This window comes from Passer domesticus, chromosome Z (assembly GCF_036417665.1).
Source record: "Passer domesticus isolate bPasDom1 chromosome Z, bPasDom1.hap1, whole genome shotgun sequence".
Lineage (NCBI taxonomy): Eukaryota > Metazoa > Chordata > Aves > Passeriformes > Passeridae > Passer > Passer domesticus.
The window spans coordinates 80,155,811-80,227,899 of record NC_087512.1 but is presented as its reverse complement, the minus strand read 5'-3'; the positions used below and the strand labels follow the sequence as shown (position 1 = coordinate 80,227,899).

The 72,089-nt window shown below is 37.9% G+C and overlaps 2 long non-coding RNA genes across 3 annotated transcripts in view; one reads left to right on the top strand and one right to left on the bottom strand.

The window, feature by feature from the left end:
* Window positions 1-5,494, bottom strand: part of LOC135290669 (uncharacterized) — a 20,048-nt gene extending 14,554 nt beyond the window's left edge. For both annotated transcript variants that reach the window (XR_010353438.1, XR_010353436.1), the window contains exons 1-3: window positions 5,331-5,494; window positions 4,509-4,671; window positions 3,598-3,764 (exon numbers count right to left, since the gene is read on the bottom strand). This is a non-coding gene — a long non-coding RNA (uncharacterized LOC135290669). The remainder of the gene's footprint in view (window positions 1-3,597; window positions 3,765-4,508; window positions 4,672-5,330) is intronic.
* A 21,896-nt stretch (window positions 5,495-27,390) lies between these two features.
* On the top strand, window positions 27,391-30,174 carry LOC135290890 (uncharacterized). The gene is made up of 4 exons (XR_010353718.1): window positions 27,391-27,667; window positions 28,449-28,516; window positions 28,799-28,931; window positions 29,301-30,174. It is a non-coding gene; the product is annotated as an uncharacterized LOC135290890 (long non-coding RNA).
* The last annotated feature ends 41,915 nt before the right edge of the window (window positions 30,175-72,089 follow it).

The window sequence follows — 72,089 nt, the reverse complement described above, 5'->3', positions numbered from 1 at the left end:
CCCTCTGACTTCCTCTCTGTATAATCTGTATCGATATCTATAACGGCATTTCTGATTCTGATTTTATTATATGTCCGTATGACATGACATGGCAGCTGTATAAATTATATAATAATGTAATAATAAAAATATAAAATTATGTAACATATATACTTTTTCTCCAGACTTGTCTCCAAATCTCTGGAAGAGTTCATTATTTATCTGTGTGCCACACAACTGGCCCTTCACCAGCTGCAAAGCCCAGCCATGGCTCATGTCTCTGGATTCTGCCTCATTTACTAGATTTAGGTGTATATTTTTATCAGTTACACAAACCTAACTGTATATCATAACCTGGATGTTACGACTTGCAATAACTGCAATTTTCCTATATATTTCTTTACAATCTTTGGTCCTGCTGCCACAATTTGGTATTAATAAACAAGGAATACTTAATATTATTTATTGAAAACACATTTGTCTGTTTTGCTACTAAAAGTGGGTTGGCACCATGCTCAGTGGGAATTTTCTGTGCCCTATCCAAGATGAAATAGGCACAGCCTTGAAAATGACATTTTTTTGGGGGGAATTCCTTTAATATGTAAGAACTTTCTCAAAAATTTGTGGTAAAATGTCTCTTTCATCAGTACTGCTTAGAGACAAGATGTTTTGCACTATGGTAGGACTGTCAGCAGAAATTTTAGAAATAAAACGTGAATCAAATTACTTTTGTTGTGATTTTGTAGGGGGATGAATGAGTGACAGCAATCAGACTGTGGGAAATATTCTGGAAAACATTCTGCATCCTCAAACTCATGGAAAACTTTCTCTTGAAGAAAAAACAAAACAAAACAAAAAGACAAAAACAAAGAAACAAAAACCCAACAAAAAACCCCCACAAAAAACAAAAAGCAAAAACGACAAAAAATCGACAGCAAAAAAAAACGCAAAAAACAAATAATAAACTCCCCAAACACAAAAAAAAAAACAAAATCCCCCAAAAATAAACCCAAAACCAAACAAAAAGTTCTCCACAAACCAAAACAAAAAAAAACACAATGAAAACAAACAAAAACCACCCAAAGCAAGATGAACAAAAACCAGAAAAAACCAAAACAAACAAAAAACTAGCCCCACACATAAACCTCAAAACAAAAAAAAACCGCACAAAAATATAAAACCAAACCAGAAAACCAAGCCAAAACTAAAAAAAGCCCACAAAAAAGCCCCCCAAACCCCAGAAAAGTCTCACAAAAAACCAAAAAAAAAAACAAAACCAAAACCAAAACAAAAACAAAAGAAAATTGATCTCCAGAAAGCTGCTTTTGAACTGAGAAGGTTTCTGAATAATAAGGAAAATGTATATAGTACTCCTGGTTTTGTTTTTTAGAACTTTTAACAGTACCTTAAGCAAAGTAAACCTGTAAAAATATCTGTTTTATTTACTTCTTATGATTAACGTGTAGCCCTTATCTGTACCCAAGGAATCAAACAGTGAAATAAAACAGAAGATGGTCTTGTGAAAGCACTGTACTTCACTGAGTAATGCTAAGGCAGATTGTAATGAGAAAACATCACATTTATAGCAGAATTTACTTGGCTAGTCTGGTAAATTAATTTCTACATGAAAGAGTCCCTTAAAACACTCCCTCCAGAAGACTTTGAATCCCTTCACTCCAACTGCAGGGCCCCCTTCTATCAACACCCACACAATTTTCTGGAGCACCTTAACAATGCCAGTCAGTGAGGCAGATGGCTCAAGCTGGAGAGTTTGCATTTCTGGAAAAAACATAATTTGTCAGAAAATATACTGAAATAGTACATATGTATATGTACTGTATATATATATACCTGACCTTTGAAATAAATTCTGGTTTCCTAGAAGGATGAATGTGCCAGCTTGCAATCACTCCTGACTGTTCCTGGCTCTACATTGACCTCCAGGGTTTTTAAAGTATTTTTCCTTTCCCAATCCAACTGCTGCAGCTCCAGAGTTCCACACATTGTGTTGTGTCCCAATGAGGTGAAATGATTCAGCCACAAGTTTCACCCCAAATCTTAAGAATTTTGTGTTTTCCACTGCTGAAATTCTTCTTACTTAATTATTTGGGATGATTATCTGCCTGCTACATCTTATTCCTCAATAGAAATAATGTTGCTGTACTCCCACATAAATTTGCTCTTTGTCAGTAAAATATTACAAGAATAAAAAAAAAGGGGGGGGAAAAAAATCCAAAACTTGAAAAAACACATGATTTCTGTTATTGAAAGAAATCTTCTTCCCCCTGTGCTGACACTTTGATTTCCTGAACTCCCTCCAGCTTTATTCAGACAATGTTTCAGAGAAAAAGCCAGAACCTCAGATCTTTTATTTCACCTTTGGGTGCCAGACCTTAATAGATGTGCACCTCTGATAATCACATCAGGCACTCTGTTAAACTGTAAACCAACATTTCACCGACCAGAGTTTGACCAGAAGCTGAGCAGCCTTTGTTCCCAACACCCTGACTAATGGGTCTGGGCCTTGCAAAATATAACTTGGTATTTCTTTGATTACTCTTTTCAAATGCTGGTGCTTCACCAGAAACTTTCTGGATAAAAAATGTGAGATGATAAGGTCAAATTTAATCCTGATTTGCACATTAATTAACCCAAGCAGAAGCTCTTAGACCAATTCATCAGGGTCAATTACTTGAAGAAGTTGAACTAGCTTTTTTTTTTCCTCCCCACAAATTTGAATGTTGCTCTTAGGAATTAGTGATAGCTTAAAACTCTAGAGATATTCCAGAACTGAAAATAAGAGTCGGAAAATAGTATTGGGTTTATTGTTTACATTATCATATTTATTAGTAATAACAATGGAGTGTGGGCTCTCACCAGAATTCCTTATATGAAAAATATCTGAACCTTTGTCAGCAGCAAGTATTTGGTGTACCACCTTATTTTTGAACTTTTTAATTTTAATTTAAAAAAAAAATTAATGGCTTTTAGATGTTATTTTTTTTTTTGGTTGCAATTTTTTTAGTTTAAAAGCATCCATCTCACAAGATGAAGGTTTGGTGGTTTTTTTTTGTTTTGTTTTTTTTTTTTAATCATCACTGCATAAATATCCACATCCCAAATTTTAAATCTAGAAGTGAAAGACTCTCTTTCAGGAAGGCAAAAAAAGCAAAATAATGTAAACCTCTCATCAGTACTGTGGGGACTGAACACTCTCTAATTGTTTTTATATACTCAGTAACAAATATTCACAACACTTATTCTCTGCTACTTCTCATTACCAAGTAAGATGAATGTAAAACCAAAAACCTGTTCCCACCACAGGCTGAACTATCTCTCCATGACTAAATTTACAACTCATGTTAAATCCTTCAGCTGCAGAAAAAAAGAAAATCCTCTTTTTTTTATTTTATACCAGTGCTTTCTTCCATTTTACCTCAAGGTATTCAGTAGGAAAACAACATAATGTACTTTAAAAATTAATTATGATGTATCAAGACCCTTGAGAGCTACTGCTGTTCATGGCTTATTTCACCTAATCTGTTCAGTTTATAGCATTTAATTTGTTCATCTTTAGGCTTATTTATTCAATTTAATATTTAGAATTGAAGCCTGTACCTGATGAAAAGTAGTTGACTCAAATTCTCAGTATGAAGAAATTGCTGAAACATATTATTGTGGCTGTTTCATAGATATTGAAGTCAACTCAGTCAAGGGCTCGATTCCTTGTAATATTTATGACTCTGGGGAACTCTTGTATCTACATTTCCTATAACTGTGCTTTGCTGAAAGTAAAAAGTTATAAAGTTACATGTAAGGAGATGCTTTTAGCTATGATATTGCAGTATAAATTATCACATAATGCTACACTGAATTAGACTTTTTTAAAACAGGACAGTTCCATCGGTAGAAGAGGAAATGTGTGATTTGCCAGAAAATGGTAAAAACAGTTCTTTCACTGCCTGAAAAGGGATAAAAAAGACACTGAGAATATTCTAGATAGCAGTAAGGTATTGATTCAGGGGAAGGTAATACCCTAAAAGTATTTTTTGGTAAAGATTATTAATGTAATATCATTACTAGTGCATTACACAGTAGTGCATTACACTAGTTACATTTCACAGATTTCTGAATCATTTTATCTTGTAGAAACCAGTCTTTATCACCTTTTTGCAGGTTAAGGCAGCATAAATTTCCCAGTACTTCAGTATCATTTTTTCTACCAGGCATTTTCCAAACAAAAAACCCCAAACCGACAAACAAACAAAAAAAAAAAACCAAGAAACCAAAACAAACAAACAAAAAGCCAAACAAACAAAAACCAAAAAACCCCTAAAAAATCAAAACTAACCAACCAAAAAAACCCAAAGCAAAACAACAACAAATAAATATAATTATATAAAAAAAAGGGCAAGAACAACAAAAAGCCCCACTCTTCAGCCCATTAGGTATAGTTAAAATTATTTGCAATTATCTCCACGGTAGGATGTTAATGTAGTTGCATTTTCTGTTCACGTCAGAGCTTTTACCAGGTGAGGAGACCAGGGGAATTCTGTTGCTTTACACATTCTCTGGTGATCAGGGGTGCTCTACACATCTCTGCCATTTCCAGCACTCACAAATACAGGATGGTGCCTGAAACCCCTTTTCAAGCTCAGCTACTTGCAGATTCACAGCTAACCTATGGGGAAACTATAGAATGTATTAACCAATTAAACTCAGAATTATGAAGAGGTCAAAGTGATACAAAGCTGACGTGGCCAGTCAAGGGTGGCCCTATCTGCAGATAAGAAAAGGGAGAATTAAAAAAAGATTCAATCGCATTTGGGTTCAGCTGAAAAGGAATCATCTTGTTAAACTTTGTCAATTTTGTAGAGGGGCTTCCTGTGGCTACTGGATCTCGAAGAAAGCATTTTAGATGGGATCAAAATGTGCATTTCTAGTGAAATCTTGTGAAATTCACATTGATTCAAATGTCTCCAGTTTTTCTGGTCTGCACAGAGGCATTTTTCTCTCAGCTGGATAATTTTAACTTTATGGGCAATAATTACAGAGGAGGAAATGCCTCATTTAGCAGATACCACGTTACAGGTACCAGAATTTTTGGGGCCATGCAAGAATGGCCATGTGGCAGAGAAAGTTAATTCCTGCTTCACCAACACCAGATCATCACTTTGTAAAGATATTTAACTGGTGTTTAGTAGAATTTCAGAAATATTTCATTAAAGCACGATTTTGCCTCTTTTAAATTTTGCAGCCAGGCTGGTTTACAGCTCTCAGCTGGGACATTTTTTTCCTATGGGTTCAGCAAAAGAAAAGTTTGTTCTTTGTTGTACTACCGCGAATCTTACAGAGTCAACTTTAGTGCTGTGAATCTCTCCTTCAGTTTGAGTAAGAAATCTATCTTGCATAGGGAGAAATATATTTGTATCCTGCTCTGATTGGTTCAGCATCTTGGCTGGCTGACAATTCTCTCTATTGTGACATGTTAGGATGTTGTTCCAAAAATTCACTGAGGAGATGCATGAGATGAGAAAATAAATCCATCAGAGCTTGTTGTCATTCCTAAAAATCCTAACATTCTTGAATAATCCTGTGTTCCAGATTAAAACTATTATTTTTATCTTAGTTTATCATTCTTTTACAGGAATTATGTTTAGTACAGCCTCAGGATGGCCCATGGGTTTCCAATTTGCTGGAAAATCAAGGGTGTAGAATTCTAGATATTCAGACACTGTCCATGCTCACTCTTCCTTAAATTCTAGTTATTAATCTGTTTTGTAACTATAGCCTAGATCACTGTGTGTATTGCCAAATTCACTCACCTTTGCCACACCTGCAGCCTTTGAGAGTCACTCAGTGCATGCTCTAGGCCCTTCACATGTAGCAGCTGCTACCACAGTTAAATTAAATATATCTCCCGTATTTTCATCCCAGATTTGGTGTTTCATTTTCATATCCTGCCTCTCAATCAAAAAAAGAAAATGTAGACCTCTGAAACTACTGATGATAATTGTAGACAATATTGTAAAACTGTTTAAATCTTTGTAAATTTACAAAATAATTGAAAACTGGTGCTTTATCTTGATATTACTTTCAAGAGCATTATTCCCCTGCACTGAACAGTAGATTTTAAGTATTTTAGCATCATTTGGAGTATACCAAAAAACAGGCAAGTTTAAAACCCCTATCAAAAACTGAAAGCAGCTCCTGTCAATCAGAGATTTCACTGGATAGTCCATAATTCTACATCTAATTCCAATTAGTATTCTGGATGTGTCTCTAGCAACAGGAATATGCCTAAAAAAAAGATTCAGCCTATTTGATACATAAATTATTCTGACCTCTACACAGCTGTGCATACAGCATTTTCACAAATGCAATAATTGTTACAGAATTTTTGCATATTTTCTTGTTCAGAGAAGCCTTTTACTCTTCAAGCCCCTGGTCAAGATGCTTTACCTGTTCTAGGCTTTTGTGATACTTTAATAAGATGACTAAAAAAATCTTATTCACCTCTGGTCTGAAATTTGCATGTTTAGCACTTCAGAAACTGAATTTTTAATGTTTTCTGTACCAAATTGTGACAGATTATCAGCTCAAGCATACACATCTCAGCCATTTCAAACAAAAAAGAAATCCTAACAAGCACATTGTCATAAAACATTAGTAAAGTTTTATTTCTTTTTATTTCCTCTCTCAAAACAAATCTATTTTTTTATTTGTTTGCTTGTTTGTATGTTTGTTTATTTGTCTGTCTGCCTATCTATCTATCTATCTATCTATCTATCTATCTATCTATCTATCTATCTAATTGTTGGTCTGAGGGGAGTGCTAAGAAATTTATGTCACAGAAATAAAGGGGTAGTAGTGTCCTTTGTTTGTTTAGATTTTTTTTGTTTGTTTGGGGTTTTTTAAAGTATATACATAGCTAGACTATATGATTCTTTTTTCAGAAAATAAATATTGAAATAATTGTATCTTTTTCTCAGACAAGGTTAGGCATACCTTGTGTTTTTTCGTTACCTCATCCTGCTGAAATTGCTTTCTATTGCAGAAGGCTGGATTGATATCTGCTCAGATTTAAATCTCTCCCACCTATTTTTCCTCACTCTGTCTCCTGCACCTTGTTGGACTGAATAATTGTGTTTTTGATAAATCTGTTGAGGGTGTTTACTCCAGTGCTTGACTGAGCACTAAACTCAGCAGTCACTCACATAATCTGTACAAAGCTGTTTCTGCTACAGTCCATGGATCAAACACGTAATGTGAAGCATTAAAACATCAAGAGAGAGAACCACTGGTTCCCACTTGTTTAAAACAAACTGAATTAACCCATGGGCTGCACTGGAGTATTGCTGGAATCCCTCAGTGATAATAAGTTCCTTGATAAAATGGTAAATTCTGATGGCTGAGGAATGTAAACCAGATTGCAACAAACATGAGATGTGGGAGTCTGCTGGTGTGGCTTAAATGAGTCTGTCCTTTGGTCTTTAAATACTAGTGCTCATCTGATTTATTTTTCTTTAAATTTCGTGCAACAGCGTTGAAGTTTGTGCTTCAGGAATTCCACCACATTAAATTCTGCAGACTCACAGAATTTCAGAAACTTTTATAGCCTAAAAGGATGCCATCTGTTGTTTTAAACTCTTACCAGCATGGCCTATCCAAATGGTACAGAGGTTAATTCCAATCATAAATTCAACTTTCTGAACCTGGACTTAGCATTCCTAACAGATTCTGTTCCGCTGAACAGAACTTGTTGCACACTGCCTACATATCTGCATCTTTTCTAAGCTTATAACATAAAAAAATCTACTTTCTTGCTGCAAAAATCTTCCTAACAGAAGTTCCCATATATTTGTGAAAAACGTTTAACATTTCAAGAAAGAATGTGGGGTATGATGTGTTTATTCTTTCCCCATTTATCTGCTAGGTTCTTAAGCCAATATTCACAGCTGACTTTGAATTCTCCTCTTGTCAAGAAAAGACAAAGTCAGTAGTTACCCACCTTTCCCAAAACTTCAACCACACCTTGAATTTTATCTGTATTTGGAAAGAATGTGTTAGAGGGACTCTTGATTCCTTTAAGTTATTTTGTTTTTTTAAGAATTATATTGTTTGTGAAGAAAGGAGATATTAACATATCAGACTGAATCAGATTTTTGGTGTTTCAGATATTTTCTGTTTGACTTTATATATGAATATATTGTAAGTATATGAATATTACTACTTTAGACAGGTGATATTTGCTAAGAGCAATTACAAATTTGGGTGTATTACCCAAAGAAAATGCTAATGGACACATATCTCAGGTCTCAGTACTGGGGGCCATAAACCCTCTATGTGTCTTCCCACATGCAGAGTGATTCCACAAGAGACCTGAAGATTTTTAATAAATCTGAACAGATTTTATTTTTTTTCCCAAATACTATGCCTTGTGGATGCAGACAGACAGTCTGTCTCTTGTCCTGTTATTACAGAATTATTGATTCCATTGTGCCTTCATATAACATAAAGGTCTCAAAGCACTAAAATAGAAGCATGAAAGAGAGTAAATTTGAGGTGAAATGCACAAAAGGAGAAAGGAAGTGTTAAGAATAATTTTTTTCCTCACATTAGACAGATTCAATGGTCACATTACCCTTCACTGTGCAAGGTTTCATTTCCCCCTGCTAGTTTGCTTCTGCAGTTCATAAGATATTCCAGATGTTGCTTTTGGGGCATTATTTTTGGACATGAAAGCAAAAACTAAATAGGTATTTGGAGAACCTTTAGATGCAGTTCATTACCATTAGTCACCACAAGTAGTTTAAATACAGATTTCAGTGTCCTTTATTAAGTTTGTCTGTTCTAACCTTCTGTGTGTCTTCTTTACATCCCAAATTAGTGTTCTATAATCTAAATTGGACGTGATTCTATGGTCTGTCTGAAATAGGGGATTAGAGGATGCAGAATATTTTTTCTTATATAAAGAAACTTCAGGCATGATATTTTAAAAAGCAGTAACCCAATTAATTTTCATCAAAGTTTTGAGTTAACCCTAGAGTCAATCCTCTGTTAAGAGGATATGCATCTTGATGGAATTTGAGGTATTTCTATAGGAAAATAGGGAGCTTAATCCTAGAAGGTAATTACATACCTCTTTATGGTCTCTCAAGTGGAAGGGAAAAATAAAAAGGGGGGGAGTTTGTTATTTTGGAAGCACATCCTCAGTATTTTTCTCTGAATCCATTTCAATTTCTTAGGGATTCCACAGACACATTTAGATGCACACATATACACACAGACAATATTGTCACTTACTCTTCTCAACCTAAATAACCCTTCTGACCAAATCCAAAATCCCTGAGCCTCAGTAAATCTATTATTTTAATTTCAATAAAGTACACGTAAGACCTCAGGATGAAATATTATTGTAAGGATTATGGATAAGAAGTTGTCTTGATCATTCCTCTCTGCCTCCTGCGTGTGTACTGATTCCCAGTGACTAATTATATAATCTCTAATTGCCCCAGTGTGTAGAACAGCCAATATTTCTTATATTGCTGACTCACTTATATCCTGATTAAGTACATCAGGAAGAAGTCTTTGGATGACACTCCTCACTTCCTCCATTCTCTGTGCTATGGTTATTAAATGTGACAAATGGAGCTGGAAAACTTTCCCTTACAACAGAACAGACAGAAGCCTAATGTGTTTAAAATTTCATATTTGGGCTGGGGATGTGACAAGTGCTGTGAGTTGAAGATAGGATGCCTGTAAGTGGTTTTGACAATGTTGGAGAGAACTTCAAGCTCTAAACATTTGGAAAAAGCCAAACATTTGGCTAAGATAAGTAATGCTGCTGTTCTCCTCAGAGATTTTATTTTTGCTCATTGTTCTTGTTGCTGTAACTAATACTTAAGCTTTTTTCCTCCCCCCTCCCCAGTCCCCTTCAGAGTGTTTGATTATGTTTCAGCTAGAACATAGAGAACATATTTGTGGAGCACTTTCAAACAGGAAAAACAGCTTTTCCTGAAAGATTTGACTCGGGTTATATATGAGTTTAGTATTGGAAGTTGGATCTTCTGTCTGCTCATACTGGGCATTTCCTCTGTGGCAAGGCCAGCACCTATTGGAAAAAGGACTGTGGAGCAGAGCAGATGGTGCAGGGAAGCAAATCTCCTGGTTGTGCACTTCTAGGAGGTTAATTTTTGGTCTGAGGACTGCTTGTCCTTTTTGTCTTTAGCAATTATTGCATGGAAGAATTTACCATTTATGACCTTCCTCACACAAGAGAAAAATCCCCGTTCAGAGTTTTGGACTCTCAGGTGTGCTACCTGAGAAGAACAGCTACATCTGGTTTATATTTGTCCTTCAGAAAATCAATAACCATTACTGGAGGTCAGCAAGTGCACAGGTGAGGAAATGCCATAAGTTATCCTGCTGCAGAGCATAAACTGATTGCCAGGGAGAGATTAAATTGAAGTTTGCTTCCCAATTAGGTGGGATGCTTTACTTGAATACTATGCACCACTGGATTAGAACCTATGACAGGTGAGGAAACCTTTCCAGTTTGATCAGAACAGTAATAAAGATTTCAAAATAGACACATTTAAGATTCTTAGGCATCTGTTTGATGTAGCAATATAAAGTTGTCAAAAGATCCAAGTTAGCACAAAGACTTAGATGTCCCATTAAAAACAAACAAACAAACAAACAAACAAACAAACAAACAAACAAACAAAAATATATATATATATCTAAAAGTCTATGCAGCCTCCACTAAAATAAAATCAGCTATGGAAATAATATTAACTAACAATTTCAGCCAGCAGCAAAATACATTCTGTCTTCTATCAGAAATTTCTGGAAGGATGTACTGAATGCTGGAGGCTGATTTACCAATTTGACCTTAATTTTGTGGGCCATTCTAGGTGATATATTTCTGAGAGTTAAGTGCTTTTCCATCTTGCCTTATAAAAACAACACCCGTAACAACAGCACTTTCCAGCTCATTATTCCTGATTCTTTCATTTCTGCACTTAGGAAAAATCATTTGTTTTGGTGACTTTAAAAATAATTTTGCTGTTTGTTCACATTCAAAAGGAGCTTTACAAACATTGTTCAGCTGTTAATGTGCCAGAAAATTAATCACTAGGCTTTCTGTAAGGAAAACAAGAATTTGCAAAACAGTGCGTTATCTGATTTTACGGTATGGGTTTTTTCCTTCATTTTTATATAAACAAAGTCTTTTTAATAAAGATAAAACAGGTATATTAAACAATGTGTTTCCTTGGGCCTCTTCTAAACTGAAGCAACAGTTTACGGCAGCCATGGATCAGGGCTCAGGAGTGTCAAAATCTTTCCTTTTTTCAAAGAAGGTGAAAATGTCCATTTCTATAAATGTTGATCTTGGATTATCACTAATTCTGTGTAAATTAAATTTCAGAATGATACACAATATTTTCCTCTGATATTATGGCTTTGTTTATAAATTTCTGTTCACATTTGACAAGATTTAATAGACATAGCTTCAACAGGTAATAATTTTTCTGTCTGTTTTAAAAGGCTTTCACAAAAACAGCCACAACAACAATAAAGTAATCCTTAACCTGGAATGCCATAATAAACAATTTTCTATTCTAAAGCTTAACGTAGAGGTGCTCTTCAAGAAGGTGAAACTTGCTAAAAATCATGCCAGAATTGCTAAAGATTTTATTCATATCTTTTAAATACAGACTGTTGCTAATGCTTTAACCTGGAAAAACTCTGACATTGAAGACATCTTCAACCAGATAAGTGGTGATTTCCCAAGAGGATAGAATAATTTAAAAAATAAAACTCTGTTGTACAGTTTTTGAAGGATCTTGTGAGAAGTAGACATTTCCTATTAAAGTCTTGTCTTCCTGCCTTGTATTTCAGATATTTAATTCACTTTAACAATTATCAATTCTACTTATAATTTTGGGTTTTCTTCAACTCAAATTGAATATGGTGTGGCTGCAAGATAAGTTATCAATTAATTAGCAGCTTTTAATGCCAAAATAGTGTCTCTTTTCTGAGGTGTCCTTATGTTCCATGTCTTGCATAAATGCATTTCAACTGCAACTTGCAACGTGATAATATTCTGAAGGTCCTGTGATTTTAAGATTGCTGAAGACACATCATGGAATTCCTACACTCAATGAAGATAAAGCTGGCTGTTACAATAAATTCTACAGCACCAGAAAGTATTTCATGAAGCACCTATGATTTTAAAGAACAGGAGAAGCAATATGTGTTTTGGTGATTCCCATAAGCACTCACTTTTTATGTTATTTGTCTTTGGCTGTGCTTAATGGAAATAGAGCTAGCAAAATCCATGCTTTTTACAGAAATCTCAGGCTTGTTCTTCTTTCTGTCTGAGCTGAACATCCATAATTCAGCTCTGATACAAAGGCCACATTTCTGAAAAAATGTGGCAAGAAGCTTTAACCAATAAACCAAATTTCTTAGATTATGCCTTTAGGCTCAGACAGCGATTAATATGAATTTGCTCTTTCAGAAAAAAATACTCATTTTTTCTTTTTTTTAATTTTGAGCACACAGTTTATTGCCCCATTTGGTATAGATTGTCACACCTGCTTATTTAAAAAAAAAATTTAAATTATCAGTATTTCTGACACATACATTTCCCCATCCTCATGTTACAAATACCTTCCAAAATTTGGGCTGTACTCCCAGCCTAAATAAATTCATTGTTATTTTACATTCATATCAGCAAATTTTGTCTTCAAAAGTTCTTCTTCTGGTCTACAGTTGACCATCAATGCATTTACAAGCTGCAGTCATAGCATCTCTTAGGGTGATCCTGCTCAAGGGTGTATTTTTCCCCTAATAACTCTAAAACTACCTTAGGAAAAATCTTCTTGTTTCAACTTCTTCCTTGCACACTGGTGTCCAGACTTATTTTCAGAAAAACCTTTATGGATTTAGTTCAGTGTTAGCAACGTGGCCCTAGAAACACCTTTTTTTCTGTTTGGCAACATCACATTTTGATGTGATATAAGTCACTGGTTTAACCAAAACTTGCTACTAGGTGAGGCTGCAATTAACAACAGCTTTTCTAATTTTCCCCTCTTTTTCTTTTTTTTGTTCATGTTCCTCCTCTATCTCTGCAACAAGTTCTTTGCTGTGTAATGATTCCTGCATTAATCTGCTGCTAATGTTGTTAATTCATTACTGGTGTTAACTCATTACTGGTGTTTCCTGTGGTCCCACATCCATTGCTCCAAACCCAGAGTGATAAAGATGACCCAGCTCCTAGAAAATCAGGTCAGTCACCTTGCTGCAGGAGAGAGGGAGGAAATTTGTTATTCTTAAATTAATTGATCTCCTTTACTATTTCTTACATCAGTGTTATCAATGTTTTTAACTCTGTGGTAATTCAATATATTCATTTTTATAAAAATGTACTTTGTTTAATTATTCTTACTTTCTTCCAGAATTAATGCCATCTTCTTTTCTTTTCCTAAACTGAAGCCAACTGCTTACCCATTTCTTATCTCTACTCAAATTATCAATTTCTTCTTATTACCTTTTAGTTGCAATTTTTTTTCTAGTCTAAGTGAAGAACTTAATATAAATCTTAAAATACACCTTCTTGAAGCTCCTATTTTACTACATTTTTTGACCTCAAATTATGGCTTTAATTTCCAAAGAGTTTCTTATATTACAGCCAAGCCTTTGGTTAATTATGAAAATCTACTTGAAAGACTTGTGAAATTATTCCAGAGTGCCTTCTGACATGTTCTTTTACCCTTTATTATAACAAGACTTTATTATAACAAGAACGTTAGCATCTTTCACATGACAAGCTCCCAAATTTTTCATAACTCTCTCTCATTTTTCAAAGTATTCAATATATATGTTCTAATTATAAACTATATTCTGAGACTTTACAAAAGTTGACATCATAGGCTGGCAATGTAGGAACCTGATAAAAAATATAGAGCACATTTTTTATGGTTATAACTTTATAGTTTAAGTCTCATAATGGTTGATTTTGGGTTTTTTGCTCAATTTGTTTAACAAAAAAATGCTATGAAGATTTTCTAGACCAGCTCCAAAAACGACCCTTTCAAAATGATGATTTAAGAGATGTAGAGGTTTTATGAGTAAGCCTTTATTATGACTTTATAGCTTTTTCAGTTTCTTCTTAACTTCACAGTAATTAACTCCCAAAACATAAGGAAACCACTAAGTATTAATAACTCTACACATTTCTGAAATTCTCACAAAAATACAGATGAGAGGAGAAATTTTGGAATGTACCAAGGATAGAAGATATGGTTTTAGGAACAAAATAAATTTTCACAGGGCTCTGCCATATAGAGGAAGGAACTTCTTTGTATGGTTCCAGGTTGATTTGAAAAACCTTTGTATCTTTGATCATCCTGTATAATTGGTGAAAAATATTTTGTGTGTACAACTCCAACTTTGAATGAATGGTTAAATCTGCTGTTCAATGTTTCAGTATTATACAAGCCTTTTAAAGAATTGGGGGTTTCGTTTGAGGTTTGAATAACTGGCAAGTGCACTACAGCTCCTCTTAATTTCAGTTTTTCAGAGGAGAAAAAAATATATTTCCCCCATTTTCTCTGTGTAAAATACATTATTTCTTTAAAGTCTGTTTATTTTGCTCTGATACTGCTACACTGTTTACTATTTTTCATGTAGTTCTTCAAAATAAAAAAATATTACTCTAAATTTATATTCCTACTGCTTAGCATGGCAGGGAAAATAAATATTTCCTGTATCTCAAAGTTATTCTATTCAAATGTATTTGTAGGTTCTGCTTCCCCTTTTAAATCTAATTTTAAATTCATGTCATTTCTACAAGGGTAAGTATCTAAAATGCATTTTCATTTATTTATCTTTTGTGGTGTTCCTGGGGTAAACTCTTTTACAACAAAACTGAGGAAGATGAATATTTGGCAAATTTTTCCTTATTTCATTTAAGTTAATAATTTATAAAAGACAGCATGTCTTTAGAGCTGCTGAGCAAATAAACCCTCTTGCTGACAAGGATAATTGCTATCAAAATCACTATTCTGGTTATTCACATGTGTTTAGCAGTGTTTTCTCTAAACTGTTAAGTGAAATAGGAGATAGGAATAGCAATCTGTGCTCACAGTAAGGTTTCTGGATTCCAGGCCATTCCAGGCTGGATCTATTCCTGGTGCAAGGTGTGCCTGGGCTGTGCAATCAAATTGTGATTAAAGCCCTTCCCCTTTAATATGCTGAGTAATGTTTCTATTTTTTATTGTAAATATTTACATTTTCAAAATAGATTAATATATATAATAAATTATTTATATTTATATTTAGATTTAGATTTAGATTTAGATTTTATGGTTAGATTTATATATACATATATGTGTATATATATACACAATATACATATTTCTTTACTTGAAAATGTAGATTCAAGTAACACTTGTAGGGTCTGCCCTTTTCATGGGTGCCTCATTAATGTGCACTTTTGCATGCAACTCATCCTACTACTTAATAAAATAATAAATCACTTTTAATTTTATATTGTGATAAAGAACAGAAGCTCAGAGAGGATGATCAGAAGATATCTGTACCCAGATAAAACTAGCATCTGTATGAGCTACTCCTTCTGAACAGGGATAAATGCTGAACATAAAATGTGTTCAGAAATCTGTGTTACAGGGAAGTACCTAACAAGACTTTAGAAAATGCTTAATTCCATCAGGAATCAGAAAATTAGCTTAACTTAAAGGTTTCGACATGTTCCTAACTGATTTAAATATTTTGTGCCTTACAACCTGTTTAAAACTTGTGTTTCAAAGGAGAGCTCTGGCCACCCCAAAGCTAGGTTAATGGCCTTGTCATGATGTATTTTTCTGTAATCTGTCATTGTAAAATTATTATGTAATGTATTGAACAACAAACACACATATATGGTGCTTTCATTAGGCAATTGTCTTCAAAAACATTTTATGATGCCAGAAGTCTATAACCTGATGGGAATATTTTCCTGATTATGTTTTATGTTCCAGAGCTTATTTTTCAACCACAGTTTTAGCCAATAATTTAATTTTTCACTTTAAAAATAACATCCTGAAGCTCCTGGGGACGGATCCACAGGTTTGGACTCTTAGAGATCATGAGGGATAATTGCTTTGGGTGAAGATTAAGGATTTATGATGATGCAGAAGTGCCAAATCTCAGCTCCCAGGCACAGGATTGGGCTGAGTCCATCCGGATGATGGAGCAGCACGTTTACCCACAGAGGTGTGGGTGGATGTGAGGTGGTGTGAGGAAGGAGAAGACTCACTGAGATGCCTGCAGGATGGTGCTAGCCTTGGAGAAAGAACAGAGCCATATGGCTCCCAGGCAAGGCTTGGCTGGTGCCTTGTTGGATCTGAGCGTGGGCAGGAGATCTTCAGTCACAGACTTGCCCTCTGCATCCCTGCAACTCTGTTGTGAGCGTGACAAATTCGTACCCTGTGCTAACTATAACCAGCCAAACAGTAGGCAGCTTGTTTTGAGAACATGTGATTTCTTTTTAATCTACAAGTCTGAAAAAAAAAAAAAATTTTTTTTTTTTGGCTGTGTGTCTTAGTAGAGCTGCCAACTTCTAAAAGATCTGGCCTCAAATAAAAGTGTGTCTCAGCTTTCCAAAATCCAGCCTTTTCTCTCCTGTTTTCTCAGGTGATAGGGCAGAGTGCTGCTACTCTTTCTGTTTGGATTTGAAGGCTTCAGGGGCAGTAGACATTAGTTAATTAACTGTGGCTCTCTTGCAGGCAGTGCTGATATTGAGGTAACATCCCAGCACAGCTTTAACATACACAAATAAGTCTTGGCAGCCTCCTCTAACAAGCTGGCAGAGGGTCAAAGGAACTAGCAGGGAAGAATACAAAAAAAAAACCCCAGGCTACTATCCAAATAATGAAGGCAATGATCATTATTACAACCTTATAAACATTAGTTTCTTACATACTACATAATTTCTTTATTAATTACAAGAATTCCGTGCATGTGTACATTGCCTGGTTTGCTCAGTTGTGTGCTGCACTTTTCTCAGTCCTTAAAGGAAGAAAAAGAAGGTGGAAAGAGAGTTTATTGGTGGCTGATGAAAATTTCCAGTTCCTCTCAAAAAGACTTATATCCTGCCAGTAATGGACCAAAAGTAGTTATGGCTCTTCTTGCTGTACAATACCTCTTTTTCAGTACAATAGCATCCATGAACATCATCCAGAATTGGGGTGATGGGGAAATTGTCACCAGAATAGTTATGGAAAGCAGGTACAGCTGTAGGGTAATATGTCTCAGAAAAAGATTCAGGAATTCCACTTAGAGAGTAGAAGATAGACCAGGACTGAGAAGATATATTTATTATATTTAGTTCTTAAAGGAGGAAAAAGAAAAAAAAGAAACAGAAAGGAGCTGAAAATGAATAGCAATTTTTCAATAGCAAGAGATTGCACTTGAATGAAGTAAACTAATTCAAACTATACCATTCAAACCTTTTACATTACCCATAAAAACCTGCAAAAATCCTGAATTACCTTGCCCTTCGTGTAGGGACAAAAAACACCTTATCAAGGAAGTCTTATCAGTGTAGAAAATGCCTAATGCTTAATGACTCATTTAAAAATATAAAGTTATAGTATAATCATATTTTTAAAAAATTCTAAAGGAAAGGACATAAATGCATAAAAAATGATCAATATAATGAGTGACATGCCTGGTGTAAAAGTGAAATCAAAAGCAGACTAAATTTTTACAAAGACTTTATCAGGTGCTTAAATCAGACTTGTTAATAGGCAAGCACAATCAATAATAGGTATGAAAGTCAATACTAATTTAATACTCCATGACTGTGAATAGAGACAATGTTACATTAGAGATTTCAGGTATGAAGTCCTGGTAATTTTATTTTTTCTCCCTCTGTATGCACATGTGCCCACACAGAGTACAATTATCCCACTTAACCAAAGTTTTCGCAAACACCTAATGAAAAAAAAGTCACGTAAAGTTGAACCCCCTTCTTTCTCACAGGAGTAATTGGAATTGCACTTGTGTCACATACAATTCTCCATTTTGAAAGGGGACACCAGTCAGGTTGTGATAAGTAATCCAGTTTTGTTACCAACCTACATGGATGCCCCATATCTGCTGTCTCAGGAATACAGGTTGGAAGAAAAACACCCAAGGTTACATTGCACAAAAAAGCAGAAACTGCCCCAAAAGAAGCAGTGACTCTATTTAGTGCTTCCTGAGCAATTCAGGATTGCAAGAATGCATCTGATCATGAGTTCACCTTTATCAATGTCTGTGACTGCAGATAAGCTAGATTCAGGTTCTTAGAGCACTGAATAAATGGAACATTTATATGAACCCATAGGGAGCATTGGATTAAGATTACCCCAGCTGTAAAAAGCTATTACACCCATCTAAGAATCACTAGTTTCATTTAAAACCAATTCACTTATGAAAGAGAGCTGACAGAGTGATGAATTTGCTCCAGTATATGGAGATCAATAAATGTCCTGTGACTACATCACCAATAACCACAAGAAATTATCTTTGTTGTAATATTTAGATGATTTTTTTTTTGTTGTGTCCTGCACAAAGTACAAGGCACAAAACTGATCAGAAAATGTGGTGAATTTTGCAACACCTCTTTTATATCTCACAGTCCAAAAGGAAGGCAGAAAAAGCAAGTCGCTGCTATGTAGTATTAAGCATGTTTCAGGATGTGCTCAGCACGACATGAAATTATGAATCAGACATAGTTTTGTGTTGCTGAGTTTTAAAGGAAACCTTCTCTGAGCGTCCCTTGTCAGGATGATGCCAAGTTTGCTGTGCCAGGATAAATGTGCATGTTCCTGCCTTCTGCATTAGCTTTGTCCTTCTGTATTTTAGTGTTTCAGAAAAAAAAAAAAAAAAGAAAGAGAGAGAAAAAAAAAGTCCTTGCTTGCCCTTTCATCTCTTTGGTGTTTTGAATGGTTTCTTCCACAACCTCATTTGTTTGAGCCTATTTGAAATTTTCTCCGGGGATGAATGGAAGTGTAGAACATAAAGTGTCTTTCAGCTGAAGACACAGCTTAAATGCTGGGGACTATAGAGAAAAATAACTGGTGACATTGAAAAGAAGCCAGCATTTCAAAAGAGTAAAGATGTTATGGGATTATTTTATTACCTTTGAACCCTGAAAGCTTTACAGCTCCACTACATTCCCCCTAGAGCAATTCCTGGCTACTTCTCTGCCCTATATTTTAGCAAATAGCAGAAAGCTACTTAGACAGTATTTTTGTCAAGCTCCAGTTCTGCAAAGGTCTTTTGAAACTTTAACTTTAAAAATGAAGGAAAACTCCTATGCAGAACTTATAAATTATGTCTGGTGACATTTTTAAAATAACTTGGGTGCAAAATGTATCTCAACTTCTTTTCATTCATTTTAATGAGTGAAATGAAAAGATAATATGTACTGAAATGCAACACTCAATCTGAGCAAGGAGTAGTATAGAGTAGAACAGCTCCTGTTGCCCCTTAGGACTGCAATACATTAAGCTTTTGTTACCATTATGTGCTTTATTGTTAAGTGTTATGTGCTGCATTTTATAATTTAATTTCTAACTGAGCAGATTCAATGGTTTTAAATCTATCAGATTCTTAAGGAAAAGTTTTCTAAAAGAAGGAATAAAAAACAATCAGATGACTCAATTACCTGAAAAGAGCTCTACTACAGGAAACGTAGTTTTCAGCTGTTATAAATCAATGTAACATCAAAGTCAATGGAGCACAGAATTTCATATGAGCAGAGTGTTTGGCCCAATACTTGTATGTTAATTCTCCTAAATGTTTAGTGTGTGGGAGTTCTAGTTCATAATGAGGGATTCCAGTTGTAATGGTATCACAGGTTACAGTGACTTGCTGTCAACTTACTCTCTTCCCTGCTCACACTGTCTGTGAGTTCTACAGGACTCATTGTCCCAGTTTTCAGTTTTCACCTGTATTTTAACTTTTTGTCACTCTTTTAAACTTTAACCCTTCACAATAAATCATGGTATTCCACAGTGAGTCAAAAAAAAGTCAGAATTTTCTTTGATTTTCTGTTTTGACCTACATAACGAAGAACGAAAAGTGTAATTTGGTGAAAGCAGGGGACGAAAACTCAATCTTTTGTACCTATAATCCTATTATTATTATTATTATTATTATTATTATTATTATTATTATTATTATTATTGTTATTATTATCATCATCATCATCATCAACTGTTAATGAGAAGCAGAAGGTTTCAGCCTTCTTAAGCAGGAAAAGAGCAGGAAACACAGACTTAGGAGTCCAAATACTCTCTTTACTGAAAAGCGAAATATATTTCTGGTACAGTTACTTCCTGATGAACTCTCTGCCAGCTTGTTCATAAAAACAACATGAATCTTTTGAATGCTGATGGTAACTTCAGCCATTTCATGTTTTGAGCTCAGCTGCCCACATTTTGCCTCAGGCTGTTGTTATTAGATCTGAAAGCTGCACCTTGTCTTCTCTTTTGGGTAGTACTCAAATAAAAAAAAACCAACTTTGTAATGTTTCCAAGAAACATCTACTCCACAAATATCGACTGGAGCCTAGAGGAAATTTGTGCCAGGCAGGTTAACATGCTCTTAAACTACCCTGGTGCAGAGTGACCCAAAATGTTTTACTGTGCCTGAAAAGTGCTGTCCCTCAGAGCCACGTGGGAGCCGAGGGGATAAAGGGCTCTGCAGCAGAATCACAAAGACTGCCTTAATCTCACATTTCATGGGGCTGTCAATAAAGGTTAGTGACACCTTTCTGCTTTATTTGAAGGCATGACCACTGATACCATTATATCCCACAGTAACACTTTAAATTAGGATCCTCAAATAAAGGTTTAATCCTTTGAAGCTGGCACTTTCCAGACTGCCAGCCAAGCGGATACTTAGGAGGATGTGTATGTAGCTCCTGGGCCCCTCTTTTTCCCTTTGAAGTATGTTTTAAGGCTACTGTTGATTTCTGCGGAAGTTCAATGAATTAAATGCCCATGCTATTGAAAGGTTAATTAAAATGTAGCAAGCTGTTCTTCATAGCATGGCTGTTGCTCAGTCTGTTATGTTTACTTCATACATATTAAGCTTTTTTTTTTTTTTTTTTTTTTTGGGACTTCCAATATGTTCTTTTGGAAGACTTTTGAATTTTGTACTCCTTGGAGTTGTTGCTACAACACACTTTTTGCAAAAAAAAAATTCTAATTTTTCAGTTTAATAAAAATTTGTGCTTTTCATTTTCATTTTGTTCTGGTTTGTGGTTTCAGACTTTAAAACTTTTGGGTTCTATTAATATATTATTATAGTCTCCTTTTTTTTCGTGCCATATAATTAGAGATGAGACGTAGTCAGTATTTTTTTTCTTACATGACATGGTCGATCACTTTATCAAAGCATTATCAAAACTCATAATTATTCATAAGTGACTAATGTTGGAATGACATCCTATGATCAAAGAGAACAAAATATTTTCCATAAAGTTAAAGAATACTGAATTAATTGCACAAACGAGCACTGGTGAAACAAAATGGGTGGCTGCTATGAAAATAGGATGCAATGAAAAAAAATACAAAAATAATGGAATTGTTATATTGTTTGGAAGAAACCCATGGAGCTCCGAGTCCAAGTTCAACACACAACTCCACTTGTTGAGATTGCTGTCTAAAGTGACACCAATCCATGCCACAAATGACATCACTAGTCCTGCAACAGACTTGCACAAATGATTTCAGGGAGTCCAGAGAATGAATATAATGAGTTCCTTTTATTTTCAGAAGATGACGAATAGGTAAAAGATGCTGGTAAGAAAAGCAATATTAAATGTAGAATTGCCATTTTTTAAACTCTCTCTTTAAATAACTCTAAAATCATCCTGAGACAACATAATTTACACTACTCAGGTATTACAATTTTTTTTTTAATTTGGTTTTGATGCTATAACCAGAGTCTGTGTCTGAAGGGAAACCTCCAATCTGCGTTCATTGAGGGATTAAAAGATTAAACTTGGGAAGAATCAGGATTTCTCCATCACAGCAAACCCACAGGAAAATGCCAAATCACATGAAATGTGAAAAACAAAGTGTGGGATACGATTTCATCTGGAAATTTGTGTTTTGTAGGTATTAGTTTCCCACCTGCAGGGCTTTAGAGTCCAATATAGATGGAAACAAGCCAAAACATCACCCACACTCGGCCTGATATGAAGACACCACCACCCACTCTGTCTCAAAAAGGCATTGCTGAAAGCATTCTTTCTTTGGAATTAAAATGCTTAATTTTAGCCTGAAAATGGCACTAACTTTCCTTCAGATTCACTTTTTCCTTTACACGATAAGAAACAGTTGCTTCTTAATTTAGAAAGACGTTTTTACAAGCCACCTCTGAGACAGGGCAACTCATGTTCCTGTTAATTCACCCCTTGGTGAGTGAAAAGGACATCAGAGTGAAAAGGACACAAGAACGGCCATTGTCTACATGTGGCAGATTTATTTTAGAACAATTTAATTGCAGCAGAAAGAAGGGGGGATAAGGCCACTTCAGTTCTCTACTACACAAGAACAAATATTTCACACAGAAAATGGAAACAAAAATGAAAAATGGAAAATGGAAAATTGAAAATGAAAAATGATGGAATGGAAGTTCCGGGAAGGGAAGGGAAATATTCCGGGGAGGGAGGAATGGAGGGAGGGAAAACAAATAACAGGTGGGGGGAGAAAAAACAGAGCGAGAGACAGATTAGGATGAAATCTTCTCCCCTCCGTGCATGCCAGCGTCCAGTTGACGCTCTCCATCAGCTCTCCTGGTGCTCAGGGTCCCCCAGAACATGGAGCTCAGCACAGGGACAGACACTGGGGCCAGGGGAACACCTGGGGCCCTGCTCTGGCTGGGGGAAGTTTGAGGCAGTCTCTTGCAGCACACTCTGCATCTGCTGCATGGCTATGCATCCCAGCACTGAACCTGGGAGAGCTTTGGGGCTCTTGGGGTGATTATGACTCGTCCTCATTGCTTCTGCTTCTTGTTCATCTTGTTCTTCTAGTTTTCATACTCCTTCATGTCCTCCTTCTCCTTCTCTTCCTACTTCTCCTTCTCCTTCTCCTTCTCCTTCTCCTTCTCCTTCTCCTTCTCCTTCTTCTTCTTCTTCTTCTTCTTCTTCTTCTTCTTCTTCTTCTTCTTCTTCTTCTTCTTCTTCTTCTGCTTTATTACATATTCTTAAGTTTTTTCTTATGCTTTCTCTAATTTCATTCATTATGTCCATTCTTATTCTCATTAGTTTCCTAATTCTTACTCTTTTTTAGTACTACTACTTCTTCATCTACTTCAACTTCTACGTGTTCTTTCTAATATTTCCATTCTTATTGGTTATCTCTGTTTTTTTAGGGGGGTATTCATTTTGGGTGTCGGTAATGGGGCTTTATACTACTACTACTGTTTCTTGAACCAAACTTTCTTTTGATTTGTGGGAATTGTGTGTGTCACAGTGTGGCAGTGTTCAGTCATGTCCTGGGAGCAGCACCTGCTGTGTCTGTGCCCGATCACCATGGAGAAAAGCCAAAAGACCAGCATGGAATCCTTTCTGGATGAGAGGAAATGGCCTTGGATCCCAGCAGGGAAGGAGCACATTCAGATTGGGATACAATTGTTCCCTGACAAGGTAGTCAGGCCTTGGAAGAAGTTGCCGCAGGGAGGTGCTGGAGTCAGTGTCCCTGGAAGGGGCAAGAGCTGTGTGGATGTGGCCCCTGGGGACACGGCTCAGGGGTGCCGATGGTGGTGCCAGGCTGGCAGCAGGAGCGGGTGACTCTGACGGTGCCTCGGCAGTGGAGCATGGGCTGGGAGGCAGCGCTGAGCCCCTGGCAGCAAGTGTCCCCATGGCCGCGGCTCTGGGGCTGGCACAGGGCGCCCTTTGGCCTCGGGGAGCCGCCCGGGGGTGCTGGGGAGCAGCCGGGGCCGGCCGGGCCCGCAGGGACACGCGCAGGCCGAGGCGGCCCGTGGGGCTCCCTCAGGGCGCCGGGCAGGCCGCGGGCCGGCCGCCATCGGCAGGCCCGGTGCTGCTGGCAGCGGGCGCTGATCCTCGGGCCGTGCCGCCAGGCAGGGGCAGCGGAACAGCCCCCGCAGCGCCCGCAGCGCCCGCCCCGAGAGCCAGCGGCGTTTCCTGCGGGGCAGCCCCTGCCCAGGGCTCGGCTCCAGGGCCTGGCGCTCCACACAAGCCTCCCGTGGGATGGGCACGGGGAACCCATGTCGGGCTAACACTGCCAGTCTCTGCTGCTTGGCCTGCTCATCTTCCTCATTCAGGTCCGGGACGCTGATTTTGTCCCAGTCGTCATCCTCCCGCAGCCAGGCCTTGGGTCAGGGCCATGGACGCCGCTGTATTCCCAGCCGTACTCTGACAGCTCTTGGTTGCTGTTGTCTTCCCAGCTGGACTGCTCCAAGGGTCTTCTCTGACATTTGCCTTTGGACGCCTCCTGGCAAATGCACTCTTCCCAGTCTGAGTGCTCTTCGTAGCTGCCGCCCTCTCTGGGGGACAGCCCTTGTGGGCTCTGTCCTTCCCAGCCCGACACTCTGGGGGAGCTCGGCAATTCTCCTCCAAAGAGCCCCTGCTCCGAGCCTTGTTCCCCGTCAGGAACCTCTTGTTGGCTCCTGGCTTCTTCCTGGGACAGCTCATGCCTCCTGCAAACTTCCAACTCCAGGAGTGCCCACTGGCTTGTGCCTTCTCCTGGGGACAGCGGCTGCTCAGGAGATTCTTCCCAGTCCGAGAATTCTTGGCAGGGATCCTTCTTTCCATGGGACAGCTCTTGCTCCCTGCACTCGTCCCAGTCTGAGACTGCTGGGAGGGCTCTTGCTCCCTGCCTTCTTCCCAGTCTGAGAAGTCCCAGTAGCTCCCGGATTCCCCTTGGCACAGCTCTGGCTCAAGGCCTTCATCCCAGTCCAAGAGCTCCAAGAGGCTATGGGCATCTCCTGGGGACAGCTGTGGCTCAGCACAGCCTTCCCCTGGAGTCCCCCGCTGGTTCTGGCTCATTTCTCCTCCGTAGAGCTCTGGCTCCTTCCCACAGTCCCCAAAAAACTGAAAGCTTCCCAAACGCCTGCCTCCTCGCTCTCCATGACACCCTGTGTCCTACTCGGCCTTATCATGATGCTCACTCAAAGCCTGGACTCTCTGCAGCCTGGGCGAGGGCTTAAAAGGACAGCTGGGGCTGTGTGGGGCAGAGATCGGGCTCTTTTCCCTGTTTCCTTGTGCAGCGGCGCTGAGCTCCGGCTGCCTCCGCTCCTGCGGCTGCCAGCCCCAGCCCTGCCCGCCATCACGGCCCCGCTCACGGCCCGCCGAGCCCAGCAGGGCCGGGCCTGGGGTTCTGTGGCGCAGGGACGGAGCTCTGTGGCCACAAGGCACCTCCTGGCCGAGGGGAGGACATGGTGCTGTCTTCTACCCCCCTCGGCAGCCAGAGGCTTGCGGGGCTCCTCCTCAGCAGCTGCCGGCCCTGCCTCCGTGCCGCTGGAGCAGGGCCGGCCTTGGGGCTCGCAACCCCTGGGTGTGAGGCGCTGGTAGAAAGTGGTCAGGAAGGGCTGGGCCTGAGGGAAGGGGCAAAGGAGCCCTTGTGTGAAACCAGTGGTGTGGGGTTTATTGAAATGGGCATTGAAATAAATGGGCAGGAGATCTTCTTTTTTAATGCCTTTATTAAGAAGAATCAGCTCAGGTGGGGAGAAATCGATGGGTTGCACCCACGCCACCGCTGCTCCCAGGTGTGGCACAGAGGAGGAGGGTGATGCAGCTTTGTCCGCTGGTCTGCAGACAGAGCTGGGGATTCTGTCCTCACGGGAGAGTAGCAGATTCCTCTCTTGTTTGTCTAACACCCCGGGGTGTCTCTTTAATCAGTATCTTTTCAGGTTTGGGTGAGAAGCAAAAAGGGTCCAAGCAGGTATGGGACTATGCTCCCATCCTTAGACGTCACTTAAGTCACTTGTTGGCTCATGATTTTAGGGGTTTTTCTTGTAAAAACTGTAAAAATTCGGGGCGCAATGCATTTCTCATCTGCATACTGGCTCTGATGTCATTCCTATTCTGTGTCTGCCCCCATATCCGTCCCTGGCAAGCAGCTAGCATCAGGGGAACAGTGGTTAATCACCGGCCATTAACGGGTAATTGAGGAGCTCTTCTCCGGCAGTGAAACCAAAGAGGTCTGACTGGTCTGACTTGTTTCCAACTCTGAAACTCAAAAAAAAATACAACTTTCTATTCATAACAGGCATGGCAGAGACAAGGCGAGAGAGAGGGAAAGGGGAAGAGGAAGGGAGGAGGAGAGGAAAGGGGAAAGGGGAAAGGGGGAAGGGAAGTTCAGGGAAGTTCAGGGAAGTTCAGGGAAGTTCAGGGAAGTTCAGGGAAGGGAAGTTCAGGGAAGTTCAGGGAAGTTCAGGGAAGTTCAGGGAAGGGAAGTTCCGGGAAGGGAAGGGAAAGGAAGGGAAGTTCCGGGAAGGGAAGGGAAGTTCCGGGAAGGGAAGTTCCGGGAAGGGAAGGGAAGTTCCGGGAAGGGAAGTTCCGGGAAGGGAAGGGAAGGGAAGTTCTGGGAAGGGAAGGGAAGTTCCGGGAAGGGAAGGGAAGTTCCGGGAAGGGAAGTTCCGGGAAGGGAAGGGAAGTTCTGGGAAGGGAAGGGAAGTTCTGGGAAGGGAAGGGAAGTTCCGGGAAGGGAAGTTCCGGGAAGGGAAGTTCCGGGAAGGGAAGGGAAGTTCCGGGAAGGGAAGGGAACGGAAGTTCCGGGAAGGGAAGGGAAGGGAAGGGAAGTTCCGGGAAGGGAAGGGAAGTTCCGGGAAGGGAAGGGAAGGGAAGTTCCGGGAAGGGAAGTTCCGGGAAGGGAAGGGAAGGGAAGTTCCGGGAAGGGAAGTTCCGGGAAGGGAAGTTCCGGGAAGGGAAGGGAAGTTCCGGGAAGGGAAGGGAAGGGAAGGGAAGGGAAGTTCCGGGAAGGGAAGGGAAGTTCCGGGAAGGGAAGTTCCGGGAAGGGAAGGGAAGTTCCGGGAAGTTCCGGGAAGTTCCGGGAAGGGAAGGGAAGTTCCGGGAAGTTCCGGGAAGGGAAGGGAAGTTCCGGGAAGTTCCGGGAAGGGAAGTTCCGGGAAGTTCCGGGAAGGGAAGTTCCGGGAAGGGAAGTTCCGGGAAGGGAAGGGAAGGGAAGGGAAGGGAAGGGAAGGGAAGGGAAGGGAAGGGAAGGGAAGGGAAGGGAAGGGAAGGGAAGGGAAGGGAAGGGAAGGGAAGGGAAGGGAAGGGAAGGGAAGGGAAGGGAAGGGAAGGGAAGGGAAGGGAAGGGAAGGGAAGGGAAGGGAAGGGAAGGGAAGGGAAGGGAAGGGAAGGGAAGGGAAGGGAAGGGAAGGGAAGGGAAGGGAAGGGGCAAGCAAACAGGCAAGCAATGAATCAAGACAGAAAGAGAAATAAAAGAAGGAAATAAGAGACAGAATGAAAGAGAAAGAGGGAAAGGGAGAAAGAAAAAAGAGAAAGAGGAGAGATCAAAAAAGAGTGAGACAAAGAGAAAAAAGACAATAAAAGCAGGAGTAGGAAATATTTTAACAAATAATGGTTTTGCATATTTACACAGAAACTAGAGCATGTCAGGAAAATGGCACTGTGTGAAAATCTTTTCTTGTGAGTAGCTTTACACATTAGACAATGCAGTTGCTGGGAAATATCAATTGTTTGTCCTTGGGTCCTTGTGTTTCTGCCATAGTAAAAAATCTAGACTTGACCTACACTTATAGCTGTTTAAAACTAAAAATATCTCCTTGGAGATCTCATGGTTACTTTAATGAAAACAAATGCATAGACTCTCTCATATGTTTCCTTCAAATAACAACCAACCAAGCTAATTCATTTCTTCAGGCAATTTGATAAAAACACCAAAACCCTAAAAAAAAAAAAGTGTTCGGAATAAAAACATGACTCTGATTCCTATGGAGTTTAATGCTATGTAGCAGAGGGAAATTTTATGAAAACAATTGGGAAAAAATGTAAAAAAATATGTTGAAAAATTTTGACATAATAATTTCAGTGTTACAAGTTTAGTCTAGGAATACATTGAGAATATAAAATGATAAAATTAAAATAAATATGAAAAACACTGTTTTGAATTTCACAGTCTAATGCAGCAGGGAATATAGCCTTTTTTTTTTTTAATAAATGTTGGTGTCAGCTACTTCAATGATTTTTTTATGGGTTTTTTTCTTCATGATGTGCATATGAATATATAGGCCTTGGGAGTTGGGGTCTAATGGTGCGTTGAGATAGGCCTAAATTTCCATAAGCCATCTAGACAAAGAGGTTACTATTTTGGATACTTCTGTTTGCTTCTAGTTGTATTTTGGGGACCCCTTAAGGTTTACAAATACTTAGCAATTGAATAATAACTTTTTTCTTCTTTCTCAACAAGTTTCACAGATGAGAAAACCTTTCCAGTCCGGTGCTGAAGATGGGTGTTGGGGTCACACAAGAGGGCAGGTATGTGGAGAGAGGGCTCAGGGCTGAATTTAGGGGCTGGGAGAGGGCAGAAGGTGATCTCTTGAAACAAAATTGGATCAAGACTCATGTAAAAATGGCAAGGATAGTAAATACTGCCTTGTCTTCCACCTGAAGTGGTTTTACTCACCATTTCTGTCCAGGAAGTGTTGCACTTGGTAAAGCAGGGGACAGGAAGAGGAGATTACATGGTTTTGTCTCTGGATTGCTTGGATGTGTCTGAGGGACAAGTCAATTTGATGAACTGCTGGATGTCATTCCTAGGAAAACTACCATTCTTCTGTGTGGGCTTGGCAATCAGGGGGAGCAAAGAACAAGATGGAAGGTGATTTTTGGTGACCCCATGTCCAATCCACAATGAGAAGAAAAATGGCAGATCATGCTAGGAAAATAAGGGGTAATTATCCACACAGACAGAGGGGGGATGTGAACTGCTTTTTAAAATAAAAGAAAACAAAGGGAAAATTAAAAAGGAAAAGAGGAGCTTTGCCACGGATTTCACTTACAATTCTGTCACATAGCAGGACTTGGAAAATAAAATCTAGGAGCAATTAAACAGTGTGAAATGAACAAAATACAGGGCCTGGTGATGTAGGGAACTACCCAGACCTCAGAGTGCTGGTGGCTCCCTGGGGCGGTGAGGGCTGCAGCACATCAGCAGCTGCAGCAGGGCAGCCAAATGCAAAAGGAGTCATTGGTCATGGGAATCTGGAACTTCTCCATGTCCCTCATCCTCAGCCTTCTGTGTTGTTTGGTCTGGCTTCAGGATATCAGGAGACAAAATGAGATGGACCAGCTCGACTGCGAAGAAAAACTGAGAGAATTGAGCTTGTTCAGCCTGGAGAAGAGAATCTTTGGGGTGACCTCACTGTGGCTTTCCAGTACCTGAAGGGAGCTGTTGGAACCCGGGGCACTGGGAATGTTTCGCTGCCTGTCCTGAGAAGTCCTGACTCCCAGGGGAACACTGCTTTCAACCTTCGTCCATGGAGAAAGCTTTCAAGACTTAGGGGTGAACTGGAATTTATGAGTGTGTGAAATAGATAGTAGTATAGTTTATCACAAGGTGAAAAAGTTAGAGTTTTGGGTTTTTAGTATGGAAGTGGGTAGGAGAAAAGATGGAGGATTTTGGGTGTTGGCTGATCTTGTTCTTCATCTGCTCCATTTTCTGCAGTGTTGGGAGCAGAGGGTGATTGGTGAGAAAAAGCTGCAATGCAGGTTGACAGACTAATTAGTTATTGGTAAAAAGGTAGAAATAAAATACATTCTAAGAGTTAATTTTACAAAATAGCTTTAAAAAGCCTTGCATCTGTTTGTCTTTTGACTTTTGGTGTCTTTCTCATTGTACGCTAAATCTGAGATGTAGGTGGCGTGCCAAACCGAGTATAAGACAAAAATAAACAACAATCTGAAGACGAAAAAACCAAAAGTCACGTCCATCTCTCCTTCCTGGCACAGAACTTCTTAGGGGTCTGCCCATCACAGGAACCTGCAAAGGAGGTTTCCCCAGCAGCCTACAGAAATTGGAGAGAGGCAATTGACAAGGGCCTGCAGAAGGGAGAATGGCTCCCAGTGCCAGAGGGCAGGGCTGGCTGGGATCTTGGGAACTGGGAATTGTTCCCTGGCACAGGGTGGGCAGGCCCTGGCACAGGGTGCCCAGGGCAGCTGGGGCTGCCCCTGGATCCCTGGCAGTGCCCAAGGCCAGGCTGAACAGGGGCTGGAGCAGACTGGGACAGTGGAAGGTGTCCCCATGACAGTGGGTGGCACTGGATGGGTTTTAAGATCCCTTCCAGTCCAAACCATCCTGTGATCATATGAAAATATTTTGCTCTGTTAGGCTTTGTGAGCTACCTGAGCACAGTTCTGGTTCCCAGCATAACAGATTATTCCAGGAAGTTTCCAACAGCAGTCTCAGCTGTTAAATGCCTTAAGATTGTTCTGGTGGCCTTGTAAAAGTTTCCCAATATGTATTTAATTAGATTCAGAACTTTTAAAATTTCCTCAGTCCCTTTTGCAAGAATGAAATTGTAAAGTTTTGCAGCCCTTTTAAACTTAAAACAAATTAAGCTCTTGAGAGGGAAACTTTTTTACAAGTACAGTTGTCAATTATATATTGTACTACTCATTTCATAATATTACAATAAATCTTAAGTCACCTTTTTCATTTTTGAATCTTCTGTGTCATATTTTATGTAGCTCCAAAGCATTTTTAACCCTCTTGGTCTTTAAATAGCCCTAATTTTCTGTAATTAATAAGATTTAATATAACAGATAAGCAAGTTATGACTCATACCTACTTGACTGTTTCATGCTAAAAATGCAGAGCCTGATCATTCAACACATTAATAAAGATGAAAATCAAAGAAGATCTGTGTTAAGGCCCAGAAAAATGGTGATCTGTACATTATACAGAGAAAAACAAAGGTTTTTAGAGTAAACAAGATTTCACAGGAAGAAACACAAAATAATCACCTCCTCCTTCGTGCTACTAAAATGTGAGGTGAAACTAAAATGCAAAACCACAACATTTGTAACATTCTTGAGGATTTGTACACTCATCACATAATGCAAAATATATTATGCAGAAAAAAACTGCAGGAAATTCAGAAAAATTTCATTTTTATGGATGCGTGGTAGCTGCTTTCTAGAAATATGTTTATATGCCTTTTTCAGATACCCAAAAGCAACTGCAGATAAATTATGGTCTTCCTTTGTGCAACCTAAGTGGCCTTTCATTTAGAGATCATATAGTCTGGTTACATTAAAGACCAAAGTTTTTGTGATGTGGTAATTTGTCTGGGAAATTTTTGTTTGAAAATAAGAGTGTATAAGGAAAAATAAACTCTAATATATGAAATGTGAAGCTAATTATCAAATATGAAGTGAAATTTTGCAATTTTTTAAATGAAATTATTTGTAAAAATTACAGTTAAAATATCAATTAAAACCTACTATTGTGACAAAATAAAAGAGTTAAATTAAAAATATCTTTATGAAATCAACAAAAAGCAGAGAAGCTGTGGCAAAACCACTATTTGATGAATAGCATCAATGAAATATGATGAATTTCATGAGACCATGTATATGATTTCTTGAACTCCAAGTGTGCTGGGTTGTAGCATTGTGTGTTTTTAAAGCTATTATTGTTGGTTCTGTTATAATAATTAGTTATCTTCTGTTACCTTAAAAAGTGGTTTAGCCCTTGGTTCCCCCTATGTAACTCCCTCATGATGTAACTCCCTCCAGCCTTCCAAGCTGTTTACCCCCTACTTTTCCCGCCACTGGCTTGCCGTTCATAGTGAGTGATCCCTTGCTCCTCCCCTTATTTCTTGTATGGTTATGTCAATCCCCAAAGTGCTGCCTACTGTTACTGTCCATCATTGTAACCACCCATTTTTTCGGGAAACTTCTATATCAATCATCCCCTCCACCCACAGTGATTCGTCCCAGAGGGCTCCATAACTTCCCTCTGTAATCTTTATTGGTTCTATTGTTTCTTATAATCCTGCCCTGTTTTTGCCTATTGGTTCCTTCATGTTTCCTCCCTCCTACACCCACTCCCTTTATAAGAGCTATAAGATATTTATTCTGTCTATTTTTTGGAACACATACTAGACCTGCTAGAGCAACATTTGAGCATAAGTACTTCTGATAAGAAAGTTTAAACATGTCATGGAGACCAGAGGAGTGAACACATTCTTCTTCCTTGCAAACTTACCAAAATTTACCCACTGAGTCCAATAGAGAAGCATCCTTTTTATTTGTGGACTTCGGATTAAGACTTGAATGAAATCAAATATTCAACTCAGTAAAATACTAGTATACTGCTTATATTAAAGTCCAGAGCTGTTTGGTAATGACTCATTGTCCTGGTTTGAAGAACTGCTAAGGAAGGCAGGTTTGTCCCTTGGAACAGAAAATGTAAACGCCCTCCCTTTGAATTATTACAATTTTGAAACTAAGGGAGTCTCAGGCAAAGATATGACAATAGGAATAACAGTTCATTACTAGTATGTATAGTACTAGTATGTGTGATCTTTATTGGTTTTATTGTTTCTTCTAGTCTTCCTCTTGCTTTTACCTGTTGGTTCCCTCACGTCTCCACCCTCCTGTAACCACTCTCTTTATAAGAGCTAGCCAGTACACTTTTTTCTGACACTTGTCCCTGCTCCCGCTGAGGCACTTGACCATACAACTGTTTGCTCTCTCACTCCTTTGTTTTGGATCCTCGTCGCTCACACCCCCCTGCATCACCCACGCCGCAGACAACACCACTACCCAGGTGTTCTTGGAAAGGGAGCCTGGGAGTGGCCCGTCTCGTGACCCCCTCCGGTCACACCGGCAGCAACTAGCCGGTGCATCCCAGCTCCAGTGACCGCAGTGTGGAGTCACAGTTGGCGCCCAGTGTGGGGTTCCCCTCAGCGTCTGCAGCTTGTTCTTCCCTTTTCAGGATCTCTGGGAGGAGGTCCCCTGCCAACCTCCTCCTATATTCCAGTGGTGGGAGCAGGCAGCTAAATAGGCATTTAACATCATCAGGGACTAAGGTCTTAGAGAATGTTGCCTTCAAAAGGCTCCTAAAAAACTCACTTTTGGGGCCAAATTCACGTTTCGACTTGCAGAGATCCCAGATGCTATCATAGGAGGGGGGTTCCCACTTGGGGTGCTGACCATTCCGATTGTAGGTGACAGGCTAGGAACACAGGTTCCCATTTCCCAGGCTCCTGTCCCCAGGCTGCCACGTCACCATGGGAACCAGAAGGTAGAGCGTGGGAAACAGGAAGCATAGGGGTGGAGCTTTGAGGTTGAGGGGAGGAGCATTGGGCAGAAATGGTGGACATAGTGGGTGGAGCTGTGGGTGGAGCCATGGGAGAAGGGGAGGGGTTAACTGGTGTGGGAGGAGGCAGAGGAGGGGTAACGGGTGGAGTCAACTGATGGAATGTGGGAGGAGTAGAAATTAATGCCATAGGCGAAGGGGAAGGGTTTATAAAAGAAGGGGCAGGGTCAGAGGAAAATGCGGGAAGAAAGGAAGGAGAAGCTCCTGCCACATGGTGACAGCCATTTTGAGGTGGTGATGCAGCTGTCATCAGGTGATGGCCGTTTTGTGGCATTTCTCTTAAGTGGAGTGAGGAATGGATTTTGGGGGATAAAGCGATCTTGGGTAAACTCGGGAATACCTATGGGAACATGGGGATTGGAAGGAGGGCTAGGCATAGATTCCCTGTCAGTGTGGCCAGCACTACCAGGGCAAGGGTACCAAGGAGACCTGGGGGAGCCAGGGAGACGGTAGCAACCCTGCACCTGCTGTCTATCCAGAAGCGGGATAGGTAAAGAGGATGGAGAAGAGGACTGTGGGACAACAGGGGACTGTGCCATTTGACATTCTTTACTTTCCCACGCACCATCATTCACAACTTGTCTCATCAAAAGAAAAATTCTCATAAAACCTTCTTTCACGGTAGGGTCACCCCTTCTGGTGCCCTCACTCAGCACGCGTCCAACTTTTTTCTAAAATGTGTCCCTCACATCAGCAAACGACGCTTGCTAAAAAAACAGCCAACACATGAATTTTTTAACTGAACTCTTAGAAAATTTCTCACCCCCTGCCTCAGGGCCCCCACAACTTGGATATAAACCTCTCTCTGCTGGGTAAACAGACATACACACATTCTTCCTACTCAGCACAAATCCACGCACTCACTGCCAGAAAGGGAAAAATAAATTAGAGAAGAAGGGCCCAGAAGCCAACGGCAGTACGCCACGGCGTACCCGCGTGCTGGGGATGTGGGTACCTCCCTGGGAGCTCCCTAGCCGGGTCCGTCCCTTCACCACTAGGAGAACTCACCAGCCCATCAACTTCAGGAACAAAAGCGACAGTGAGGGTCCTTGGATCCAAAGACCTCCTTCCGGGGGACTCAGGGGAAAGGCTGTGGAAAGGTTGCATCTTCCTCCCCCAGGAGCACCACCAGACAGAAATTGGCGTGCTCACACAGGGGCATTGGTGTAGCCAGGAGCCTTAAATCCAAAGGGCCGAGGCCCGCAGGAACAGTTCACTCCGAGAGGCTCCCTCAAATGCTGCAAGCACGGTGCCAGCAATGGAGAGGGTGGAGGAGAAAGCCATCTGTGGAGCACCAACTGCTACTCCACACTGCGGTCACTAGAGCTGGGATGCGCCGGCTAGTTGCTCCCGTTTTGACCAGAGGGGATCACAAGACGGGCCACTCCCAGGCTCCCTTCCCGAGAACACCTGGGTAGTGGTGTTGTCTGCGGCGTGGGTGACGCAGGGGGGTGTGAGTCACGAGGATCCAAAACAAAGGAGTGAGAGAGCAAACACTTGTATGCGAGCCAAGGAAGCTTTATTCCCCAACAGGACTCGGGTAAAGTGCCTCAGCAGGAGCAAGGACAAGTATCAGAGAAAAAAGGGGTCTGGCTAGCTCTTATAGAGGGAGTGGGTATAGAAGGGTACCTACAATGAGGACTTGAGGGAACCAATAGGTAAGAACAAGGGGAGCAGTTCTTCAAACCAGGACAATGAGTCATTACCAAACAGCTCTAGACTTTTATATAAGCAGTGTACTAGTATTTTACGGAGTTGAATATTTGATTTCATTCAAGTCTTAATCCAGAATCCACAAATAGAAAGGATGCTTCTCTGTTGGTTTCAGTAGGTAAATTTTGGTAAGTTTGCAAGGGAGAAGAATGTGTTCACTCCTCTGGTCTCCATGACATGTTTAAACTTTCTTATCAGAAGTACTTATGCTCAAATGTTGCTCTAGCAGGTCTAGTATGTGTTCCAAAAAACAAACAGAATAAATATCTTATAGCTCTTATAAAGGGAGTGGGTGTAGGAGGGAGGAGACGTGAGGGAACCAACAGGTAAAAGCAAGGGCAGGACTATAAGAAACAATAGAACCAATAAAGATTACAGAGGGGAGGGAGGGAAGCCTCTGGGACGAATCACTGTGGGTGTAGGGGATGATTGACATAGAATCTGACTCTGACTCCACATCTCAGTCTCTAAGGCATTATTTACCATCAGTTTCCTAAATTGCTCTTTTGACAGACCACAGCCACCAGTCCTGAGACATTTCTGGCAACACCAACAGCTGGAGACAAAAGAGAAACCAACAGTTTTGATAAGAGACCCAGCCTCTGAAAATATCCAGGGTCCAGTCCATTTTATCACCTGGGGACATGGATACGCATGCGTGTCCATGCCCTCAGGAGTTAGATGGTCCCCAGAAAGTGGGTCAAGCCTTACATACCACCTGTTAATAATGACACCCCACCAGCCGATGCTCCCAATAATCAAGAGGACCTTCAGGACCGCACCTTTGCACATAACAGAAAACGCTGTAGGAAAAAGGAGAATCCCTAAAAGTTACCTCCTTTGTTTGTCCCCCCTCTTCCCTTCTAGTGTTTCTCTGCCATGTTTTTTATATCGTGTTTACAATACGTTTTACCTTCGTGGCATTTCAGGCATGCTCACCCCAACCCTCATCCTTGCTTACGCGCTGCAGTTCCTGACTCTAAATCAGTCTTTCACAGACGTGTGGATCATCCCACAGCCCCGAAAGAACATCTGGCTGACCCTGGCCCAAGCCCTGAACCAAAGCCACATGTGCCTGTCGACATCTGCAGCAGAAGATCCGATGTCTACCTGTCTGGTGGGGATTCCTTCCAAGTTAGATGAGTTTCCAAATGAGTTCAACAAAAATAACTTGCCAAATCAATAGGCAGAGAGCTTCAGGTACTGGGAGGTTGTGAATTACTGTCATGGTTTGACCCTGGCACAGTGCCAGGGCCCCATGAAAGGTGTATTTCCAAAATGTTTACTGTGAGATGTGACCCGGGAACAGAACAAAGCAGGCTCTCACTTGGGGATGGAGGGAAAAATGCAACACTTTATTAAGTACAATATCTAAAAAGGAACACACACACAAAGCTAAGAAATGAAAACTCTCCAAATACATTCCTCCTCCCTCCTCCCTTTTCTCCACAGAATGAAATAACAGCTTAGATTTCTACCCAGTCACCATCTCTCAGGTAATCAACCCTCAAATCCATCAGGGAGAGAGGAGCCCCCCCTTGCACCATAGGCCTCCCCCGGAAGCACAATTAAAACCTCCTGTGCTTCCATGTCACCCATGGCCCCGCACAGAGAACATCGGCCCTTGTGACTTCTTTCCCCAGCATGTCCAGTGCTCTCACCACTGGACACGGGCCAGGACTGCTTTTAGGGTTCCCCGTTTAAAGATGCTCCACCCAGTTCCAGAAGCAGCAGTCTCTCAACTTCGGAACACCAGTCCCCCCCAAATTTCACCCCCTGGGGCCAAGGGGCCTTGTGAACAGAGATCGCAAACCCTCTCTGAGGACACAGGGCATCCCACACCCTCCTCAGCCGTCTCTGTTCACGCCATTGCTTCACTCTTGACTCCAAGGTGTTGCCTCCGCCTAATTACAGTCTCTGGTTCACAGGGGAAAAAACACAGGTCTGTCCATGGCCATACAAGAAAGAGTCCAGCCCAAGGCCACTCCATCATCTCTTCCCACCTAGGATTCTTCTCACCTCTTCCAGCTTTCCTCACGCTTGCCCATTTCATCTCTCATCTCTCTCTCCTCATTCTGGTTCAGGAGGATCAGTATTTGTAAGGTTTCCATTTTTCTACCAAGGGGTTAAAATCCTCCCTTCTGCCTGCCCAGGACTCCCACAGCTGCCAGGCACCTTCTCTCGCCGCATCCCCCACTTGTGGCCGGCCGTGCTGCCAGCACAGTCTCTATCACTCTCTCCAGGGTGGACTGCCCAGACATCCCAAGTCTCTTCCACCTCTGCACGGTTTCCTCCACCCCTGCGCCTTTTGGGGCTCCAGCCTCCTCCCCACAGGCCGCATGACCTCCGCCTGCCCCACCCAGGCGCAGCTGGGCAAGGGAGAAGTCAGACTCCACTCACCAACACCGGATTCCCAAGAGGAAGTTCTCTGGGAATCTCCTGCTTTGAACCCCTGTGTGTTCTCAGAGGCGTATCCAAACCTCAGTGGCCACCACAAGTGCCAATTTCAAATCTGGCCACTGATTGGTTTGACCACAACTTTTCCAAAAACTCACTTCCGGGTCAAACCAAGACAATTATGTAAAGACACCAGTGATCAACCCACCAATTCTATGGTGGAAGTGGGTGTATGACTTGCCATACACTGAGGCCAAACCCCAGAAATTCAAGCTACTGGAGTCGGCCAAAGCCGATTATTGCATCCACTTTGATTTTATACCAAGTTCCCGGGCGGATCTCTATGAAAATGTCAAACAGCACAAAGTAGAACTCAGGGCAGATAGTTGGTGCAGACACCTGGAAAAAAATCAAAGCACCTTCGACTGACGATGGGTATGCAAGAAAGTTAGATAGAGGAATTTTCCTTATCTGTGTAGGTAGGACATAACCAGGAATCCCCTCTCGCCTTCTAGGAGGCCCATGCACCCTGGGGCGCTTATCCCTGGCTTCACCCAACATGACACAATTCCAATTTGGCGCATTAAATCAGACACCAAAATTGTTAAAAGGGGTGCGACTCAATTCGACAAGCATTGTGATAGTGAAATTTACCATTGGGCTAAACCTAAACGCGTAGCCGTATCAGTTTTTCTACCTTGGGTAGCGGCTGCGAAAGCCCTAAGTGAACTAGGAAATCTTGAACATTGGGTGACTCCCAGGCGAATTTAACATCTAAGGACTTGAGTGACCTCCTAGAAGACGAAGAAATAACCAGACAGGTGACTCTGCAAAACAGAGCTGCCATAGATTTTCTGCTGCTGACACATGGGCATGGGTGCCAAGAATTTGAAGGGCTGTGTTGTTTCAACCTATCATCGAAGAGCCAGTCGATCCACGCGTCCATTCAAGAAATGAAGGGCCTCATAAGCAGTGTCAAACAAGAAAATGAGGACTGGTTTAAAGGCCCGTTTAAGAACTGGGCCTCTCGGGGTGGATGCTGTCCCTTATAAAAGACATTGGTTACTTTATTGTTCTTATTTTCCTGGTGTCACTCTGCTTTGGAATCCTGAAGAGAATCCTCACCACTGCCACCACCAAATCCTCATGGTCCCTCCAAAGTCATAGTCGCTGCAGCTGTCACCAAAGATGACAAATGGTGGGAGGACAATCTGGCAGAAGGCACCGAAGTAAAAGAGTTGAACCTTATTTTTGACACCACCCTCCTTCCTTTTTTAAACAAGAAAGGGGGACTATGTGATAACATGAAATATTATATTTTATTTATTTAATCTTTTTGGGTTTTTTTTCTGTCTTAATCAAATTTGGTAAATTTACCAAAGAAAAGGCTGCATATTTACCCCAGCAGGATGTGAAATATAGGTTTGATGGTCAGTTTCTGTGTTATAAATAATTGTTCTTTTCTGTAATATACCTAAATAAAAATGCATTGATTAAAGAGCCCAATTCATCATTGACAGAGGGGGACTGATGCATCACTATGTGATGCCATGATAATATATCATTTATAAATCTTCATAAACCATAGACTTTTCCTATTCCTTGTGTCTTTAATATGTCAATGGTTTTGCTGCTTCTGCTATTGGAAGGTAATATTTTCAGGAAGTACACTTGAAGTGAGTTCATTTTACTGGAACTAAACCATCAAGAAATCATATTGGCTTTCTCATGTACTTTGCTAGATGGTGATAAATTTTCTTATCTTTAAGCCTTTTTCAGTTGCTGGGTTTTCCATCACACATGATGACTAACTTTATATTAAAAATTTAAATTGTTTTCCATTTGCTTTCTTCTTTGCACAACAGCAACAGACTTGTTTGTCTTGCAGTGTCTAAACATAATCAGAACAAATGTTTCACAGCTATGATTTGTTTAGGACAAATATTCCTGAATTTGCAAGTTCACAGAATCCCAGGTTGGAAGGGACCTTAAGGATCATGTGGGCCAAGCTTTCTTGGCAAAATTACATCCAGGCAAGGTGGGCCAGAGCCCTGTCCAGCTGAATATTACAAATATCTAGTGCTGGGGAATCCATCCCTTCCCTGGGGAGACGATTCCAATGGTTGATTGTTATGGTGAGAATGTTTCCTCTTGTGTCCAGTCAGAACCTCCCCAGAGTCCTTTGGACCCTCACCCCTTGTCCTCTCCATGCACAGAGGGAGTGTACACGTCCTCTGTGGCCACCCTTTCACCAGGGGAACACGGGCTGAGGTGTCCCCTCAGCCTTCCCTCCTCTCTTTCCCCCACAAATCAGACTTCCCAGCCCTTGGATCCTGTTTGTGGCCCTTCCCTGCTCCCTCTCCAGCCTGCCCACCTCTGTGTGGCACAACAGGGACCACGCCTGGGCACAGTGCTCCAGGTGGGACCCAACAACAGCTGAGCAAAGTGGGGTGATGCATTTCCCTCTGATTTACATGCCCTTGATGCCAACCAGCTTTCCCTGCTGCAGCATAACCCTGGTCACTCACCAAGCTGGGTCCTCTTCAGGATTCCCAGGTCTCTTTCCTCAGAGGTCCCTTTTCACAGAGCTGGTCCCCAGCCAGGAGAATCCCAGCCTGTGCTGCACAGGTTTTCCCAAATTTTCCTTACGCTTGTGCTTACGGAACTTCATGGTGGTTTTTTCTCCCCTCTCTTCCAACTGTCCAGATCATCCTGCAGGGTCAGCTCTTCCTCCCAAAGTGTCTCCTTCCCCACATCATTTGGTATCATTGGCAAAATTCATCAGGGTGTGCTCTATGTCATGATCCAGATCACTTAAGAAGATCATAAACAATATTGGGTCTAATATGGATGCTTGAGGGACTCAATTTGGGACAGTCTGCCAGTTTGGGAAGGATCAATTTATGGTGCGCCCCACCATGTATCACCTGTCAGCCAGTCCCCCACCCATCCCACAGACCCCTTGCCTAGAAAATACTGAATAATTTCTTTCAGCAGAAGGCTGTAAAAATTATATTGAAAACCTTGGAGGAATCCATTTGCATTGTTGCCTGGAAAATAGGGAAGATCTTCCCAAAAACATTTGAGTGAATATAAAAGCAAACCTTTATTTGAAGGCTTTCAGGTACACAACATGGCAAAAAAATTTACATGTGATACAGTAATTCTACAATTTTTATGTGGTTAGTAAAGTAGTATATCTGTCATCTATTATCCAATTAAAAGGTTAGTGTGTTAGGTAATAATTCCTGGGGTCCTGCCCCACTGGAAGCAGTTCAGAGGTTTCTTTAGTCCCACTATTGTTGTGTCTGGTCCAGATTCTGGTTGGAATAAAGAACTTCCCTGTAGTTGGTTCTCTTCTTGGAATAAGAGTAAACAATATTTTAGGAATGGTTTTAAAAGGTCAGCTAAGTACTCCTAAATGTAGGGAATAAAGATGGGAAATGTCCTAGAAGCTACAGCTATGCTTTAGAAATCTACAAATATATGAAAAATATAAAAAGCTAAAAATCTAAGGCATCAAGATAATGGTCACTGTTCACATCAGCCAAGCAGAGGCTTTGTCACAAAGGGTGGTCAGGTTTGTCGAGTGCAATTTGTTCTTGGTGGATTAATGTGGCCTTTCCCCAATCATGTACTTCCTCTGCCTTTTGATAACCCTCAGGAGGATCCATTCCAGAACTTTCCCAGGGACTGAAGAAAGATTGGTGGGCTTAAAATTGAGTGGATCCTTCATCTGCGACCTTGTAGACTGGTTTTCCATTAGTCTTCTTCCCAGAATTCTGGGAAGTCCCCCAACCTCCATGGCTCCAGAAAGAAGCAAAGAGAGGGAATCTTCTCAGTCATGCCAGCCAGCATTCCTAGCACCACTCGAGGGTCACAGAATGCTTTGTGTTGGAAAGGACATTAAAAATCCTTTTATTTCATCCCCTGCCCTGGGCACCTTCGACAAGAACAAACTTTTCCAAGCTCCTTTCAACCAGGTCTTGAGCCTCCAGGGATGGGACATCAGGGTCCATCAATTTTTAGGAGTCAAGCTCCATCTCCATGGCTTTTTGACAGCGTAGATAATTTTTTTCCATTTCTCCTTTAAAAATCCAGGCCGGCGGAGTCTAGAAGGTTTTCCATTGGCTAAAAGTGTTGGAATTAGAACATTCATCTCATAGGGAGAAGTAATTGGACTTGTCAGTGTGTTCTGTTTCAAGGGAAAAAAAAAAACCCAAAAAACAAAATACCATCAAACAGAAATAGAAAAAAACAAAACCCAGAGTCCAAAGGGAGAGAGAGTGACTGGTGAAAACTGATAGAGCAGGAGCAAAAGTATTGACTCAGTAAACTAACTGCTGGAAAAAGGTGTTTTGACATAGAATATTCTGAGATTTCGATGTGCAAGAAAAAAGATGTGTATTTTCAGAAAATATGTACCTACACTTTGGGAAAGGAAGTGAGTGATGAGTTCAATGGTGATTTTCAGTGAGAGAATTTGGGTTGAAATGCATTTGAAATCCTTACATTAATTATTTTGCTGCTTGTGCATTTGCATAAACATGATTAGGAGAATTTAGAACTCTGTTGGGTGCAAATTAGACATATTGGAATTATGCTGATTGTCAGACATACCCCATCACCCAGAAAAATTATAATGAGTGTTTGTGATTAAATGAAGTTTTTGAAGAGTTCTTACTAATTTAGAATATTAGGATGGGCTGGGGGTGCTAATGAAGTGCAAAATTAAATTCTAACAATTATGTAAATACGGGTACAAGTAAAACTATTGTTGGACTTCCAGGGACAAGATAAATTATTTTGAAACTATCAAAAGATAGTAATGTAAAATAAATTTGTAGGTTTGTATCATGCTGAGGGTGTATCTTGTCTGGGTGTGGTTTCATAAAATCCCACAAAAAAACCCAAACAACTTCCTGAGCTTGATGTACACAGTAATCTTTCAGACAAATGAATTTATGAATGTGTCAGGAATTTGCTGGACCATTAATATACTCTGACATCTTTATCATCAAAGGTTGGAAAAATTATCACTTGATGATGAGTAGTTAGAAATTTATCCTAAATGAGAGAGAATTGATGAGTTTAGTAAGACAGAGTCACTACATTTTGCTCCAGTAATCTGATGAAGAACAGCCAAGTTTTCTTGAAAATACATGACATTTTGCACAAAACAAAAAATGTTTAATATTCTTCTTCTCCTGGAATGAGCAGAGATGCACTTCCAGACGTAGAAAATCTTGAAAATACAATTTAAAATATATACATATTTTCAGTAATATCGTCTGCATGATACTTCAATGTTTATCTCCATTTGCATTTCAATAGGTTGCAAACATTTTAACAAAGGGAAAGATTTTAAGGGGCTAGAGAAAAAGATATAGCAGAAATAGATATATACAGCTTAAACTCTATCAGGCAGTGATGTTAGATTGAAGAAAGACTACTGAGAGAAATAATAAGGTTATCTTAAAACCACCAAAGCAAGGAAATTTAAAATTAATAGATAAGATTTATTTATTTTGTTACTTTAAATCCATAAGGCCATTTTTGTACTGCTTTCATATTTAGTTTTTTATACCAACAAAGTGAAAAGAATGGAAGTATTCACTTCAGCTAAATATGTTTAGTTTTACTTCAAATTTTTGAAGGAAGAGAACAATCAAATAAAATCTTTGAACCCTTTATACAATGAGTCTCTTATGCTTTTTGTTATTCATTGAATTGTAGCAGTAATAGAAAAGCTAAATAATTTTAGCCAGTTGTTCCAAACCCCTACATTTTCAGTTGTGAGTCTCACTGGCACTTTCAAACCTCAGATTTGATCATTCAAGTCAGAAGAAATACTATGGAAATAAATTTTTTGTGTGTTGATAGTATTAAAAAAATGAATTTTTATATTAGTTTTGGAGCCCGCTCCAAGAGCTGCACATTGCCTCCTTCTTGCCTTTGTGGTTCTGTTCCTTTGTGTTGGTTTAAACAGCAACAGAGATGGATTTAAATTACTTCAAATATTTAAAAATGCTTTTGTGAAAAACTTGATTTCTTGCAAAATCTCTGCTGCCACCCTCTTTTACTGCCTTTATAAACACCTAATTCACCCTCTTAAAATTGTAGTTGCATTTGAATTGCCCTGCAAAGCCCTTTAGAAATGTGGCTGAACTCTGTTTAATTTTAAAAACTATTGACATCTCTGCATCTTAGGTTATTCCATTGGTGACCATGACTCCTTACCTAGAACCTCACACGTGCACTGGTTTAATTCTAAACAAGCCTTGATGCCCAGATGCAGATTTTCTGTGTATTTGTTGATTCATTTCAATATTTACCTTGTATTTCCCTAAATTTCCTTCTTCCTTTTTTTTTCTCTTTTTTTCCATAACCACTCCTGCTCCTAGTGATGGTGAAAACATTCCAGACTACTGCAGTAGTCAAAAATGGTGTTGATGCCTTAGGGTGATACCTAAGTAAATTAGCTGCTAAAGCTAAAATCTTCAGCTTCAATTTTTTTTTTTTTATGCTGTTTTGCAGCACTGGCTTTTCATTCACCACTGAGTTGGCTTTGCTCGCTTTGTGATTTAATTATTCTGCACAGGGTAATGAAAATTTAGAAATGTATAAGGAAGACAAATGCAGTTTTGCAACTGAAGCTACACAAGAACACAATGGCTAGAGAATAATGCAGAGATTCCTGAGCTGCAGAAAGCACTTTAAAAGCTTTTAGAATGTGCAGTGTGCACTCTGTAGAAACAACTTTTTGCCTAGAGGATTCAAGTACTTCTATATTTTAAAATGCAGAGCTCTTTAAGCCATAAAATCCTTTTTATCCTTTCCAATCTGTTTAGAAGGGTCAATATCAGATATCCAGGGGAGAATGGAAGAAGAAATTATTTTTACCAAATAGAGAACTGCTGGATTAGAAGATTTGTCTTCACATTAGCAGGATTTTGCACACCTTCGCCTGTGATTTTTTTTTAATTTTTTTTTTAATTTTTGGCTCCCAGGTCTGGAGGAACATGACACTTCCTGGACCTAAGGCCACCAGAAATTTTTTTCATATTTCTCTCACAGACAGGGAGAAAACAAAAAAAGAAATCACAACTAATGCAGTTGTAAACTTACCTGTTTATTCTCCCATGAGTTTTGAAGACAAATTTATGACTGTGCTGGCAACTTGTGCTTGCTTGGTTTCAAGGCAGAATACAGAAGGATTTTTCAAAGATTTTGGTTTTTTTAATGTGCATTGAATGTTCAGTCACTTGCATTCCACCTTTTGTCCCTGAATTTCCTCATTTGTGGCTCCTTCTGTTTGTCTGAGAGAATCTTTCATTTCCAGCCCACCAATGATCACTCTTTCCTCAATCCTCCTAAAATCCCTACTCTCCTGCAATAAAAAATTATATATTTTACTTTTTAATTATTTGTCCTTATCCTTTAGTTATGTGTCCAGGAAATGCATAGAGTTCCATCATTCACAGGCACAATCTCATGCCTGACACTGCTGACATATTAAATGCTGGAATAAATATTTTTAAATAAAAGAGGTTAAAAATGTTCACATTTTAGTTTAATTTCACGTATTAACTTCTCCCTATGCAGTTGTTTTTTGTTTGTTTACTTTTTTAATGGTCAGCTGTTTTATTTCTGCTTTTGGAGTTTTGGACTGATGTAAAATAAGTTTGGATAGATTCAGGCAGCAAATATGAATGCAATTTAAGTCCATTAGCCCTGAAAGATATGGATTTCTTACTATTTAAATGCCTTGGAGAAATATTCTTAGCTATTTTTTAAAAAGCCAATCTTTTTTTTTTTTATCACCACATTTCTCCAAGCAAAATCAGAATTGTCCATGCAGAAGGGAAATGCTTTCATTTGAAACTCTCATGTTCAAGTTGATTGGTTTTGTTTTGAACTCACTGTTTAAACTGAGGTAATTAAACGCTTCAATTTCATTGTTTCGGGGCCTTTTTACTCTTAATTGTCCATTGTCAAGTAGTATTTACTCTAAATCAGGATTATATAGTGATAAAAATACTTTCTTTTTTGTGGAGAGAAACTCAATCATTTAGTCAACAATATTTGTTCCTTTATTAAAGCAAATCTGATCCATTGTAGGAAATTTATATTTCAGGTAAGTGGGGCAGACTAAAGTCTCTGGCTGACAAGAAAAAACTCAACTGAGAAGGAAAACACTGCTAATTACAGGTGCAGGTTAAGTAAATCCACCATTACTTTTCTATCAAATAAAAATTACAGCATTACGAAGGACTCTCAGCTCATTAGCCCACAGCTGCTTAACCCAGGTGAGTCTTGCCTCAAAAAATATCTTTAATTGTCCTAGAACCCTGAGACAACAGCCAAGCCCTGTGAGCAGACATCTGTGGATGTGCTTTTCCAGAAAAGATTTCAGAAATTCTTTTCTTCTCTTCTTAACTCCCTCTGGTTGCATAAATATTTGAACAGAAAAAAGACCAAGCAAACAACAGCAACAACACCCCAACATGAAATATCAGTGAACCCATTTGTACATTTATGAGTTAAATGTATCTTTTGCAGCAGCTTTAAATGTGAAGAAAAAATCATTATGGCCTATCCTGAAGAAAATATGAGTGGCATAAGTGTAAAGAAATCAGTGAAAGAGATAATAGATCTTTTAAGGACTAGCAGGGATGAATTTTATATTTTTACTTGCCAGTTTTTTACAGTGCTGTTAGGAAAAGGCAGTATGAGATAGCATGAAAGGAAACATATCTATTTGCAATGTAACAATAAGCATGCCAGGCTAATGCAGGATTCAACACCTTAAGAATTAACTAAAAGTGAATAGTGCAAAGCACTTTTGTGAGTAGAAAAATGGCATTGCTCTATAAAATGGTCATCTGCTTAGTTTGGAAAGCTGACAGGTAGAAACAGCAACAACATCCACAACAGAAATTAAGGTTGCCCACAATAATGGAAAACTATTCAAGATGTCTTTCCTTGAATGTCTTACCTTGATTTTTTCATTTCTTACACAGCTACTTAACATACCTAAATAATAGTAGTGAGAAAGACTAGATATTGACAATAATATAAAGTCAGTTTATTATATAGTTATCTGGTTATCATTTATTTTCTCACAGAAACAACAGTGATCAATGCTGATATACAATTTCTTTTAAAGGTAATGTTTTAGAAAATAACATAATATATGGCATATACCTAAAATATCCCGTTTCCTTATGAAAAGATCACATTGAAATGGATGATGTGGTTGAACCATTACTCTCTTTCAAGTTATATATTTTCATTATATAATTTGGACTAGCTTAAGTTGTTGTCAAACTCATTGTATGGTGTTTGTATTGTTTTATTTGAATTTCCTGTGTCTGATCTTTCTCTGTCCTTTAGATTCTGGTGATTCCTCTTACATAAAATTTGTCAACACCATTTGCAGCTCACTTTTCTGATTTCAGTGCCATTGTTCTCTACCAAAAAGTATCCACAGTTTCATTTTCATTTACTAGTCTAAAAGAACTTTTAGGAAAAAATGCCTGATGTCAAATTAGTTTTTTCCTATAGAAGGTACAGAAGTCAAGTGTGCATTTTTATTTCCATTGGAAAAGATCTTGAGGTAGTGGCTTTCCAAATGATTGATCTAAGCCATTACTGAAACTCCAGCTTTTATTAGTTTTTGCCCATAATTTTATTTTATGATGCCATTGACTTCACTAAGAAATTTTACTGGAGATTGAAGTCCTTAATAGCAATATCTGAGTAAATCTGTTATTAGGAAATAATAACAGATAATGAGTTCAAATGGGTTGTAAAAATTTCAGGAAACTTGTGAGATTTTATATCAAAGAGGTCAGAGGCAGCAAAAAACCCCTAAATTGTAAGCATGGGAGGATAGAGAAGTTTGGACAAAAAAAACCCCTGGAGATCTTGCAAGTTTTACAGTGTCTTACAGAATAAAGTCCAGAGATTCTCTACACAAAATATTCCAAAGCAGACACCTCTCATGATGAAGAATTTTTTCCCCAACTGCTTTCAATATTTATTTCTCTACAAGTGCTGTGATGAAAGAAAATTATCTACAAGATTAAAAATGTGTTTGATATGATGCAGAAGGGGGTTAGCTATTTTTCTCTTTTTAATTTTTTAGACCGCGACACCAGAAGTGATTGAAAAGATGAAACATGGGTTTTACCTGTAGACTAATGCAATTAATTTCCAGAACCTGGAAACCCCAGAGACTTCAGCTTCAGGGAAAAAGAATTTTGTTTTTGTGATATTGAGGAGTGATTTCATTCACATGAAGTATGTGTCTCACTCTGAGTGATCAAGACTGTGCTAGATTATATCAGGTCTCTTGCTGGTTTTAGACAAATTTATTTTTAGGAAACAGAGAAGATTAAAAAGGGACAGTATCTAAAGTTCAATCCATGCAATGTATCTTGGGGTCAGAATCTTCTTACTTTTTATGCATGTATATAGTTTTTTAGCACTTTATTTAATCATAAACATCTATGGTATTAATCAGTAGTGACAATGTATCCATTTAAATTGTGCTGTTCCATGGCTAGGTTAAATAAATTTTATGGCTTTCATGAAGTAGGAGAAAATAATCAAACCTTAAATATTTTTACAACTAATGTACAAAGAGTCATGACCTAATTATGATCAGGTCACCACAGCTGCTGTAGCAGGGAATAATTCTGAATTCTAGTCAAGAGCTTTTACATTAACAGACATTAAAATATTTAGAAGTCCTTTTCCCTTTCATACTGAAAATTTTGCTTTTCAACATTAGCATGAGGAGGGCCAGAAGACAGTCACAAATTTTGTCTGATAAGTCTATGAAAAATATAAAAAAACAGTTAGTTATATATTCTTTATGTATCTACTACAACATCCAATGAAAGAACCACTTTTTTTCTGTTTAAATACCAGTTTTTTGGTCTCCTTTGGCTTTCTTTGCTGGTGATAATGTTGATGCTTTATAAAAGGTGTATTGTCAACATCAGACATTAGGAATTTTCTTCAGGAAGGTGGATTTGTTGCTATATGAATACTTTAGAAATAAACCAATGTTAATATAAAGGTTTCTTTGGCTTTTCAGACTCAAAATGTAAAAGTCATTAAAATTTACTTTCTTGTTAGTTAACTATTTTTTTAACCTGTAAAATTATTTACCAAAACAAAAACATTTTAGAATGAGTTATGTACTTGAAGCTCAGTTATATTCTCAGCAACCAGGTACTGAGAAACCACATGAGAAAGGTTTGAGACATTTAAATGGGAAGATGCATATTGAAAATAAAATGAACATCATTCCTGCTCCCTGCACTGGAAACTAAATGAGGGTAGTGAAAGAACTGGCTCTATTTTATCAGAGAATGGCTTTTTTTAAAGTCGTGGTTTTGATGTTACCCTCAACCTACATTTTTTTCTGTTCATGTTCTATGGATGCAATAAAAGAGAACCAATAAAAGAAAAATAGTCAGTTTAAGGAGTTGCTCACAAAATAGAGGTAGAATCCTAACTCCAACATGTACCTCTGGTATGATTTCACAGATACAGCTTGTGTTTTGCTTCAACTAGGTCAATTTATATTTGCTTAAAATTTTTGCTTTCAATTTTATTGCCAACTGATTTCGCTCTGTTTTTTTTTTTTTTTTTTGCATTCTTTGCAAATCAAGAATTAGACCCATTAAAAAAACTAAAACTAGAGAAAAACATATAGACATTAAAACTTACATTTAAAAATGCTTTGCATGCCAGTTTTTCTTTCCCATCTTGACTCTGAGATTCTTGGTACAGAAAAAGAGGCTTTGCTCAGCTCAAAATGAAGATGGATTGTTTTTTTTTATTGGCTGATTTATATTTTGTACTTATAGAGAAATGGATATGCTTTTAGACAAGGATTGTTATTACTTTCACCATATGAAAATTAGAGCTTGTCATAAGAAAAAAAAAATCCCTTTCCTTTTTAATGGATTTGTATATAAGCATAATTTCTTGCCTCACTCCTCCCTCTCTTTCTTTGTTTTTTGGTTTTTTTTTGGTTTTTTTTTTTTGGTTTTTTTTTTTTTTTTTTCATTCTCCCAATTTACTCCTGACAAGCATTTACTCTGTCTCATATGCTCTTTATACCACATATTTTCACTAAAATTTAGGTCAGTCTGGAGGGGTGCAGCAATGTGTTTTGTCTGCACAATTGTAGTAGCAAATTTGGCCTGCATAAAATTTCTTTCCATTTCCTGCCTATCCCCTTTATCCAGCATCCTCATCTTCAGCTGATGCTGGAAAAGAACCCAACAGACACAGCTGAGCATTGCTGGGCTCTGATTGACTTTCATTCCTTGTGGCTCATTTAATATGAAGTCTTCCATAACTTCACCATATCAAGAACACAGAACAACAGGGTTTTGGGGTTTTTTCCCCTTTTTGATGTAATAAAGCTAAATTGCTCTAAAACCTCACAAGTCTGAATAGTTAAAAGTAGATCATATCTTGCTTAGATTATCTTAAGTCTTTAATTGGGAAATGAGGCATTCTATATATACATTCATAATTCCACAGCATTATTGAGGAGTGATGCATTGGCTAAAAATCTTTTGGGCTATTCATGTGGAAATTATACTCTACGTCATGTCTCTGTCAAAATTTGTAAGTTTATCTCGTAGGAAATGAGAGAGATGTGCTTCATTTACTGACTTTGATTTCACTTCCTATTTATAGGAAAACCCCCATATTTTCTGTAATTATTATCATCAATATTGCCACTCCTATATTTTCCTTTTAACATTCTGTTTCCCTGAGCACTGATTTCAGTGCAGCAGAAAGTTTCCTGTTGTGGTTCGGGGTAACATGATGGTATGAAATTTGCTGTTTTATTATTAAGGTTGCTTAACAATAGCATGAGGCTTTTGATTTGTGTGGAAACTCCATTTCAATTAAATAATTAGTAAACCTTAAAAAAAAAAAAGGAAAAGCAAAGAGTGAAAGGTTAAGGAAAGGTCTTACATTTTTTATTTGTTCCTTTTCAGAATAACCTTTTGGGCATCTCATGCTATTTCAGTCAAAGGATTCTGGTCAAAATTCAAAACACTTTGTGGCTATTAAGATACCTGCTGCATTTTTAATTGTCTTGCTAGTTGTGCCGTATGAATCTTTATTCAGACATTTCCATTTGCCCTGTGTAGATTAGAAGTAGCTGGTAGCTGGGGGGAAAAAAAAGAACTTTGTACTCCCCAAGTTAAAGTGAGTGAGATCCTGGTATTTCATTGCAGCTGGAAATGAACTGGAAATAAACATTGAACAACTCCAAGCCATCAAGTCCCACTGCTCTGAGCTGCTGCTGAAGGACCATTACAGGCTATAAATATACATTCAGCATCCTCAGCAAACACAGGCTGAGCAGGAAATTTGGTTTCAGTTTCAGCATCCAGAAAAGGGTGAAGCTGTTCTCTAAAATATCCTTGTGTCAGGTGTGTGCTGGGGGTTTGGGTTATGGAAAAAAACATTCTTTAGACTGTCTTCTTTCAGAAAGTCAGCAAATACTCTGCCTTTCCAGCTCGTGGCTTTAAAAGGCACGAGTTAATGTTGCAGCAACCATCCCTGCGAGGATGATACAGTCCATTAAAATTGGGGGCACTTGGTCACTTTGTAGAATTTCTTCAGAAATAAGCTGTAGCTTCTGAGAAGCCTCTCTGAGGAATTGAATGCAAAGTGAAATCCTTTAAATGGTCTCAGGTGGAGCGTGTGTGTGTGAGGGGCAGGGAATGATATCTTTTCATTTTGCTTTGGTTTTGGTTTTTATTTTCACCTGAAAGATGCTCAGAACATTATTATATTTCTTAGAGTTTCAGGTGATGAGTTCAACGTTTATTGTGTTTGAAATGTGTTTTCCAAATAAAAGAGGTTATCTTCCCTTTTCTCTGTGATTCTTTGCTTTTGAATCTTTGCTTTTTATATTAACAGAGCAAGCTGCAGTGGAATGACCTGCTGCAGATGCTGATTTATTTCAAAGGCTCTATCTCTTTCAATAGGAGAAAAAGAAGGAATGAAAAAAAGATGTCCTTACTATCTTACATTAGAACTTCTGGTCTTATTTTAATTTCATGCACTTACTATACATAATTTGAAGTAAAAACAAATTAAATTGTCCACAATCTCTCCCTATGGTCTGTAGCCAGCTCTGTTGCTTTGAAGAAGATGGTCATCTGGCCTTCAGATTACCACAATATATCTAATAAAATATATGTAATTAATTAATTTTTTCTACATTGTTTATGTATGGGTTTATTTGATTTTCTCTCTTCTCATTATGAAAATTCTGAAGTTTACCTGTTTGTCATAAAACAGTAGAAATTATTGGGCTGTTGGAAAAAAGTGTGGAACAGACTAAAATCATCAAGGAACCTAAAAATAATGGAATCATCCCCCCCAAAAAAGCCTAAGATTAAAGAGCAATAAAAGGCACATTATATATATGTTTAGTACATTACTTATAATAAATGCCATTCAGCACATCAAAAACCCTTTTTGTACTCATTTTTTTCCTGCAGTTATGTATTTAAACATATATACATGTTTAAATATATATGTATGTGTAGATACATAAATATATGTATATATATAAATATATGTGTATATACATATATTTATCTCAGATGTGAAGATAAATAGCTGTGAAATGCCAGAACAATGACAGCAGATTAGAAAATACTGATTTTCAGCACAACCAGCATATCAGGACCACAGCCTTCATACACCTTTTAATTTCTTGCCACAGCTGGGCTTCAATCTTTATTTTTCTGATTTTAAATTCATCCGGTGGGACTATTCAGAGGCCAACAAATTAACTTACAATTGCTTTGAACTGCTGGAAATGAATTGTTGAAGATTATATCAAAAAAAGTTGGAAGGTCATTTTTGTTTTGACCCTCAGATATTAAAAACGCCCATGGTCCCTCAGAAACTTGTTTGCCTCTAGAGCTGAGACAAAATCTTAAATTTGGTGAACCTTCTTAGATAATGTATGTGCTTCTCAGACTTGGTGGTAGTGGTAGGTCATTTTACTTGAAATTATTCAATATAATTCATGATGACTCAGATATATTCTACATTGACTTAGGCTGGGCCGGGGCAGGCTCAGGGTGGGCACAGCAGGAATTTCCCCATGGAAAGGGAGCTCAGGCCTTGGAAGGAGCTGTCCAGGGGGGTCTGGAGTGCCCATCCCTGGAGATGTCCCAGGAAAGGCTGGAGGTGGCACTCAGAGCCCTGGGCTGGGTGAAAGATGATGATGGGTCAAATGTTGGACTGGATGGTCCCAGAGGTTTTTTCCCAACATCAGTAATTCTGTCATTCTGTTGTTTATCTGGTTTTCAAAATGTTTAACTTTTGCGGTTTAGAAAACCCAGAGATTTTTTTGTAGTGTTCACATAGAATGGAACCAACTGTGGAAATCTGGAGCAGGAGGAGGAGGAGGAGGAGGAGGAGGAGGAGGAGGAGGAGGAGGAGGAGGAGGAGGAGGAGGAGGAGAACGAGGAGAACGAGGAGAACGAGGAGAACGAGAACAAGAAGAACAAGAACCAGAACAAGAAGATAGAGAATAATAATAATAAAAAGAAGAAGAAGAAGAAGAAGAAGAAGAAGAAGAAGAAGAAGAAGAAGAAGAAGAAGAAGAAGAAGAAGAAGAAGAAGAAGAAGAAGAAGAAGAAGAAGAAGAAGAAGAACAACAACAACAACAACCACAACAACAACAAGAACAACAACAACAACAACAACAACAACAACAACAACCAGAACAAGAAGATCGAGAATAATAACAATAAAAAGAACAAGAAGAAGAAGGAGAAGAAGAAGAACAAGAAGAAAACAACAAGAACAAGATACCAGAAGGAACTTTAAATGGCAGATTTAAAGGGATAATTCACCTCTCATAGATACAAGTGAATAAGGGTTTATATCCAAAATTTTTGTAATACACAAAAAGAAGTATGTTGTTCCTGTGAGAATGCCTGTTAGTAGATTCAGCTAAACCAACAAAATCTTTTTATCTGACAGAGTTTAGTAGTCAAAAAGAACACCTGAGTAGATACTGAGCTTTGTTTAACATATTCACAAGTTTATTACTTTGCTTCAAACTCTATGGCTCAATTCCATGCAGAACAGGCAGCTGGATTTGCCTTTGGAAAAAAAAAACCAAAAAAACAAAAATGTCCCTCTGGAATAATACAGAATATTTGGCAAACAGACAAACATCAAGGTAATCCCTATTCTCAAAATAGTAACCTTTGAAATTTTATGTGACATTCTGTGTGTTCCTCCAAATGTTAATATTTTTGTGTTTATAAGGTGTAAGTTAGGAAAGGTGATAATAAAATTTTCTGAATGTCATTTTGTTCCAAAATGTTCAGGCAGCTATCTGGGACATGCGAGGTCAGGTAAGTACCTGGAGTTTCTGGCCAGGGAAATTGAGGTAGAAACTCAGAGGATGGTTACTGAGGCCACAGTGTCAATCACATCTGAGTAAAAGCAGTATTTTCTGGTAGTCATGAGCCTTTGCAGCACTTATTTTGTACTAGACAGAAGTTCTGAGTGTTAGCCACATGCTACCTCATGTTTCTCCTTTAATGATTATTCACAAGGTCTCTCAGAGCATTTATATTTTTAGAAATACATTGTTTATTATTATTATTATTATTAATCTATTCCTTCTGAAATGTTTTTTAAATGAAAATTGTTCAGGTACATGGAAACTCTACAGATGTAAAATTGGAATGTGGACTTGTTTAAAGAGATAGGGTTGGGTTTTTTTGGTGGTATCACCCTTTCAGCTCACTAAAATGAAAGATTTTCCATTCATAACTACAATGCAAGTATTTTCCATGAAAACTTATAAAATAGAACAAGTGAATCCTTTAGAAAATAAGAAATTTCGATGCAATTTTTCAGCATGTTTGCAAAGCACTTGGTGCATTTTTAAGAACATTTCAGGAACGAGTTTTCCTCTTCCCACTAGATGACTGAAGAGAACTTTCTTACTGGAATTTTCTATGTTCTATAAAAGCATGTGCTCATAATTTCTCTTCTCCAAATTCCTTTTGGTTCTAAGGTCTAAGTCTCTGTGAATTCCAAAATGCATTCATAATTAATAAATTCATAATTAATAAACTGCACTTCTGCAGCATCTCAGTGTTTCTCTCTCCACCTGGCTGAACTTTAGTCAGAATTAATAAAAATAAATGGGGAATGAGCAATTCCCTTTCCACACCCTTCCCTGATCCAATCAGTTTTGTAAGTAACAGTGCCAGAGGGAAAGTTTCTAATCTGACCAAAGCTTGCAAATTTATGATGGTCAACATGTTCTGAAGGTTTTTACAAAAGCAACTTTAAATTTTGGTCATTTAACCTGAATTTAAATGTAACGAAGACAAGATTTTTATTGCTTGGCCAGAAGAGAAGCTTCCACCTGGAAGAATCAGGAGAAAAGCAGAAAAGGCTGGAGGCAAGTATCTTGGGTAAACAGACAAGCATTTAAAAATGGTTTTTTCTCCTACTTTAGCTGATAGACTTTGAAATTCCTCTCCGATCACAGCATTAAACCAGATGGATGGAGAAGCAGTTGTATCAACAGGGGCTCTTCTGCAGTAATATTTTAAATGTTATTCACTATATACATATATCTCCATCCCTGAAAGTAACTCGCAACTTATAGGAAGTCAAAATGCTTACTAAGGAACCACAGAGAAGTTGTAAAATGAAATTGCATCCCTGTGACAGGGGGTTGATGTGTAATGACAAACACATCAAGACAATTGACAATAAACATGTCAAAACAAAGTTGTGTTTTGAAAATCATTGAAAAACTGTACATAAAGAAGCCATTACAGTTTTAAGAATTAGGAGATGTAAAGAAGATTTCCAAAGCTGAAGTGTTGTCTTCATGGCAAAATGCACTTCCATGTATTTATAGGAGAGGTGCTTTATTTCAGGTGAACATAAATGTACACAGAATCACAGAACTAGAAAAAAAAAACAAACCCACCTTTTATTTTTAGTTCTAGTTATAACTTTAATGTCATCCTTTACAGGTTGTATCATAATTTCCTCAAAGGTTTTTTACCACACAGAAAATAAGGAAATCACTACCAAATTAAGTTTTTATAAAAGAAAAGGGTGTCAAAAAAGTTTAGGATGTAATGAGTTACCTGAAAGCAAACAGATTAAAGCCTTTAGAAGATAAATTGAAAAAAAAATGCGTCCCTTCAGGAACATTTGCATTATTCCTATGCTTATTCTCCATCTAGTTTCTTTCCTAGGTTTGGAGAAATGCTTTTTTATTTATTTTCACCTGTTTTATTTTCGGTGGATTTTTAAATTTTTTCAGTGTTTCAGCTCACTTAAAGCTTCAGGCTAGTTGTTTGTTTAATCCCCTCTCTCCTTTTATTTTTTTTTTCTTTTCACAGAAAGAAATTATAAAACCATAGAAAACTCCATTGCTGTCTTGCAGTCCTACTGCCATTAATGGGAGCTTTACACTCAATTACCACCATCTTCACAGAAAGTTTAATCAACCAACGTAATGTGGAAAAAAATAAATGTATTTAGCAGCTAGATTGAGTGGAATGATAGTATTAAGCACAGTGAGATAACTCTGCATTGCCCTAGAATGAACTATATCCCAAATAATGAGGGGGGGGGGGTGGAAATGATGCTTGAAACAACCTTGCACCAGGAATAAATATTGCATTATTACTCCTGCCATTGGAAATGACTAGGATAATGCATTCACTATTGATCTTTCTCAGTGGGACTCCAGGTCTGACTCTCTGCTCGTCCTAAATGGCTCAGTGGGGTTGCAGGAGCTGCCAGTGCCTGAACATTTTTGGCTTTGCTGAGTTTTGGGCACCCTGCCTGCCTCACAGCCCTGGCTGCCTGGGGGCTGCCAGCAGTGGGGTGGGGCAACCCAAAAAAAAATAAAATATATATTTAAAAGTGCAGTAGGGTTTGAGTTGAGGGGAAAAAAGGGAAAAGGAAAAGGAAAAAAGGAAAAGGAAAAGGAAAAGGAAAAAATGAAAAAGAAAAAAGAAAAAAAGAAAAAGAAAAAGAAAAAGAAAAAGAAAAAGAAAAAGAAAAAGAAAAAGAAAAAGAAAAAGAAAAAGAAAAAGAAAAAGAAAAAGAAAAAAAAAGAAAAAGAAAAAAGGAGAAGGGAAGTTCAGGGAAGTTCAGGAAAGGGAAGGCGAAGGGAAGTGAAGGGGAAGAGGAAGGGGAAAAGAAAAAGAAAAAGGAAAGGAAGAAAAAAGAAAAGAAAAGAAAAGAAAAGAAAAGAAAAGAAAAGAAAAGAAAAGAAAAGAAAAGAAAAGAAAAGAAAAGAAAAGAAAAGAAAAGAAAAGAAAAGAAAAGAAAAGAAAAAAGAAAAGAAAAGAAAAGAAAAGAAAAGAAAAGAAAAGAAAAGAAAATTTTGTTTCACAAGGGTGAAATTTTCTTTATAATGGAAGAAATATATTTTGAGAGTAATTTTGAAAGAGAAGCACAAGCATTAATCAAAACATCTAGTATTAAAAATATTTTTAAAATCATTTCTGAATTATTTTCAATTTTTATGGTTTAAGTCATCTGACCGTGCTGGTCTTTCAACTTCTTGGTTGTTTATACATAATTTTTATTGGAAATGTGATATATATTTTTTAACATATCTTCAGCAGGGGGGAGGTGTCAAAATTATGTTTTCACAACATAGTGATCTATTAGTTTTTATTTTTGTCCTTTTCCTTCCTTTGTTTTTCACAAATAATTCACCAATTATTGTACCACTCCTAACAATATATATTTTAGTTTTCATAAATCACAAGTATTGTAAATTTAAAGACTAGCACGTATCTCTAATAACTATAGACAAAGAACTTGTAACCATACTATGTTATAGTAGTGCCTCAATATATTGAGACTACAGTAAATAAGTCTGCATATACACAGAAGTATCTTTACTTTACTTTTAAAAAATATATATGCAGTAAAAATATGACTTGTGGAAGCAGTCTTTAAAGGTTTTTGGTTTGGGGTTTTTTTTTGTGGGTTTTTTGGTTTTTTTTTGGTGGGGTTTTTTTTTTTGTTTTTTGGGGGGTTTTTTTGGTGTTTTTTTTTTTTGTTGTTTTTTTGGTTTTTTTTTCTTGGCTTATAAATTAGCAGTGGTTTTGAGCATATAAAAATTATGTGCTGTCAGAGCTGGAGTGATTGAATGATTGACTGAAATTTCTATTAAGAAAATGAGAAAATGAGTGTACACCACAGAGTTCTGCATTCTGTAGCTGCTTCAATGGAGTTTGAAAAGAGTGAAAAACCCCAGAAATTATGTAAAACAGAAACAAACATTTTATTAATATTTGTTCAGTCTAGCATGTAATCTTTTTATGGTCTCTAGGACCTGAGGGTGGCTGCAGTTTCAAGACCAAAAAAGAGCTGGATAGTAACTGACCAGTAAGACTGAACAAGGAAAATTTTTTAAAAAGAGTAGGAAATAGGACACTTCTGATAAAATATTGTGTAAGAGCAGTAACATACCCCAGTTTTGTAAACATTTGAAATAATTTTTCAATTAAAAGACTTCCCAGGCAGTGGGATTACTTAAGCAATTTATTAATTTCTTCTCTGTATAAGATTCAAAAGCTAATTCTCAAAAAAGTTCTTTGCACATTATGTACCTAAATATAGATGTTGTTAAAAACAGGAATGAGATTCAAAGAAACACAAACAAAATCCTGTTAATTATAGGGGGAAATAAAACGTCCTAAGTTTTTTTATTAGTTTATCTGGGTAAGGAGTTTCACATCTTTTAAGATCGATTTCTATTTAACATAATGTAGACATAGCAGTCTCAGGTAATTTACATTCTGTCATCTAACAAAGTTAAGTATAATCCTTAAAGTGGGGTAATTTTTCTGTTGAACTGCAGATAAGGCTGAAAAAATGAAGTAAAAGAGCACACTACACACAGAAATAAATTAACTAACATATCTAACTAATGTAGTGTACTAATTGAAAATTGAGCCCCTGATACTGAAAATTTTAATCTGCCTTGTTTTCTCAGTACATTATTAATCCAAGGTAACATTAAATTCCTCCATAAACATTTCTATGTAAAGTTAGCAAAGTTAAACCCAAAATTCTGCATTGCATAACATTAAAATTAAAACTTGTGGATGCAGTAATAATCTCAGTAAAGTTGTGGACGCTTATATTTTGTGCCTTTAATGCTAAAGTAAAATAATCCTTCCCACATAATACACCAGCCTTTGACATAACAAAGGAATATGGCTCTACTGAATTAATAATCACATTAATTGGTATGTACAGCTGTGAGAGCACTGATATTGAATTAGTTTAGCACAGATTAATGTAGGCATGGCAATCTGAATATTTGCATATCATTAAAACTTGGTGCCTTAAAGACTCAAGGGCATTTTGTCCCCAAAAAGTCTGCTGCTTTCAGTAGCATTTATCATCAAATTTGGACAAGGGTTGGCACTTCAGTAACAATTTTAGGTGCTCAAATCTCATGGAGAAAAACCCAAGTTTAAGGAGTCATGGAAGTAATCCCAAACCTCTGAGTCTGAAATTCAATGAAATGGCAAATTAAGTCTTTTACACATGTACCTTCTTGGGGGGGTCTTTAGATAAAGAAATTATCCCATTATTTGCACCCTTGAATGATCATGCAAGCTGGATAGAGACAGGAATTTTTAAAAGAAACAGAAATTTAATGAAAGATTTTTCTGTGTTTTTTACGGGAGTGTACAATAACGCAAATAAACACAACTATGTAAAGGCAGTGTTTTTATATAAACAGTTTTAATTGTTTTATTATAATTGACATTTGTTATGCCCTATCTAGAATTGAGAGTTGCTATAATTTCTTTTATATATTAAAAAAAACACCAAACATCTACTTAAAGAAAACCCCACTTGGTAGTACAACAAATCTAATCAAAGAACACTGGAGTAAATCACTAGAAACTATTTTCCCATACAATCCCCTAATCAATTAACATTCAAACTTCCTACCCTGACATTACTTAGGCCTCATTTGTAATTTAAAGTAGGTAAGACCTTTATGTTTAACTGATATCATGCTGGTATCACTGACACCTGTAAAGAATCTGATATATCCTAAAATCTGATGATATTGGTGGAATGCTGTGCATTATAGCAGTGATTTACAATTAGGGATAGTTTTTTATTTGAAAAATCAGTCTTTAAAGCCAGACTCATTTCTTCATATCTTTTATTAATTCCTGGTGATTGAAACAACTCACAATGGGAATTATTTTCTTTAAACTATCTAAATTACGTATTTTACTCCTACATAGTTCAGATCTTTCTATGGCATTAGAGAGCCAAAAGGGCATTACCAGGAAATGGAATTCACAGGTGTCTGATGCTCGTCATAGAATAATTGTTTACAAAAGCCATTTTATTTTATAGATGGCTAAAGCTGGGTGGAATTAATCCCACCTTTGCCATGCTTTTGATCTAGAAATCACTCCCCTTCTTCTAAGAAATTTGGTGAGAACTGTAAACCACCAGGGATTTACTGATATATTATATGATTTTCAGCTATTATTTGAATATTTGGCCTCTTTTTAAACAAATCAGAAGCAATTCTTTTAGATTTCTTCATTCTAAATAAACAACTTGCCAGGTTTCCATCAAACCATCCCAGGTGTTTCCCTTTAAATAGGATTGCCTCCATCTCCTGAGCACAATCTCCAGGTCAGTTCTCTGCAGTTTCATAGCACTGCTTTAGTTTCAAAAAAAGGTCCATCACATTTGACTCAAAGCATGAATAGGAACATAACAGCAAAGGGGTTTTGAGTGTTAGAGAACTGGAGAATTTTCAATTTTTCCATCTTTTGAGGTGTTTTATACAAGCATAGATGAAATGACATTGGAATTTAATGTAGTGCAGCCTGGCTGTATTCATCACTGCAGACCCTGTCCTAGAAATTCTTGTATAAGTAAAGCTATTTTTAACTTTATTTTTTTAAAAGAAAACAGAAAAATTAAATAAGAATCCATTATTCAATACCAGAGGACCAACAATCTTCCCCCTCCACACAACAGCATATAAATTTTGTGATTTTGCTGCCTGATGAGGGCTTTTTTGATGTTGGCATCTGTGGACACTAAAACCTGCATGTTTCTTGAAAGATATTTAAACTGTGTAAACAATTCAGATTTCCTGAACAAAAGAAAAAAAGAAAAAAAAAGGATGAGAATTTCAAAAGTACTGACATCCCAAGTAAAGACCTAGGTCTGATTTGGTTAAATACTGGAGATTTTCTAGGCTCCTCTGGATTTCTCAGAACTTCTCATTCTTGACCTCCTCATCATTTCCTCCCGTGCAGCAGCCAACATCCCCATCCCTCGTTCTGCCACCAGCCCTTTCCTCCTACAAAAATTTAATGTAATGGGTCAAAATTCTTTTCATGGCCCTCTTATCAGACTTTTCACTTCTTCCTGTGAACTCAAAACCTCCAACACAGTGCATTCCTCTCATATTTTTTTTTTCCCTCTAAGGATTAGGTTGATGTCTTATTACACTTCTGGGCATCGTTTGGCTCTATTTAATGTTTGTCAGCTGCACTGCAGAGAGCTTGAGGCTAAATTCATTGCCCAGCCATATTTCTGATTTGCAGGTACATAACTGGCCTGAGCACAGGATAATATCACTCTGAGAAAACAAAACAAAAAAAAAAATCCACATATTTTTTGGCGCACTGTGAGGCACTGGAGGCAGTTACATTCAACAGGAATTTGCCTCAATGTCTTTTTTCATCAGTTTTGGGGTTTCTTCATCACTTTGTGTTCCACCCCAGTGCCATCTGCACCAAGAATATACATATTGCATATCCTTTTTTGTCATACAAGGCACCTGGAAAAATGCTTACAGGATGACCTTTTCTAAAGGAAAAGGAGCTTGGTTTACTTTTTATCTTTAGGGGAGGCATTGACGGTTCCTTCATGTAAAATTTTATGCAGAATTTTTAAAGTTTTATACAGATTTAAATACTAGGGATGCTATTATTCTTCCTAAATTATCCAATGATTATTTTATACTATATATTCACTGTATGCTGAAAAAGATTACCAGGAAAAGCATTGAAAGAGATGGACTGTCTGAATTAATGGTTTGGTTTAGGAGCATTTTGTGCTACATATGCACATTGATAGCCGAGAAGATTTTTCATTGAGATAATAGAAAATAAGGGCAAAATAACATATTAAAAATATGATGATAAAATGTGGGTTTCTTTGGGTTTTTTTGGTGTTTTGTTTTTTTGTTTGTTTTTTTTTTTTTTTTTTTGTTTGTTTTTGTTTTTGTTTGTTTTTTTGGTTTTTTTTTCAAAGAGAACATTCCAGTTTTGTTGTTGACAACACTGGAGCACTTTTCTTGACTCCCTTGCTGCCCTCACAAGGACACACCAGAAGAAAACACAACTTTTTGCTGAAACATATATATTTAAAAATCCACATGTAAAGAACCTGTGCCCATGCTGCTTCTTGAGTTCAAGTAACTGGTTTACTAAACCTTGCATTTTTTCTTTACTCAAGAAATTAGAAAATATTGGCGCACAGACTATTTTACACAAAAAGTAGATTTGTGGTTAAGGTTGTTATTAATGACAGCAATTCTGCACCTGGGCATAGAAGGGGCAAACAAAACAGGTGATTGTTATTGGGGAAAAAAGAGCAGGAAGTTTTTTTACCACTGTGAGGGTGGCACAGGGTGCCCAGAGCAGCTGTGGCTGCCCCTGGATCCCTGGAATTGTCCAAGGCCAGGTTGGATGGGGCTTGGAGGAGCCTGGGACAGTGAAAGCTTGCAGGAAGTTTGGACTAGATGAGTTTTAAACTTTAAACTAGTCTATGATTCCATGGTGTTTATCTGAATTGTGATTATATTTCACATAAATGAGCACTTGGTGAGACCTCCAAATAAGTAAAAGTCCTAAGAAATATTCAAAATGAGGCAGGGAAAGCTTTATCCCTTGAGATTTAATTTTTCTGTCAGGAAGAACAAAAAATATCAGTTCCTGTGGAAGACAAATTTTATCTGTTTGCCTTTCTATCCTCTTTAAAATTCCTTTTAAGCATTTTGGATCTTGTCCTAGTATTTATTGTTGCACAGAGAAATTGATTCTCAGTCACCAAGCTGAGCAAGGTACATAAAAAATGTAATTTCTCTTGCATAAGCTATGGATTACTCTTACCAATTTAGCACTCTAAAAGCTAATAAAATAATAAATTACAGTCTCTCATATCACCTCACAGTTGGCAGAGTGACAACCATCTGAGGAAGGCTGTCTTTGTGCAAATGTTCCAATGCAAAAAAACTTTATCTGTGTTACTCTGCCTTACTTCTTTTCATTTAGCTTTGTATAGGATCTATGGTTATTACCTTGATACATTTTTATTGATCTGCTGAAGTTTCTGTCCCAGTCAGTTACAAAACATTGACTTTTTGGAATTTTTTTTTCTTCCCCCTCCCAGATGGAACTAAGGGAATGTAAGTCCTGGGCCACTGCAGCTCATTTAAATTTGTTTGCATCCTCGTGGCTCTCCAGTTCAGCCCAACTGCTTGCATGTAGAACATGATATTTCTCTAATATTTCCAAGCAGAAACCTTGGAGACACTGGCTTACCCAATTTGTTGTAAATCTATCTGCAACTGCTCTGTATTCCCAACATCTGTTACAATAATTTTTTAAATTGAATTTTGTTGTTGAAAAAAAAAGGGGGGAAACGTCCACCGACAAATATGATTTTTTTCCAACAAGCAGTGTTACTTGATATTGCCTGAAAATATTTCCTACTTTGCTTCAGATGTAGACATGGAGAGGTATTTAGTAGATATTTCATCTTAACTCTCTGGTATTCAGTGGAATGGAAGAAGATAATTCTGCCATGAAAGATTAATACAATAGTAGTTTTATATTTTAAATCAAAAAGTCAAAATTCTGTTAAGATCATCGTGTAAATAAAAGGCCAAAGCAGAAACAAATATATTTTTTAAGGTTGCTGAAGTGGTACTCCTAACACTTGGGGCATTGTAAATTCTTTTTGGGGGGATTATAGTTCAGTTTTGGGGTTTAAAAAAAAAAAAAAAAAAGGGTTCCCATCTGGTCAGCAAAAGAAGTAGCTTTTTAGTGGTCCAACAGTGTGAGAGGAAGCTAAATTATATTTTTAACATTTTTCCCATTAAATGTCATGGTGGAGCTCAGAGCAGTAATGTCCCAAAAGCAGAATGGGAAAATGTGTAAATATCAAAGGTTTTTAGCTTGACCTTCAGACTCAAAATTATGAGTTTAGAAACAGAAAGAAAAAGTCAGAGAAAATGAAAATGCTGAAAAAATAATTGGGCTGTGGGACCTACCATGTCACAATTTAAACCAACGAAAAAAGGAACAGGATGCATAATATTACATTACTGCACACTGTTACTTAGATTCATTTCCATTACATTTGAATATCCCTTAACTCTTATTCCTGACATTCATACCACAACTAACTCTCTTTGAGCCATCAGTGGAGTGCATTTTGGAAATAGACATAAAATCCATGAATGCATATTTAACCTACTAAATCAATTTTCTGCCTTGGTTATGTAATTCTGTTCCTGTGTTTTCATCTAATTGAAGAGTAGTTTAGAACAATTCTCCATGGTATTTGCACCAGAGAAGTTTAGGGAAATCAAAGTTGTCCCAGAATTTTTCTTTAAATTATAAAGTATGAAAACACATGATTTTATTAAAATGTTCACAGATTAACTCATTTAGCTGTCCATTATTCCTGAGCAATAAAGTTTGTGAACACAAAACCGAAAAGGATTGAGGGTGATAATTATGAGTCCTTGCTTACCAAGTGAAGCCTAAATTAAAAACTTGATGAATGTCTAATTTTCCATGAAAGTGTTCACACAAGACTGAATTGCTTCTTGTTTTTTTTTTAAAAATCGTTATTATTATTAATTGTGGTTAAATCATATTTCCAGAAAAAAAGTCTGCAAGTGTTCCCCTGGAGGAGATGAATATTTACTATAACTACAAATTAAAATTGTTTACATTATCACATTCCATTGATGTGCAGCACTGTCTCCCCAGATATTCAGTCTCAGTGGGTCAGCAAACCTCTCATGAAAAACCAAAGGAAAAAAAAAAGGAAGTTCCTGTCCCTTTGGCAGTACTTCCCATTAATTTCTGTCAGGAATTAATCTGAAAACAGCTTGACCAGGAAAAAAAAGAAACCAAAAACTACAGATCAATGCAAGATTAAACTTATGCAACTTTTTTTTTTGTAACAAACACTGTCTTGAAAGGAGAGACGCATCAAATCTCCCAAATTAATCCTTCCCACCCCCCCATAACGTAGTGAAAATAATCCCTTAGACTTTGAAACACACCTTGCAATTATGTGTTTCCAAAACAATTATGTCATTTGCTGCTGTTGCAAAACATTTGCCTTGAGAGCTGATTATGCCACAGAAATAAATACCCAGGGAAGGCTGTGGAGGGGGAGAAGGAACTCAGCTCACATCCTTCCTGGCATTAGTCTGCTCAGTGAGTTAATGGAAAAGCTGATACTAATGGCACACTATAAATTAGTACATCTGCAATAAAAGAAATTATTTTCCATTTTAATCGCTCGGGAGCTGTTCTGCAAATGTGTTTCCATCTCAGGTGCTGGCGAGCTCAATGGTGTGCACTACAGGGCTCATGCTCCAGTAAACTGGGGAAAGATGTTAAATGCAAGAGCAGCATTAAAGTTATGTCTGGTGGCAGTATAAATGAAACTCTCTCACTATTCCCCTGTAACCTGCTCAGGAGTTTGTAACTCAGCTGTGAAATGGGCACTCAATTAAAAAGATTACTGCACGAGTCTCCAGAAAAAAAAAAAAAAAAAAAAAAAAAAAAAAAAAAAAAAAAAAGCATACTCTCGAGTTCATTGGAGCTACCATAAATAGACTTTGATTTTTTTGGGCTTGTCAGGGGCATGAGTTTTGATTCTGGGATATGAAACTCTTGATCTGGTGCGTTTGTAAGAAATACAACTTGTTCAGACCCCAGTTCTTGCGTTTTTGGCACAATTGTGTGTTGATATGTTTATATCTCTATATCATAAATGTTTTTAATACACACTACCACTAATCTCTAAGTATTGCAAACTGCCCAGCTTCTGCCCCAAAAGAAAAGAAATCTGACACAATTTACATTGCAACTTTTGCTGAGGAAATGAAATCAAATAATAAAGTCTTAATTTGACTTAATTTAGAGTCTTTTGAAGTCTTGATAATTATTTACAGTGACATCTATGCATTAGCTTTTTGAGAGCAGGAAAGTGTGGTTCCCAAAATGTCTGTGCCTGATTCTCTTCCCATTTCCTAGGAAATAGGAGAGAAATTCAACTGATGTCAACAGAGTTTTACATTTGTTCCAAAACAATTGGGACTGAGAGAAAACATCCTATGGTGATGCAATTAAGAGCTTCCTCAGCATCCATTCTCCCACTGTGGCTGTGGATGTAAATTGATGTGTACAAATTACAGGCCAGAATTTGAGAATACTCACATAAACCCTTGTGTTTTCATATATAAATAGAACTACAAATATAACTAACTATAACTATAACTAACTATAACTATAACTATAACTATAACTATAACTAACTATAACTAAACATTTAAGATAGATAGATGATAGATAGATAGATAGATAGATAGATAGATAGATAGATAGATAGATAGATAGATAGATGGAATTTTTTTTTTAAGAATGCATTCATGTAAATACAAGAACCCTTCAGGCAAAGCAAGCTGAAGAAAATTGTTCTCATTTGCAGTCCAGTGGGAACCTAGAAAAAATGCATTTTCCAGGGCCAAAGATATTTTGCCTCTCTCATGAGGATGAGTATTCTTAGAGCAGGTTATGCTGGAAAATAACATTTCCTGTCCCCATTCTGTACATAATGACAAATATCATGTGGATATCAGACCATCCTACTCCTGAGTACAACTCTTGACATGTTGGAATTGAACGGCAAAAGGGATGTTTTGATACTCAAAGTGAATTTTTGTTTGCAATCTGCCTCAACTGCCAGTATAATGTCCCTCTGTTGCATCATATCCCTTGGTTCCCAAATAATATCAATATCAAAAATCTGTAAGTTTAATGACTGACCATTCCTGCTTAGAAGTTCCATTTTACTCGCTTCAGTGACTGCAGGCATCAGTAAAGAAATTATTTAGCTGCTTTTAAATGTCAGTGATATTCTTGTATAAATACATACTCAATTTTCTCTTCCTTAATAAGGAGACAATGTATTTATTTTTGCATAATTAGAGAAAATAACAGTCATAACTTCATGAAACCAGGGAGTTTTTTCCTACTAATTGCTTAAAGCCACAAGAAAATATGAAATTAAATTGCCATTTCATGCCATGTAAAAGCCACTGAGAGTCTTCAGGAGCTGAATAAAAAAAGAAAAGTTAACCTGTTGTGTGTTTCCTATCCCTGCCCTGAGCTTCATTTATCAGGCTCAGACTAAGGAGCTGCTTGTGTGGAACAGTGCAATTAGCCAAGTAATTAGCTGCTGCTTCTTGCAAAAATTATCCACACACCTGAGATGAATGGGCAGGATGGGAAAATCCACATAAAATTAATTCGTGGGAGTGTGTTAGAAATCATCTCTTGCAGCTGAATTTGAGAGGAATCTCTCTTTTTTTTTTCTGTTAAAAAAAACCATAAAAAAACAACAACAAAAAAAATACAAAAAAACCCCCAACAAACAACCAAAAATAAACAAACAAACAAAAAAAAAAAACTATAAGAATTTGGGGTTCTTCTACTAATTTCAGTGAATCTTGGACTGCATCCCCATTTTTTTCCCCCATATTTATGGTCAGTGCTGTTGGTGCAGAGCTTTGCAACACGTGGGAAAATTCCAGGTGCTGTTTATTAAATTGTTGTGTCGCGTGCAGTAATTTATAAAAACAATTATTTGCACACTCTACTAGTTCTCATAAGTTACCCTGGGAATTTCAAATTTAAAATGAATCTGCAAATCCCACCTGATTTAAAGATTTCATCCACATGATAGTTTTCTTTCAGAAGATTATGGTTAGCGAAGGAATAAGTAAATAGTTAAAATTTTTATTATTATTTAAAGAGGGAAACGTGATCTTTATGTGAAGTAAAAGAGTACTTTGCTAGAACACATTTTCTTTCCCTTTCTTGATATGTCATTATATTTATATATTCTATAATTCTGAAATAGTATATTCTATAATTGTTTAATTTGGCTTGCTTTTCCCCAGATAATTGCCTATATTTTAAAGTTTGTCATCAACTAGGGGTAAAGACTCCTTAAAATAAATGAATTAATTATGTTTTAACCAAAAGAAAGACTCTCAAAGAGCTGAAAACTCCAACCAGCTGGTGAAGATTCCTTCAGATTTTCAGTCTTATATACTCCATATATAATTATTCTATTGATTTGCAAAATGCTTAACATTTTCATCTACATAAATATATTATTTTCAACAGATAAGTATGTCTCCATTTAAATGACATTCTGGTATAAGTCAAGCTGAGGGAGCTCAACTTTATTTCTTATTCATATTATAGGTGTTTTTTTCTCTGCTGTGTTTACCAGAAATGTTTTCAGGAGTGATGTGACAGAGTTCAGCAACAACACAATTTCAAGTATATTCACTGCTGCAAACAGAACATGATTATGGTGAAAAAAATGAACCCCAGCCTATTTTTAAACCTAAATCTGAGTGGAAATGGCACATAATAATGACAAACACATGAGAAAGAACCACAAAGACCCTTTCAGCAAGGCAAGTGTAGCAGAGGAACTCAAAAAATGGTACAACAAAAACACACAGTAAAGGTTTTGAAATAACCAAGAGCATCAATTCTTATTTTAATTTCCTAAATTAGATTGTGCTGCTTTTCTAGGGGTCAAGATGAAAGATTTTGCAGCAGGAAGCACTGTCCTTTGTGAATGGAATGAATAACTGAGTAAATGAGGTGATCCCAAAGCAATTCCCTCCGTGGAACTCATTTGTGGTTTTTCTCTCCTCTGGAAACCCGAGGCTCCTGTCAAGGGCACCCCCAGAGCAGAGCCCACCACACCTGCTCTGCTCTTCTGTGGTTTCATTACTCTGCACCTGCAATAATTTGGTTTTGACGTCCTCATTTTGAGGAGGTGCTGGGAGAATTCAATCCCAATGTTCTTGTTTTCGGTAGGATGTCTTCACTTGGAGGACTTGTTTTATAGTGAACAAAATCTGGGACATTTTTAGCTGAATTAGCGAAATTTTAGCATTTAAATTTTAGCATTTCTGCTGTCAGAGCCTCACAGAACCAGAACTAAACTCAACGCATCAGAATAAAGTAAAAATCAGTGACCCAGAGCTCACATTTCAGATCCTCTGGTGGGTACTTGTGGCAACCTCACGGACACAGTGAGAAGCAACAACCCCAGTGACAGAACCAACTGGTGAGGGGTTGAACAAAACACCGATTTTTAAACTTTTTTTTCATAATTTCAAGCCACCACCTGAACATTTTCAACAGCCTCAAACCATGCTTTCAAGATAATTAGGCAAGTGAAAGATTGTGTGAATTGCAAAATGAAGAAAAATCTCCATTTGAGCATGGCTTTCTTACCCATGAAAACAAGAATCTTGTGTCATTACCTTGTGGCCACTACCAACCCCCTTTTCTTACACAGAATTCCCCCTGGTTTCATAGCTACCCTTGGGGTTTTTAAATTATCCTGAAAAACATACATAAAAAAAGCCCAAAAGGAACCAAATACTTAATTATTAAAATTAAAAATATTAAAATTATTAATAAAAACTAATTATTTAAATTATCAATAATATTAATAGTAATATTAATTATTTTAAAATCTGTAAGAGAAAGTTTTCTCAAAATCAGCAATAAGAATGACTAGACATTGTTAATATATTTGTGCTTCAAAGTGAAAATTCACAATGACAGTTAAACTGAAAAGCACTTTATTTAATTTTTACTCAATGGGCAAACTTTCACCCTAAAAGTGTCACCAAATGTCAGATTCTCAAATATACTGTGACTCAACCACATGGCTTTTCTGCTAATGTGGGGCAATTCAGAGGATTTTAAAGCAGGGACCATGAAGATTTTTAGACTGAATTCCCTGGCGGAAGTTTGGTCCTCAACATTTTTTGTTTTAAAATGAAAAGCCACTTCATTAGCCCAGTAATGTTATTCTGCTTTGGCTCAACCATTTTTTGTCTTTTGATGTTTCATTTTGATGAACACTGAGCCATGTGCATCACAGGCTACCTCCCAACCTGAAATTCTGCAAGAAAAAGTAATAAATTACCAAGCTGATCTATTTATTTATTTATTTGTTTGGTTGGTTGGTTTTTTTTTAATTTACTATTATTTAAAAACTGAGATACCAACAGCTGTGGAAATTTTTTGGATAATTGTTCTCAGGTTTCTGTAGCATTCCCAAAAAGTATCACCAGCTTCCAGTCAGCTGGGACCTCTCTGAATTATCAAGGAAAAAAAATGTCAATTCTGAAAATTATGATTTTAAACTCTTAAGTAAAACTATAGTTTCCTACATTCCACTGAAATAATAATTCTGATACCCACAGTGCTTAAGGTGAGTGTTAAAAGAGAATATAAAATTTTATATATATATATATATGTGTGTGTGTGTGTGTGTGTGTGTGTGTGTGTGTGTGTCTATACATAATTTCCAGATTATATATGGAACATGCACCACTAGTCAAGTAGGGATACTCTTTTAACAAATGTCTTAAATATATATAACAAAAAAAAAAAGACGGAAGCAGGCTGCAGTCAGAAATTTTTATGCACAAAATGTAACAGATGTGTAACTATTTATAATTGAATGTATTGGGAAACCCCTTTGACACATCTATAATATTCATATTGCAGCATTGGAATTTTTGTGTGACAGGATGCATGCAAAATAGAATCAAATCACTGCCAGAAAATTTCCCTCCTCACTATTAACCTAATAACGGTGTTAAATTATTCTTCATTTGGCCTGTATCCCCTTGTGGTCTTCATCAGTGAGGTGATGGGGAGTGGAAATTTGCATGGAATCAACTTTGCCACCTGAAAGAGCTACAGTGAGTGAGGTGCATAAATTAGCAGATACCCAAGCTGAAATAGTTACAGGGCCCACTCCAGCATTATTGATCTAATCTAGAAGCATTTGGAAAAAAAAAAAAAAATTACCCAACTGTGAAAACCAACATGAAAAATAAAAATGAAAACAAAAAAACAAAAGATCAAAAAACCCAGAACAAAAAATGCAAAAATCCCCAGTTTGTTAAACTGTCTCTATTGCTTCTAGTGCTGGATTGAGCATGGTAGAGTTTGGGTATTTTTTATTTTATTCACCTGTCAGAGAGTTTTACCTGCTCTTCTCATCCCCAAACCTAGGGGGAAAAAGTACTTTCTTATTAATACAAGCATTCAGAATATGTTAATTAACAGTATTATTTTAGAAAGAAGAGAATATATTGTAATTTTAAGAGAGACATGAAATAGAATTGAACATCCAAATAAATTAAAAACCCCTCAAACTTTGGCCCTTAGAAGAAGAACCAAAATACCAAGATATCTTTGGTATCATTTTTATCTGCCAGGAAGAACATAATCAGATTTTTAATTAAAAATAAAAAATTTATGCAGTGCTTTCTTGTTTCCATTACCTTTCCTGTTGTTGTGTCTGAACACATTTTTTTTAGGCAGAGTTCTAATCAGAAGTTCCAATCTGTTCTGATTGTATCATTCAGTTAATGGAAGCCAGGGGAAATGACTACCTCTTGGAGAAAAAAAGAACAAAATGGCCAAAACAACCAAAGGCAGAAAAAAACCAGCCTTTAAAACAACAAAAGTTATTTTCTTTATTGCATGGCGCAGCACACAACGCAATGAAAGAATCACTCTGCTTTTTTATTGCTTTGAGATGAGACAGTGGCTTCAGAGAGATCTTGAGGTCTATATTGTAAGATTAGAGACAAATAACAAACCCACCCAAACATACTCTTCCTCACAGCTTTATTTATAAATGCCATTTGCAGGGTTTCCTGTAGAAAACCTCTACTGGAGTTCACTCCTAGAGCTGTTATGGCTTTGGTAAAAATATGCACTTCTGACAGCAGCATTTCCCTCCTTTCTGTGCTCCTTTTCCCAAGTACATCTATTTTTGACATCCAGCTTTGGCTGGTAGAGCCTATTGTGAAAGGTTTTAGAGTCTTCTGTTTTCAAAGTTCCCCGTGTAAAATGGCAACACCCAATTAAGTAGATAGGTGTGTGAATTTCTTCATGCTGGAAAGAACAAATTGCTCTGCTTTTTCCCCTTTAAAATCTCAGTTTTCATTGGGTCTTTATGTGTCATGGTTTAGTCAGAGAGGAGCTGAGCACCACACAGCCTCTGGCTCACTCTTCCCCCTCCAGCAGGATCAGAGGAAGAGAACTGGAAGAGGAAAAGTGAGGAAAACCTCATGGGTTGAGATACCAG